This window comes from Schistocerca americana, chromosome X (assembly GCF_021461395.2).
Source record: "Schistocerca americana isolate TAMUIC-IGC-003095 chromosome X, iqSchAmer2.1, whole genome shotgun sequence".
In the NCBI taxonomy this organism is placed as follows: Eukaryota; Metazoa; Arthropoda; class Insecta; order Orthoptera; family Acrididae; genus Schistocerca; species Schistocerca americana.
This window is the reverse complement of record NC_060130.1, coordinates 653,817,843-653,889,931: the sequence shown is the minus strand read 5'-3', so window position 1 is coordinate 653,889,931 and position 72,089 is coordinate 653,817,843.

Below are 72,089 nucleotides of genomic sequence, written 5' to 3'. Positions count from 1 at the left end.
CTTGGTTCGAGTTCTGGAGTATTTACTTCGTCTTCTTTGGTGAAGGAATTTCGAAATCCTGCGTTTAGTATCTCTGCTTTCGCAGCACTGTAGTCGATGGTATTTCCATTGCTATCACGCAGTGAAGGCATTGACTGTGTCTTGCCGCTAGCATACTTTACATACGACCAGAATCTCTTTGGATTTTCTGCCAGGTTTCGAGATAAAGTTTCGTTGTGGAAACTATTATAAGCATCCCACATTGATCTCCCCGCTAAATTTCGAGCTTCTGTAAAAGATAGCCAATCTTGGAGATTTTGCGTTCGTTTGAATTTGAAATGCTTTTTTCGTTGTTTCTGCAACAGTGTTCTGACCCGTTTTTTGTACCAAGGGGGATAAGCTCCGTCGTTTTTTAATTTATTTGGTATAAATCTCTCAGTCGCTTTCGGTACTGTTACTTTGAATTCAAGCCACGTCTGGCCCACATTAACGCTGTTAATTTGGAAGCAGTGGAGATTGTCTCTCAGGAAGGCGTCAAGTGGATTTTTATCTGCTTTTTTGAATAGGTATAATTTTCTTTTATTTTTGGAGGATTTTAGGGCTACAGTATACAGTCTCGCTACGACAACCCTGTGTTAACTAATCCCTGTATCCGTTTTGACGCTCGTTATTAGCTCAGGATTATTTGTTGCTAAGAGGTTAAGTGTGTTTTCACAACCGTTTACTATTCGAATGAGCTCCTAACTAACTGCTCGAAACAGTTTTCAGAGAATGCGTTTAGCACAATTTCGGATGTTGTTTTATGCGTACGTCCGGGTTTAAACATATATTTTCGCCAACATGTCGAGGGTAAATTAAATCAACACCAACAATAATTGTATGAGTAGGGTACGTGTTTGAAATGAAACTCAAGTTTTCTTTGAACCTTTCAACAATTGTATTATCTGAGTTGGGAGGTCGGTAAAACAATCCAGTTATTATTTTATTCCGGTTGCCAAGAATGACTTCTGCCTAGACTAACTCGCAGGAACTGTCTGCTTCAATTTTACTACAAGATAAACTACTTCTAACAGCAACAAACACGCCACCGCTGTGTTTAGCCTATCCTTTCGGAACACCGTTATCTTCTTCGCAAAAATTTCGGCTCAATTTATTTTCTGCTCTAGCCAGTGCCTAAACGATTTGAGCATCAGTGCTTTCTATTAGCGCTTGGAACTCTAGTATTTTCCCAACACAGCTACGACAATTTACAACTGTTATACCGGTGCTTCCTGTATCTACGTTCTTCCTATGTTCGACATGCACACTTTGGAACTGAAGCCCTTTTTGTACTTTCCCGAGACCCTCTAACCTAAAAAAACGGCCCAGTCCACGCCACACAGCCCTCGATACCCGTGTAGCCGCCTCCTACACCTGACCTATTCACGAGTATTTGCTTCCGCTGATTTCATGCGATTTTTCACAACCACCCTCCAATAAGCCCGACAGTCCCTGTTCGTCAGTATATGAGGTCTTGGTTTAGCTGTGGTTGTTCACGTTACCACTTCACGATCACATTACCAACAGTCGACTTTGGAAGATCTAGAAGAGCTGAAATGCCCGTGATGGATTTGTCACTCAGGTGAAATCCAAAGAGTAGTCCACGTTCCAAGTCACGGAACTCTCTTGACCGACCGATTCCGCTGCCACTGCTTCTCTACTGTAAACACAATACTCCGCCGCCTCCTTTGATACTGCCCGGTCTGACTCTCGTAATATCTAGTGGTCAATTCCACATTACATAGGAATGTCTGGATACTTTTGATCATACAGCGTGACTTCAAAAAAGGAATTTTAGACAAGATTTTTACGATACAATCAAGCATCACGACTAGGGAGGCCACTAGTTTATCCGGACTTATCGTCATACAAATCGCCCTGTGAATAAATGTTGTCACAGTGATACTCTGAGAGACATTTTTGAAACAAAATTGCCTTTCAATGTGTAATTGTTGTGTTATGCGGGGCATTAGCGTGTAGAAGTGTAGTGTGAGAGCGCTCCACGTGAAAGTATACTGGAGAGTACGCTGTTACCACCTCCTCTCCTCGTGTCTCGGATTTGAACACGGTCATCACGGTCACTATTATTATCATTTCGTGCTAACTTTACCTCGCAAGCGTGTGCGTTAGTAATCTTTAGTTTATCTGTTTCAGAGTGGATGTCTGTGACAAGTGGGTGAAGAGTATAGTGTTGTGTTTGTATGGTGACGGTGGAGGAGGCAAGAGAGGATTAAACCCTACGCTGGCATCTACTTCTATGGAAAAGCTCCGAAGTTGGCCGCCTCGAGGAAAAAGAAACGACGTTAATCGTGATATCTCAAGATCCGTTTCGGGCCACGTATGAATCACTAGAATATTAAAAAAAAATGAATGTTTTACTGCACTTATCACACCAGTAACCTAAACGTTTCCGAGAGCTAGAAAAATAAGCGATTTCGATACTTTGCATGGACGTCTCTTTCCGACCAGAAGCAGTCACACAGCTGTCACTGTATGTTTATCCTGGAAGTATTCAATTTGGTCAGTGTTTCCATAGGAAAACAGCAGTGACGCTAAACAACAATACGAGAATTGTGAGTCCACCTTGGTGCAAAACACTTTTTATATTAAGTAAATAAATAACAAAAATTGTTTTGCATCAAGACGGACTCAAATTTCCATATTGTTGGTCAGCTGTCACAGTGTGAGACACTGCGCAGTATTTTGGAAATTACACAGGATGTTTTCACACAATCCTTGTTGAAGAAATTTACGTCACCATCTTTCCTCGATTTGACGCACAAATATACTGAGGGAAATGGAAAGAGTCACACCATGAAAACTTTGGCCAAACACTGCCAAATTAATACGCCAGTACTAACGAGCCCGTGGCATATGTTGGCTAAACGCTCGCATAAGCTGACTGTGGTCAGGAAACACGCCTTAAACTTCTTGGTCCCTGACCCAGTCGGCTAGCTGTTCCTTCCTCTAGTACATCAGCAAAATATCGAAATCGCTTATTTTTATTGTTTCCGGAAACTTTTATGTTACGGGTGTGACAGGTAAAATAAAATTTCCCTTTTTCGAGTGTTCTAGTGATTCTTACATGGACGGAAATGGATCCTGAGACATGACGATTAACGTCTTCTTTTTTTTCCTCGATATAGTACATCGAAGCTCGTAGAAATCAGTAGGTCACAATATCTGTCCTCTCCTTGTGAGATAGTCATTGATAGTATCTATTACATAGGAAAATGTGAATATAACAAGGCTTTACCACTTTAGATGCTATGTACTGAGATCATGAACTCTACTTCACCGAACAACAAAGTTAGAAATATACTATCCCCCTGCAGGACTAGTAACTTCTTGTGAGTCAGCAATAGAGACGATGACTGAAGTGGACATAAACAACCTAAGAGCACCGGAAAGAAAAATTCTGTGAAAAATCGCACCACGAAGGAACTATGCGAATGGGACGGAAATCGGTAGACGCGATGTACTGTACGGACAAACAAACGATCGCTAGTCATCGGGTCTCATTTCGAGGCGGGACTCATCACTGAAGACAGTCCTACTCTAGTCAACGACTTTCCAGGCCGAAGACTTGTCTGGAGACGCCCTGGACAGTGGTGAGATACGTACCTGACTCGCCCACTATGCAGTCCGACAACCAGGAGTGGTGCTCTGGGGTGCCATTCCTTTTCATAGCAGGACCCCTTTGGTTGTCATCCGCAGCAACCACACAGCACAGTGGTACGTCGACAGCCGCACGGGATTAGCCGAGCGGTCTCAGACGCTGCAGTCATGGACTGTGCAGCTGATCCCGGCGGAGGTTCGAGTCCTCCCTCGGGCATGGGTGTGTGTGTTTGTCCTTAGGATAATTTAGGTTAAGTAGTGTGTAAGCTTAGGGACTGATGACCTTAGCAGTTAAGTCCCATAAGATTTCACACACATTTGAACATTTTTGGTACGTCGACGATATTCTACACCCCGTTTTGTTACCTTTCATGTCAAGCCACTCTGGGCTTACATTTCAGCAAGATAATACCCACTCGCTCATCGCGAGAGTTTCTACTGCTTGTCTTCCTGCTTGGCACACCTTTCCTTCGGCCAGCAAGGTCGCCGGATATCTTCCCAGTTGAGAATGTTTGGAGCAGGTGCCCTCCAACTTCCTCGGGACTTTGACGATCTAACGCGCAAATTGAACAGAATTTGGCACGATATCCCTCAGAAGGACGTCCACATCTCTGTCGATCAGTGATAAGCTGAGTAACTGCTTGCATAAGGGCCAGAGTTGGAAAAACATGTTATTGACTTGCTCAATCTGTGAAGTTCTTTTTCTCGAATAAAGTATCCAATTTTTGTAAAGCTGCAATTATTTGTTGGTCTGTACATGTACATTACATTCGAATAACATAGCCAAATTTGTAAAATCACAGAGGACGATAGTTAGGAAGTATGGAAAGAATGACATATAACAGTATGCCGAAGAGAATAATGAAAGGAAGATTGCACTCCACTAGAAGGAAGGACTGTCTGGTAGCACGATGGATGGACAATATGTTGGTGAGCTTACCAATGTGGAGAGCCGATGATGGAGGAGAAAATCAGAGAAGAGAGATGTATGTGTCGGAGAGTAGGGCAGTGGGTTGCGCCACCTTTGCTTGGCGCTGCATTCCTCAAGCGATGGCGTAGTCAGTTACAGAGGTGACGCGCTACACCTGCTGCACTGTTGCGGTGCCAGCAGATTTGCTCGGCCGTTGCGCTCACATTCGCAACACCCTGGCTCTGGTACATGCATACGGGGACCTACCTTCTCCGTACTATCGCTTCCACGTACCAATACACCACTTTTTTCGCGGTGCTTTTCATCATGACGTATATTCATAAACTACTTAGTGAAGCAGAATCAGGCTTCTTGCGTTCACTAGCACTTATCTGTCGATTTTATATTTGTTTATATATGCTTGATATTGGCGATGTCCAGTATAAAAGTAGTTCCACCCACGTCTGACATAAACGCGATCCAGTTTCAGTCAGTGAAGATGATGGAGAACTATACTCTATGATTTATCATTGCTGTCCCAGACCGTCTGCCGAGTGTCCAGCCACTAGTTCTTTAATTAATCATCATTATTACTATTGACATGAAAAATAACAGTAAACATAGCAAACGAGGTCACTACGTTGGACTACGTGTTTCATCACAAGTTGTGCACCTCACAAGTACCTGGGACTGCGTGATATTTCGGCAGACAATGTGATTGGCAGATGGGTAATTCATCGATGACTTTGTTTTTCAAGATCCCACTTACATAATTCAGCAACGTGCCAATAAATGCTGGGGCCATTTTCGCTGGTTTATGCCAGAGCCACCGAAGTTGTATTTTTCGGGTCTTTATACCTTGTAAGCATTTTCAACCGTTTTTCGCCAATTTTGCTGTCGCCTGGACAAGCAGTCTCGACGATACACACTTTCTTTTTCACGACGTTTGTGATGTTCCAGTGTTCGATCAGTCTTTAGTCAGATAACCCATTGTAGATTGACTAGTTTATTTTCGACTACTTTTCTCTGATTTCTGATCCCACCAGTCCTTTGTCAGTGAGATGATATGTCTGACATAAGTTCCAGTTTTATTATAATTGTACAGGATGAAAATTACTTAAACCGACGGAGTCTGGGAGGGTGCACGGCACATCAAAACAAATATATTTCTCTAATGGCATAACTTCCTGTGGGCATTATTTAATGCGGTAGAAGGCATACTCACTCCTTAGTTGTAATTATTGATTTGTTGTTGTACCGATTCCTGTTGTACCGGTGGAAAACATACTTCACTCTTCAGTTGTAACGCTTGTTTCGCATTCACAATTAGTTGTATGTCCCCAGCACAGTAGTTGTTTACTAATGGAGCGATACACCTGGAATGAGTACACTGGTATGGTTGGTGCTTACTACATAGCGATGGGGTCTTCAACATCCAGAATTCACATGTTTGGGGTGAGATTAATCCATGTGCCATATTTACTTGCGCTCATCAAGTGCGGTTCTACGTGAATGTGTGGGCAGGTATTGTTGGTGACTGTTTAATTGGACCATATCTCCTATCTAGGTCATTAAATGGTATGTTATTACAATTTCCTCAACAGAGCATTGCCAGAATTGGTGAATGACGTGCCACTCGCTACACGACAGTACATGTGGTTCAGCATGATAGAGTGCCGGCACATTTCAGTCGTCTTGTGTCTCAATTCCTGAACCGATGGATCCAAAAAACTGGATTGGCAGAGGTGGTTCTGTACCATGGCCTAATCGATCCCTTGATTTGGACCCTCTGGACCTTTTTCTGTGAGGAAAGATGCGCAACAGTGTCTACAAAACCCCTGTTGTATCAGAAAAGGATTTGGTTCCCCAGATAGTAACAGCAGCAGGTGAAATTAAGGACACTCCTGCAGGCTGCAACTGTGATAAACAGAACACGACCCGCCTGTGTAGCCTTTTTTTACAAGTCAATGGAGCCATTTTTGAAGTAATTGTGTTGTTAGAATGAAATTTTCACTCTACAGCGGAGTGTGCGCTGATATGTGTTGTGTTTACGTTGTTTACGTTGTTGTCTCTTCGTAATAAAGAACTAAAAATTACTTGTGTTACTTCTTGTCTACTGTAAGTAAGATATAATGTCCTCGTAAAATGGTGCCTCACAGGAAAACATTAGAAAAAGTGTTTTCGATATCCCATGCGGCCTCACGGAGTTTGGAGGTTTAATTAATTTCCATCCAGAGAAAACTCCTTCTTTCTGCTCAATAAATCCTGACACAAAAATATAACATTAGAGAAAAATATTTTTTCCTGTCCCTTGCGACCTCCCAGAGTTTGTCGGTTTAAATAGTTTTCACCCTGTATATATTTCGTTTCACCCTCTAAGGAGCATGTGGAACCGTTGCATAGGAGTGGCTTTCTTGTTCTTCTTATCTTCCCAAAACTTCATCATTTCATTTTGGGACTGTCTTGTTTCTTACATCCATTCGTTCTCAAGTTTCAAATTACTTCCTGTTCGGTCCTTGGGCATGAAGTTATGTTGATTTTCTCCCTGTATGTATTTACCAGTTGGTCAATAATGATTTCTGTGAAATCACTTTGGGTGTCTACCAGCCAATGTGGAAGATTTTCTTGCTGAAGCGAGAGTCGTCCGTTAGTGCAATATGACCATCGAATTTCATACGTCTTTTCCGTGCAAGTGAGGTGAACCATTCAGTCATCGAATAAAGTTCGTATGAGTTTCACGCATCCAGATTCCATCTTGGATTATGGGTCCAAATAATTTTCTCAGAATTTTTTGTTCCGTTTTCTCGATGTCTTTGACGTAAGTGGTTAATGATGACCTCTCCGATGCGTAGAGTGCTTCTGTAAGAACAACTCTATGGCAATGACAAAGTTTGCTTTTGGTGGACAGTGATTCCTTGCTGTACGTATTCCAGATAATTGTGTAGGCCTTACGCAGTTTTCCTGCACGTGTATTGTAAGCCACTTTTTCGTTGTTTACGATAATTTCACTTACGTACTTGAAGTGTTTAACTTTTGTGATGCTGCAATACCTGGTTGCAACTGATGCCAAGTTTGAGTTCTTGGAGTCTATGTGTTGTGTTTTTTTTCCGTAAGAGATTTAGTGTCCGGTCTTGACGGCGGTCTCATGAAGCTTTTCGATGGCGTGCCTGGCTTCCTCAGGAGTAGGGCTAATTATTGCTACATCGTCAGCAAAACCAAGGCACTTGATATTGATTCATTTGTCTTTTGTTCCCATACTCTTTCGAGTCATTTCTTTCTCCCAAGTTTTGATGATCTTGTCTAGTACTAGGCTGAAAGGGAGTGGAACCAGTCCAGTTATAATTTGAAAAGGTTCGGAATTTTCGCCCATGAATTTTGCTTAGGGAATATGTCTATGAAGGTGTGTTCGGTTGACATAGTTGTTATGTTATCCACATCGTATTCACGAAGTGTATTAAACAATGTGATGCGATCAATAGCCGCGTGGGATTAGCCGAGCGCTCTGAGGCGCTGCAGTCATGGACTGTGCGGCTGGTCCCGGCGGAGGTTCGAGTCCTCCCGCGGGCATGGGTGTGTGTGTTTGTCCTTAGGATAATTTAGGTTAAGTAGTGTGTAAGCTTAGGGACTGATGACCTTAGCAGTTAAGTCCCATAAGATTTCACACATATTTGAACATTTTTTTGCGATCAATCGAGTCATAGGCTTTTTTGAAGTCTACGAAAGAGACAACTGTGCGGTTTGATTTCCGGTGTTGCAACATCATCCTGAGGTTCTAGATCTGTTCTGCACATGATTGGCCCAGTCGAGAGCCTCGCTGGTATTCACCTATCAAACGAAATTTACAAGCAGTTGGTAGAAGTGAACATCCCGGTAATTGTTTCGATCAGTATTATCACCTTTTTCGTGCAGTGATTGGACCAAAACACTTTTCCACTCTGAACATATGATGCCGTTCTCCCGTATATTTGCACTGATGCCTTTTAGTCTGTCGAACAATATTTTACCTCCTATATTGAGCATTTCTGCGATTATACTGCTTTCCCCGGGCGCTTTATTGTCTTTGAGGTGTAAAATGATGTTTCGTATTCCCTCATGTGTAGGTGGAGCCGAGTTTTGATGTGGTCCAGTTAAATGAAATTGGGATACGTCTGCAGGTGGTTCACAGGTGTGTATTTTCACGAAGTATTGCTTCATGATTTCACAGCTGGCCTATGTATACGTCTCAAGCGTTCCATCAGGGGACCGAAAAAAAAAAGAGAATTGGGTGTCTTGCAGTTCATTAGTTCTTCTATACAGGGTGTTACAAAATGGTATGGCCAAACATTCAGGAAACATTCCTCACATACAAATAAAGAAAAGATCTTATGTGGACATGTGTCCGGAAACGCTTAATTTTCATGTTAGAGCTCATTTTAGTTTCTTCCACCTACGCTCAATGGAGCACGTTATCATGATTTCATACGGAATACTCTACCTGTGCTGCTAGAACGTGGGCCTTTACAAGTACGACACAACATGTGGTTCATGCACGATGGAGCTCCTGCACATTTCAAACAAAGTATTCGTACGCTTCTCAACAACAGATTCGGTGACCGATGGATTGGTAGAGGTGGACCAATTCCATGGCCTCCACGCTCTCCTGACCTCAATCCTCTTGACTTTCATTAATGGGGGCATTTGAAAGCTCTTGTCTACGCAACCCCGGTACCAAATGTAGAGACTCTTCGTGCTCGTATTGTGGACGGCTGTGATACAATACGCCATTCTCCAGGGCTGCATCAGGGATTCCATGCGACGGAGGGTGGATGCATGTATCCTCGCTAACGCAGGACATTTTGAACATTTCCTGTAACAAAGTGTTTGAAGTCACGCTGGTACGTTCTGTTGCTGTGTGTTTCCATTCCATGATTAATGTGATTTGAAGAGAAGTAATAAAATGAGCTCTAACATGGAAAGTAAGCGTTTCCGGACACATGTCCACATAACATATTTTCTTTATTTGTGTGTGAGGAATGCTTCCTGAAAGTTTGGCCGTACCTTTTTGTAACACCCTGTATGTATCCCGTAAAAATTTAGTTCGCTGCTCGTTTTGAAATCAGTATCGATTTCCTCTAATCTTCCGATGTAGTATACACGTTTAATAAGTCTGATTGGTTTAGATGTTTTTCACTGCATTTCTAAAAAGAAAAAAAAAGTGCCAATTCTTTAGGGTTTTGTGGCTATGCCAAAGTATTCCAGGCTCGAATACGGGATTCCAGGGCTCTGTCCCAGCCTGAAGCCCACCATCGGTGTTTCTGCTTCCGTGCCGGTTGAGCAGTTTTGCCGGTCGGTGTGGCCGTGCGGTTCTAGGCACTTCAGTTTGGAACCGCGTGACCGCTACGGTCGCAGGTTCGAATCCTGCCTCGGGCATGGATGTGTGTGATGTCCTTAGGTTAGTTAGGTTTAAGTAGTTCTAAGTTCTAGGGGACTGATGACCACAGATGTTAAGTCCCATAGTGCTCAGAGCCATTTGAACCATTTTTTTAGCAGTTTTCTTTATGATTGTTGGCAAGACGTTCGTTCCATGGCTGTGTGTTGATCTGTAGTGATTGTGCGAACTCCTCTGAGTGTTGTTTCAAGTAGTCTGTGTCGGCCCTCTTTCTGCTGAGCATGAAAGGGTTTTTTATCTGTGAGAGGTGATAATTCGGCTCTACAAAACCCTTGTGTACACTAACGTTTACGATTTCTGGAAATAATTTTCTGGTTATTACCACATGATCAGTTTGATATTCTCCTATGTGGCTGAGTGGTGATATCCAAGTTGTCGTCTTCCGTGATGGCTTCTTAAGCTGCATGGACAAGACACGTTGTTTAGGCGATGTCCAGTAACATTTGTCTTTTTGTGTGCCGATAAATTCCAATGAAGTACATGTGCTCCCGTTCTCCGCCGATTTGTTCACTGAAATCTCCAAGAAGGATCTTGACAGTGTGTTGATGGATCTCGATGAGTTCAACTTCTAATAAGAATTTCTCAAATTTGTTCTCTTTCGGATCACTATTACTGGAGTATGTGCATTTAAAAGTGAGTAGGCTTTGTTGGCGCATTTAACTGTGTGTGGAGAGGCGTTCTGAGGGTGATGCGAAATCAATCACAGAATTCTTGATACTGTTTTGCACCAGAAAAGTGGTTCTAACGATATGTAAATTACTATTTCTAAGCTTGGTTGCATGTTCTCCTTTGGAGATACGACATCCACCAGAATCAAAGTGATCACAGTCACGAAATGTGTTTCTTGCAATGCAAGTACACGAATTCCGAATTTGTTGCAATTGTCCGTCAGCGTCTTCAGTTTCCTTGTTTTGGTCAGCGTCCGTACGCTGAGAGTATCATTGAATGGATTTCTCTTAGGTTTGAAGCGTTTTGGGAAGCTCCAACTCTTCCGGGAAGCTCCAACTCTTCCCAGCATGTTGTCCTGGTCTCCCAGAATCAGAATGACCAGGCTTACTTTCTCTTTTCAAAGCTTGCGCCTAGGGTAGCTGCATTCTCGCTTGTATTTCCATCATGCCAAGTTCGTGGTTCATTTTAGCTATAGGGCCTGAGCCCAAGTCGAGTGAGTCGATGATTAACATCATTCTCATCGTAAGAGTAGTTAGTCCATACGGCACATGATGTTTCGCTCTGATCGACTGATGTCTCCGGGTATTCTAGGCTTTTCCCCACCCCCCTTATCCGGGCTTGGGACCGGAAACAGCAAGCACTCAGCTACTCAATCCACCCAGTAATTGCTGCAGGTGAACTTTTTCTTCTTGTTATTATTATGATTTCCCTTTTGCAAATGTCTGATTCTTGTCAAAATTGTCCTTTCGCAGCCAGTATGCTCTTGTTAGGTATTTCTTGCTAGCAATACTAACCTGACCATTTGGCCATCAGTGATCCAAAACTTTCGTCAAGACGACACACACCCGAACCATTAGCACGTTGGAGACTTACTTGAAAAGTAGCGCATGTTGCTGTACTGCACAACCATCCCTAATTTCTACGCATGCCTCTACATCTGCGACTTGATTGTTACGAAGCAGGCAAAAACGTATGGGCTGGCCTCGTCGTAATACATCACATCAGAGTTCACGACAGTAATGCAGTGTCTCTGGAGTTATTGTTGACGTAAGCTCCAGAATGTACATGACTGTCAGCCACGATGACTTCTGTCGATCACTCCTTCACAACTACTTCTGCCGATTATTCCGTCGCAACACCAATCGCCCCAAAAACTATGTATTATTTATTTTGTCCTCAGTGACGATTGCTAAATAACCTTTATCAGCAAATATCCCTGAACTTAAATATTAATATACCGTAAAATTTCGTTCAAGCACATTGCCATTCCCCCCATTTTCCATTTCTCAAGTGTCCCCCACAGATAAACTGCATCGTAACATAACAGTTCACCGTAAGAATCAATAAACCAATATTCTAGAAGCTTCGAGATAAAAAGTGAACTGTATCCCGTGCCACACCCCCCACGGAAAGCAAGTCACCCTCTGATGCTTCTCAGTGTTGCGTCAGCCAGATACCTCGTCCTGTACGACTCTCTACCGAGAAACACTCTAATGTCGGCCATGTGGCTTTCCAGTGTTTAGGCCCCAAGTGCACTCTTTTGGCTTAGGATAAGCTCAATGCAGCTAGTGAAAACAATAAGTACAAAAAACTAAACAGTAAAAATTATCATTAAATTACCATGATCAAAAATATCACATTACATTTTCATAATTTATTTTAGTAATTATATCATTACACAAGAAGTTGCATAAAGACGTAACATGACTGAATAGAGCGTAGATTTCAACCTATTGCTACAACCTTGTCTATTATTAGCTGTTTAGTCATTAGAGGTAAGCTTGAGACTCTTGGTGGAGCAGTAGTTGACAGAGGCATGTAATTTGATGTAGGGCTCATGACGTCACAGTAGTTTTCTCAGAGTAGGCATAGTAAAAATGAGTTGTCTTATCTGTAGAGGTTCAGAAAGATCATATGAGATATTTTATTCCATAGCATTGTTTTTAAATAATATTCCTGATTATAATTATCCTCGGACCTGTCTCGATAGCCCTTGATACAAATGCACAGTTGTCATCATATGCCAGACTTATATGTATGCACCTAAGTTCTGTAATTTGTTAGACATACGTCTAATGACCTCCATGAATCATGGACCATGCCGTTTGTGGGGTGGCTTGCTTACCTCAGCGATACAAATAGCCGCATCTCAGGTGCCCCCATAACAGAGGGTGGTCTCTTGAGAGGTCAGACAAATTTGTTGTTCCTGAAGAGGAGCAGCAGCCTTTTCAGAAGTGCAGGGGTAACAGTCAGGATGATTGACTGATCTCGCTTTGTAACTTCAACCAAATTGGCTTTGCCGTGCTGCTACTGCGAACGAGTGTAACCAAGGGGAAATTACAGCCGTAATTTTACCCTAGGGCACGAAGCTCTTCAGTATGGTTAAATGATGATGGCATCTTCTAGGGTAAGATATTCCGGAGATAAAACAGTCGCCTGTTCGTATCTCCAGTCAGGAGGATGTAGTCATAAGGAGAAACAAAACCGGCGTTCTACGAATCGGGGCGTGGAATGTTAGATCCCTTAATCGCGGAGGTAGGCTAGAAAACGTAAAAAGGGAAATGGATAGGTTGAAGTTAGGTATAGTGCGCAATAGTGAAGTTTGGTGGCAGGATGAAAAGGCCTTCTGGTCAGGTGAATACAGGGATATAAATACAAAATCAAGTAGGGATAAGAAAATAAGAATGCGGGTGAGCTACTATGAACAGTATAGCGAACGCACATCGTGGCCAAGACAGACACAAAGCCAACACTCACAACAGTAGTAGAGGTTTATATGCTAACTAGCCCCACAGATGATGAAGGGATTGAAGAAATATATGATGAGACAAAAGGACTTATTCGCTTAGTTAAGAAAATGTGATGGGGGGGGGATTGGAATTCCATAGTAGGAAAAGGAAGAGGAAGAAAAATTGTGGGTGAGTATGGACTGTGGGTAAGGAAAGGAGGAGGAAGCCGCCTGGTAGAATTTTCACAGAGCATAATTTAATCACTGCTAACACTTGGTTCCAGAATCGTTAAAGAAGGTTGTATACGTGGAAGAGACGTGGAGACACCGGAAGGTCTCAGATTGATTGTATAATGGTAAGACAGAGATTTCGGAACCAGATTTTAAATTATAAAACATTTCCAAGGGCAGATGAGGATGCTGATCACAGTTTATTGGTTATCAGCTCTAGATTGAAACTGAAGATACAGGAGAAACGTAGGAAATTAAGGAGATGGGACCCGTATAAGTTGAAAGAACCAGAGGTCGTTGAGAGTTTCAGAGGTTGCATTAGGCAACGATTGGCTAGAACAGGGGGAAGGAATATTGTAGAAGACGAATGAGTAGCTTTGGGAGATGAAATAGTGAAGGCAGCAGAGGATCAAATAGAGAAAAAGAAAAGGCCTAGTGGAAATCATTGGAGAGCACAGGAGTTTAATTGATGAAAGAAGAAAATATTAAAGTGCAGCAAACGCAACTGGCGAAAGTGAATGCAAACGTCTAAAAAATTGAGATTGAAAGGAGGTGGAAAATGGCTAAGCAGGAATGGCTAGAGGACGAGTTTAAGGTTTTAGAAACATATTTCACAAGGGGAAAGCCGGCCGGGGTGGCCGAGCGGTTCTAGGCGCTACAGTCTGGAACCGCGCGACCGCTTCATAAGGGGAAAGATAGATACCGCCTAAAGGAAAATTAAAGAGGCCTTTGGAGAAAAAAGAAGCAGCCGTATGAATATCAAGATCTCAGATGGAAAACCATTCCTAAGCAAAGAAGGGAAAGTTTAAAGGTGAAAAGAATATACAGAGGGGCTGTACAAGGGAGATGAACTTGAAGGCAATATTATAGAAATGGAACAGGACGTGGCTGAAGATGAGATGGAAGATATGATACTGCGAGAAGAATGTGATAGAGCACTGAAAGACCTAAGTCGAAACAACAGTTACAAAAATTTTCCATCTTTCGTGCAAGATGATTGAGAAAAGCAAAACACCTTCAGACTTCAAGAAGAATGTAGTACTTTCAGTTCTAAGAAAGCAGGTGCTGACTGGTGCGAATATTATCGAACTATCAGTTTAATAAGTCATGGTCCTAAAATACTAACACGTTGAAGTTGGCCCAGTAGTTAGCACACTGGACTTGAATTCGGGAGGACGACGGTTCAAACCCGCGTGCGGCCATCCTTATTTAGGTTCTCCGTGATTTCCCTAAAACGCTTCAGGCGAATGCCGGGATGGTTCCTTTGAAAGGGCACGGCCGATTTCCTTTCACATCCTTCCCTAATCCGATGGTACCGATGACCTCGCTATTTGGTCTCTCCCACAAATTAACCAACCAACGAATTCCTTACAGAAGACTGTAAAAACTTATAGAAATCGACATCGGGGAAGATCAGTTTGGATTCTGGAGAACTGTAGGGAAACGCGAGGCAATACTGACCCCATGACTTATCTTGGAAGATAGATTAAGGGAAGGCAAATCTACGTTTATAGCATTTGTAGCCATAGAGAAAGATTTTGACAATATTGAATCGAATACTGTCTTTGAAATTCTGAAGGTAGCAAAGGTAAAATACTGGGGGCGAAAGGCTGTTTTCAACTTGTTCAGAAATCAGACGGCTGTTGTAAGAGTCGAGGGGCATGAATGGGAAGCACTGTTTGAGAAGGGAGTGAGACTGGGTTGAAGCTTATCGCCGATGTTATTAAATATGTACAATGAGCAGGCAGTAAAGGAAACTAAAGAAAAATTTGAAGTACAAATTAAAGTTCAAGGAGAAGATACAAAAAAAATTAAGGTTTGCTGATGACATTGTAATTCTGTCAGAGACAGCAAAGGGCTTGGAAGAGCAGTTGAACGGAATCGACAATGTCTTGAAAGGAGGATATAAGACGAACATCAACAAAAGCAAAACAAAGATAATGTAAAGTAGTCGAATTGAATCAGGTGTTGCTGGGGGAATTAGATTAGGAAACGTGACACTTAAAGTAGTAGATGAGTTTTGCTATTTGGGCAGCAAATTTACTGATGATGGTATAAGTACAGAGGCTATAAAATGTTGACTGGCTATGGCAAGAAACGAGTTCCTGATGAAGAGAACTCTGTTAACATCCAGTATACATTTAAGTGTTAGAAAGCTTTTTCGGAAAGTATTGGACGGAGTGTAGCCATGTGTGGAAGTGAAACATGGAGGACAAACAGTTTAGTCAAGAAGAAAATAGAAGCTTTTTAAATGTGGTGCTACAGAAGAATTCTGAAGATTACATTGTTAGATAACGTAACTAATGGCAAGGAACTGAACAGATAATTTCCAATGGCATAGGGTCTGTAGATGAGATGAATTTTTTAAAGATTTCATGACGACTTCAGCTTCCATTCTCTTTATTTCATGTACAATTGCGCAATTTCGGCCTTAGGCCATTTTCAAGTATCTAAAACGAAAGCATTACACATTGCATGCATTAGTGACACTTGTAATTTTGATGTAGGAACAAGCCATGTCCATAGATACACTAGGCACATTATAACTTATTTTATGGATGATTTTGTAGTAGTAAATAAACTGAAGAGAATTGAGGAGAAAAGGAATTTGTGGCACAACCTAACTAGAAGAAGAAAATGGTTCAAATGGCTCTGAGCACTATGAGACTCAACTGCTGAGGTCATTAGTCCCCTAGAACTTAGAACTAGTTAAACCTAACTAACCTAAGGACACCACAAACATCCATGCCCGAGGCAGGATTCGAACCTGCGACCGTAGCGGTCTTGCGGCTCCAGACTGCAGCGCCTTTAACCGCACGGCCACTTCGGCCGGCCAACTAGAAGAAGGGATCGGTAGATAGGAGGCGTTCTGGGACATCAAAAGGCTTGCACAGGATAAAGTAACATGAAGAGCTGCAACAAACCTGTCTTCGGACTGAAGAACACAACAACAAGAAACATCTAATTGAACTTTGAATTCTTAATCGTATACCTTCCACAGAGATAATGAAATTTGAGGCCTATCGTAAAAAAAAAAATGGCTCTGAGCACCATGGGACTTAACCGCTGAGGTCATCAGTCCCCTAGAACTTAGAACTACTTAAACCTAACTATCCTAAGGACATCACACACATCCATGCCCGAGGCTGGATTCGAACCTGCGACCGTAGTTGTCACGCGGTTCCAGACTGAAGCGCCTAGAACCGCTAGGCCACTCCGGCCGGCCCTATAGTAAAGTTTAATTGATATCCTCACGAATAGAACCTTTTAGTAGACGAAGTGGAGACTGTTTATGAGTGTATTTAGTGAGCAGCTGTCATTGTGAAATAGTATGGCAGGGCAGGTCGAACGAACAAAATGCCAAGATTGATATTTGCAGACGATGAAGTCCCCATTCGGGAAAAAGATACTGTGTAATTCCTATATCAGGACACCCCATACCCCTACCACCAGCACAGGGAATGATGATGTCACCCTGTGTCCCAAAATTGTGCTGTTCATTTCTCTTTTATTACTGTGTGATAGTCTTGGAAAATGATAGATTGTCTGGTCTGTGAAAAAGCGCCTCCACTAGGAACAGACGTTGAACACGCCATTAACCGTTAAAACATAGGCTGTAGAGAGGAAGGTAAATGCGAGAAACAGCCACGGAGGCACCCACCCGCTCACGAGCAGCAGAGAAGGAAGCTGCGGTTTACAAAGAGAGTCGACCATGTCACGCCTACCCTCACCCTCAGATGTGTCGAGAGCAGAATGCAGTTGGATCTTGTCACAGCAGCTGATTTCACTACTAAAGAGTCATATTCATCATTATCTCTGCGTGCTCCAGTTTTAGAAGGATCAGCAGCTGGGATTCCACGAACGTTGGGCAGGGTGCGCCCAACTTCTTATTACAATCTTCGTGAAAGCTCCTTCCTTTCACCCATCATTTGAGGAGAGGCATCACAGCGGAAGTCTGATCTACGCCATCCATTGCATGGCCGTCAGCTGCCACCATGCAGACTCAGATCTAGGAAGAGCTTTTTAAGAACAAATAAGCCAATTACTGGTAATGCAGAAGCTCGCAAAATGAATCTGTGGCGAGAGTAAGTAGCAACCTCGGTCTTGGAGCTGAAAAAGGCTCCTTCTGCTGGCTTTCATCTTCCACACGTCATCTGGAATGCCCTCAATCGACAGAGGACGACATTTTCAAGCTGTAAAATCAGTCTTGCTAAAGAGGGATATCTACAGAATGGGAATGAAAAGAGTGACTACAGACTGTCACAAACTGAAGAAAATTTCTTAGGCTGCCAGAATATGAACACAACCTGCACCCATCGGGACCTTATATACAGGGTTATTACAAATGATTGAAGCGATTTCACAGCTCTACAATAACTTTATTATTTGAGATATTTTCACAATGCTTTGTACACACATACAAAAACTCAAAAAGTTTTTTTAGGCATTCACAAATGTTCGATATGTGCCCCTTTAGTGATCCGGCAGACATCAAGCCGATAATCAAGTTCCTCCCACACTCGGCGCAGCATGTCCCCATCAATGAGTTCGAAAGCATCGTTGATGCGAGCTCGCAGTTCTGGCACGTTTCTTGGTAGAGGAGGTTTAAACACTGAATCTTTCACATAACCTCACAGAAAGAAATCGCATGGGTTTAAGTCGGGAGAGCGTGGAGGCCATGACATGAATTGCTGATCATGATCTCCACCACGACCGATCCATCGGTTTTCCAATCTCCTGTTTAAGAAATGCCGAACATCATGATAGAAGTGCGGTGGAGCACCATCCTGTTGAAAGTTGAAGTCGGCGCTGTCGGTCTCCAGTTGTGGCATGAGCCAATTTTCCAGCATGTCCAGATACACGTGTCCTGTAACGTTTTTTTCGCAGAAGAAAAAGAGGCCGTAAACTTTAAACCGTGAGATTGCACAAAACACGTTAACTTTTGGTGAATTGCGAATTTGCTGCACGAATGCGTGAGGATTCTCTACCGCCCAGATTCGCACATTGCGTCTGTTCACTTCACCATTAAGAAAAAATGTTGCTTCATCACTGAAAACAAGTTTCGCACTGAACGCATCCTATTCTATGAGCTGTTGCAACCGCGCCGAAAATTCAAAGCGTTTGACTTTGTCATCGGGTGTCAGGGCTTGTAGCAATTGTAAACGGTAAGGCTTCTGCTTTAGCGTTTTTCCGTAAGATTTTCCAAACCGTCGGCTGTGGTACGCTTAGCTCCCAGCTTGCTTTATTCGTCGACTTCCGCGGGCTACGCGTGAAACTTGCCCGTACGCGTTCAACCGTTTCTTCGCTCACTGCAGGCCGACCCGTTGATTTCCCCTTACAGAGGCATCCAGAAGCTTTAAACTGCGCATACCATCTCCGAATGGAGTTAGCAGTTGGTGGATCTTTGTTGAACTTCGTCCTGAAGTGTCGTTGCACTGTTATGACTGACTGATGTGAGTGCATTTCAAGCACGACATACGCTTTCTCGGCTCCTGTCGCCATTTTGTCTCACTGCGATCTCGAGCGCTCTGGCGGCAGAAACCTGAAGTGCGGCTTCAGCCGAACAAAACTTTATGAGTTTTTCTTCGTATCTGTAGTGTGTCGTGACCATATGTCAATGAATGGAGCTACAGTGAATTTATGAAATCGCTTCAATCATTTGTAATAGCCCTGTAATGCACTGACGAAGGTTTCTTTGTAGCTAAATACAGGCAAAACCAAATCTTAAACAAGTTATGGTTATATTGTTGTTATTACTGATGTGTTGTTACACCTATTATAAGTGCATCATTATTAACCATATCCTGATGCACTATCAATTGTGTGCTGTAACCGGACACGGAAAAATATAATTAACTATAACTAAGGGGAAACTACTCTTTTTCCACCCCGATCATGCATTCTGTAATTTCTTAATAGTGCGAATGAAGAAAAGCTTTTCGGTTTGTACGGTTGTACTCTAGCACAATTCCCGGTCAATTTTGAAACGATTTATTTTCTGTACTATTAACTAGTTTAAGCCACAGCAAGCTCATAATCATATGGCGGTGGTGTCGGAAATTACGTAAATTTAGTTACCGGCAACGAAAAGTATATTATCCGAAGAGAATTGTTGCGCTTTACGACACTTATATTGTACTTTCTCCTGGTATTCATGACAAATTATCTCGGATAATGTATATTCTACAGGTATATACACACATACACAGTATTTAGCTGCACTTGGTTTGGCACTCATTCACAGTAAGTAATCACTGAACGTAAGTACAAAAAATACGAATATACCAGATGTCACACTTTACTACATGGTGATCTTTGAGTTAATATGCATTACAACGCAAATATTTACAAGCATAGATAGTGTACAGTATATAAGTCAGAATTTCAAGCAGCAAGTGTGTTTATATGTTGACAATATACATATAATATCGATCAAAAAGTTACGCAAGAAATAAACACACAGCGTGAAAAATTTACTACATAATTAAAGAGTGAATGAGTTACTACCATATGAGACTCAACTTTTCTTCTTAGAGCCATGGCAACATAAATAATAGCAGCAAAAAGTTGTAAGTAAACAAATAGGGTTACATAATTGTTACCTGAGTAAGAGGATAATAATTTATGAACAACGATTAATATATCTTATAATCGTCTTTTTTAATATGTTTTGGTGCCAGGATATCTTGGAAATTTAGGACGTAAAGGTTTTGTGTTGATTCAGTTTGTTCGTTGAGGATTTTTTGGCGTGATTTTAGCTTGTGAATGTAAATCACTAACTGTTCAAGGAGTTCCATCTGTAACCCTTTGTCAGCAACGCGTAACACAGAGAAGTTGTCACTGATACCACCAACAGTGCGGAACGATTTGAAGTGGAATGATCATATAAAATTGATTGTTGGTAAGGCGGGTACCAGGTTGAGATTCATTGGGAGAGTGCTTAGAAAATGTAGTCCGTCAACAAAGGAGGTGGCTTACAAAACACTCGTTCGACCTATACTTGAGTATTGCTCATCAGTGTGGGATCCGTACCAGATCAGTCTGACGGAGGAGATAGAGAAGATCCAAAGAAGAGCGGCGCGTTTCGTCACAGGGTTATTTGGTAACCGTGATAGCGTTACGGAGATGTTTAATAAACTCAAGTGGCAGACTCTGTAAGAGAGGCGCTCTGCATCGCGGTGTAGCTTGCTCGCCAGGTTTCGAGAGGGTGCGTTTCTGGATGAGGTATCGAATATATTGCTTCCCCCTACTTATACCTCCCGAGGAGACCACGAATGTAAAATTAGAGAGATTAGAGCGCGCACAGAGGCTTTCAGACAGTCGTTCTTCCCGCGAACCATACGCGACTGGAACAGGAAAGGGAGGTAATGACAGTGGCACGTAAAGTGCCCTCCGCCACACACTGTTGGGTGGCTTGCGGAGAATAAATGTAGATGTAGATGTAGATGTAGAACAGACCGTTCATGATGGGTAATGTGTGGTGCAAAGCTGGACTTGTTTTAAGTTTTTAAGTCTGAGGGCATCTATATGTTGTTTGTAGCGAGTTGCAAAGTTTCTCCCTGTTTCTCCTATACAGAAGCAAGAAAATGAGCATGTGAGCTTATACAGGGTGGCCACAAATAGTGTGAAAAGTCTGTAAGGGTGTGCTGATAAATAACTGTTTGGAAAAAGATTCTACACGTTACCCCGTTTCCTAGTTAATTAGCATTGAAGTTAGGCAATCAGGACTTTATGCTCTCAAATTCAAGTGGCCCGCCAGATACGGTGTCGACAAACGTACTCTTCGTTTAGTTTCCTAAAGCTGAACAAGAGAGCGATACAAAAATCGGACATGGGACAGCAGTAAAGATCGAACCCGAGCCAGAGGCTCAGCTGCCTTGTGCGCTATCATCTGCGCTCTGAGAAAAACTGACACTAATTGCATCCGGCTAGCTGCTTGATTTTGCACGTGCAATGTCCTGATTGACTAAGTTCAGTGCTAATTAACTAGGAAACGGCGTAGCGTATCTCAGTACAACCAACACTGCAACACCCTTACAAGCTTTTCAAACTGTTTCTGACGACCCTGTTTATGCTAGACTTTTAATGCCACTCTTCAGTGAATTTATTATTGAGAATAATTTAAAGTGTTTACCGAATTTTGCGACCGCAGCGTCCTCTTTCTGAGGATATCTACTACATATGCGTGTATTATAATCGACATATTGCTCGATTCTCTGTCGATTACTGTCTAATCTCGACCCAGGTCATGAGTGAGTAAGAAGGTGTCATTCTAAACTTTCGAAAAATTTTCAGAGATTCACTGCCGTGTGATGTCGATTGACGGTCGGGCCGCAAATGGAATGCGAGTTGTGACGCACAGCGGCGCAGCCAGCCACGTGTGTGGCAATATGCGTGTGCCTGCAGGATCAGGCGGTCGATCTGTCGTAAAGCCGTAACACCCCACAGATACCCCAGCCGGCTTTAACAGCGAACAGCAGCATCGGCTCCTTACGCATTACAACTTAAAAGTAACCGTCTTAACTCACCTATTTTGCACTCGTTTCACATTAAGCAAGTATCTCCGATAATATTCTGTGTTTTTCACTTTACAATGTGTCACAGAAATTACTGAATGTGTTTGTGATTGTTGGACTGTAGTTACAAATGTGTTATATTACCAGATCATGTGTTTCGTGGAATTTTAACTACACTTATGTAAATATAATCCTGCACTTCGTTTAAAATTGTACAAGTCTTAATCTTGTTACAGGCTGGCGAAGGACAAGCACATTTACGAAGTACCTCGTAACACTAGGTCGAACGAAATAAATGACAATAAAATAATTAATGAAGGAAATAACAGATGTACGGTCTAAATTAAAAATTCTATTTAGGACATAATAGATTTAAGGCAGATGCACCACTTTCGCTAAATTATGTATTGTGTAGGTCATATTAACCAAAGATGTTATGTCATTTAATGATTTACTTGAAAGGGATTGCCCTCAGTTTTTCTGTAATTATGGGAATATGGTTTTGCCTTGAGCAAACACTAATTATTCTTGTGTAACTCCCAAACATGTTTCAGTGAAGTTTCATCATCATCAGTGGTTCATTTATTCTCTATCAATTAACAGACGAAGAAGATTTTTTGTATGATATTAGGTACAGTTCTGGGATTATGTTATTTAACTTTATGCAATTATTAACAGCAAAACATTAATAGTACGAATATATACCTTAGCATCACTGTCATACATTCACAGAACGGCTGATAATTTTTTTTTCAGTATGTTATCTGAAACTTTTTTGTTGATTATTCTTTTTCATGCCTCTACACGTTATGTAAATTGTACTTTCTAATAAGCACTGCCACTGTTTATCAGATGTTCACTTCTCTTGCCACATTGTTATTTATGTTCTGAATTCGAGAATTTTGAATTTTGTAATGAGAGCAGGCTTCGGTGTGTGGGTGTGGGGGAGGGGGGGGGGGGGCACTCGTGCGTGCGAGCGTGTTGAGGTGCTCGCGCGAGTGAGTACCGTACGTTATTTGCCATGATCTTCTCATAGTTCCTTTATGCCTGAGAACAGGTGAGTGCTGTGTATTCATTCCTTATTTCTATTCCTTCTACTATAGATTTTTGTATATGGTAGGTTTCTTCTATTACTAGCTTCTGTGTATGGGGGAGGAGGGGAGAGAGGCTGCTGCTGCATTTTCGGATTTTTAGGTAAGTGTTTATGTCTGTTAGTCTGTGGTTCGAGCTCATAAGCCGCTCAGCAATGTAGGATGACTGCTGTTACTCTTATGTGCCCTTCTGTGTTCAGCGTATCTTATGTTGAAATTCCGATATGTCTATGTGATATAAATTGAGCTGCAGTCTTCATATGTGAGTTGATAGACAAAAGTGAGCTATATAAATAAGATGAATGTTTCTATGGTGATGATACAAATTTTCAGATATGACGGAGAAGAAAAAATGTAGCAAACTTGTTACAGAAAAACTCTAGTTTGGAAATGACTGAATTGGAAGTTTTAACAGAAAATGAAAAAATTCTATCCTATTGTTGAAATAAAAATCGTGGTAGTCTCATATGCTTAACAATGTTATTTATATGTTCAATTTACCCAAGGTGCTTCGTTTAAGGTTTTTCATGTGACGCCACAAGACGAAGTCAAGTGGTGTCACATTCGGTGGACGAGCTGGTCATGCAACAGGACTTCGCGTAGTCTATCAATTCATGCTGATAGGTGTTAATTACCCTACAATGTTAGCAACGGTAGAGTTATTCCATGCTACTTTTGGCTTCATGACTTTCAAGTCGGTCGTTTCTGACCCAGGATTCCTTATTACAAATTGATAAATACGTCCTTCAGTATCGTCCCTGGCAGTGTCTATCATCATCACGGAAACATCTTGTAAATGATTATCTGCAGGCCATCGGTATGTACATATAGTGATGGCAATGGAACGAGCTACGCTTTGAACACATTCAGCCAACGCTACCTATCTGATAACTCTGGTGTTTCCATGCCTGTGAGATACATTGATTAAAATTTCACCCTATGTGAACTTATTTTCGTTACAGGAAAGAAAATTACTACAGAGGAAGACTGGTGTGAGTATATAATGAATACTGGTTGTGTCTAACTTTACTGGAATTGTTCTGGTGGAGATAGTGACATAGCACGTCATCAAGATGCACACATGCAACTTATCGCTATATTTCAGACTCCAAGAAAGATCGAATCATTGGCATGAAAGATATGCGAGCATCAAACTGATAGTTCTGTAACGGCCTGTAGCGCAATGGCCGCTAAATGGGGGAGAAAGAGGTGTTGTGCTAGTTGTCAGGATGGCGTTCGGCTCTCCCACCTTGGCGTTATGGATTCGATGAGTTGGCAAAGACTACAGAAGACCGTTGGAGGATAAGATGGCTGCAGCAAGACAGACTGCGTTCATGAAAACTCTTTATTGTTCCAACAGTCTTACAGCAGGTATAGGTGCCCGTCCTCGTCTAGTGGCGCAGACTGACGTCGATCCACGACGTCCATGTAGCATTGCGTTGACAGATGTCGATCTCGCGGCCCCCGACAGAGAAGAGTTGTCGTGAAGATGGCAGTAGCTGCTACGCTACGCACGGTGCGTCCCGAGCGCGGAGAGACCTCGTGTGGTAAACATGCCCCAGCGCCGCTGCGTCAGATGTTGATACGGCTTTTAAATATATACAGGGCTATTACAAATGGTTGAAGCGATTTCATAAATTCACTGTAGCTCCATTCATTGACATATGGTCACGACACACTACAGATACGTAGAAAAACTCATAAAGTTTTGTTCGGCTGAAGCCGCACTTCAGGTTTCTACCGCCAGAGCGTTCGAGAGCGCAGTGAGACAAAATGGCGACAGGAGCCGAGAAAGCGTATGTCGTGCTTGAAATGCATTCACATCAGTCAGTCATAACAGTGCAACGACACTTCAGGACGAAGTTCAACAAAGATCCACCAACTGCTAACTCCATTCGGCGATGGTATGCGCAGTTTAAAGCTTCTGGATGCCTCTGTAAGGGGAAATCAACGGGTCGGCCTGCAGTGAGCGAAGAAACGGTTGAACGCGTGCGGGCAAGTTTCACGCATAGTGATGTGAAAGATTCAGTGTTTAAACCTCCTCTACCAAGAAACGTGCCAGAACTGCGAGCTCGCATCAACGATGCTTTCGAACTCATTGATGGGGACATGCTGCGCCGAGTGTGGGAGGAACTTGATTATCGGTTTGATGTCTGCCGAATCACTAAAGGGGCACATATCGAACATTTGTGAATGCCTAAAAAAACTTTTTGAGTTTTTGTATGTGTGTGCAAAGCATTGTGAAAATATATATCTCAAATAATAAAGTTATTGTAGAGCTGTGAAATCGCTTCAATCATTTGTAATAACCCTGGATATATATATATATATATATATATATATATATATATATATATATATATATATATATATATACTCCTGGAAATGGAAAAAAGAACACATTGACACCGGTGTGTCAGACCCACCATACTTGCTCCGGACACTGCGAGAGGGCTGTACAAGCAATGATCTCACGCACGGCACAGCGGACACATCAGGAACCGCGGTGTTGGCCGTCGAATGGCGCTAGCTGCGCAGCATTTGTGCACCGCCGCCGTCAGTGTCAGCCAGTTTGCCGTGGTATACGGAGCTCCATCGCAGTCTTTAACACTGGTAGCATGCCGCGACAGCGTGGACGTGAACCGTATGTGCAGCTGACGGACTTTGAGCGAGGGCGTATAGTGGGCATGCGGGAGGCCGGGTGGACGTACCGCCGAATTGCTCAACACGTGAGGCGTGAGGTCTCCACAGTACATCGATGTTGTCGCCAGTGGTCGGCGGAAGGTGCACGTGCCCGTCGACCTGGGACCGGATCGCAGCGACGCACGGATGCACGTCAAGACCGTAGGATCCTACGCAGTGCCGTAGTGGACCGCACCGCCACTTCCCAGCAAATTAGGGACACTGTTGCTCCTGGGGTATCGGCGAGGACCATTCGCAACCGTCTCCATGAAGCTGGGCTACGGTCCCGCACACCGTTAGGCCGTCTTCCGCTCACGCCCCAACATCGTGCAGCCCGCCTCCAGTGGTGTCGCGACAGGCGTGAATGGAGGGACGAATGGAGACGTGTCGTCTTCAGCGATGAGAGTCGCTTCTGCCTTGGTGCCAATGATGGTCGTATGCGTGTTTGGCGCCGTGCAGGTGAGCGCCACAATCAGGACTGCATACGACCGAGGCACACAAGGCCAACACCCGGTATCATGGTGTGGGGAGCGATCTCCTACACTGGCCGTACACCACTGGTGATCGTCGAGGGGACACTGAATAGTGCACGGTACATCCAAACCGTCATCGAACCCATCGTTCTACCATTCCTAGACCGGCAAGGGAACTTGCTGTTCCAACAGGACAATGCACGTCCGCATTTATCCCGTGCCACCCAACGTGCTCTAGAAGGTGTAAGTCAACTACCCTGGCCAGCAAGATCTCCGGATCTGTCCCCCATTGAGCATGTTTGGGACTGGATGAAGCGTCGTCTCACGCGGTCTGCACGTCCAGCACGAACGCTGGTCCAACTGAGGTGCCAGGTGGAAATGGCATGGCAAGCCGTTCCACAGGACTACATCCAGCATCTCTACGATCGTCTCCATGGGAGAATAGCAGCCTTCATTGCTGCGAAAGGTGGATATACACTGTACTAGTGCCGACATTGTGCATGCTCTGTTGCCTGTGTCTATGTGCCTGTGGTTCTGTCAGTGTGATCATGTGATGTATCTGACCCCAGGAATGTGTCAATAAAGTTTCCCCTTCCTGGGACAATGAATTCACGGTGTTCTTATTTCAATTTCCAGGAGTGTATATATATATATATATATATATATATATATATATATATATATATATATATATATATATATATATACGGCCCTCCACGCCCGCACCAACGTGGTAACCAAACCAAAAGTTCTACTGTCACCTCCGTCAACATGTTAGTTATCTAGTAAGTGGATCACAGGATGCTGGGCTGTGATGCTATCCGTACGTCTGGGTAAGACTACGCATTAACACGATCCATCAGGTGATAGATAGTGGACGAAACGCGAGTGAGGGTAGCGATTTGAAGAGCAGAGGGAAAAAAGTGCCAAGGCTTGTACCGTGGGAAAAAAAACTCTGCGACAGTGGGAAGAGTAGTAAGAGCAGTAGTGGATTACTAGCTGCGATAGTTCATGCAAGGTTGGATTTGTTAGTATGGGTATCATGCATCATTACCGTGGCAAGCGATGGCGATGTATCCCAGTTGCTGCAGTCGCTACATTCCTGGAACAATCAAGATCGTTATATAGTAGTGGGAGATCGGCCATAGACCATCTCACTGTGTGGGGGATGTGTGGAGCTTGTCTGCATGCAGTGTACGGTACGGCTTCCCTGAGTGGTGCCAGTTATTCGGCAGTGTATTCCAGCTGGATATCCAGTAATGGCGTCTGATTAACAGGGGCTCACCTGTACCGTTGTGTTTGCGTGTTCTTGGCCATAGATGTTAGGTCCTTACAAGTATGTCTTTTGGTTTTTTATGTTTCCATCTATGGTTGTGGTCGTAGTTTCCCAGATTCAGAATAAACGGGTTCTGCAAATGTCTGGAGTTTCTGTATAGTCATGTGGTGAGTTTGTGGATTACCTCCGTGAGAGTCTCAAGTCGGTATTCCCAGTGAAGGTCCGCGATGCGTGTGTATCGTGGAGCATTGCTTATGATTTTGAGTACTTTGTTTTGTATGAACTGCAGACGCAGCAGGCGTGTAGGCGCAGGAGCTGCGTACGTCATCAGGGGTCGAGTAAGTGACATTGACCTCGACACCGTTCTGTTCAGTGGGAAGGATCCTGTTGAGCATAGAGTAGAGCTGCTTGAGCCTCGCCTGGCTCGGTTGGTCGTGTGTTGTATATGCCCTCCCCCCCCCCCCCCCCCCCGCCCCCCCAAGTAATTTCCGGTCCAGACAGACACCGAGGTATTTGAATTTCTCACGGAAACGTATTGGGCGTGCATGTAGAGTTATTGGTCTGCAGTGTCGGTGTTTGCGCAGTTGCTTCGGTCTTCTAGTGAACAGAACGGCTTCGCACTTGTCGACATTTACTCTAACACGTCATTTCTCCAACCAAGGCTCAGCCACTCTGAGTGCAGTCTGTAAGCGTGACGTAATGCTTGATGGTTTCCAGTCTTGCGCGAGGATGGCTGTGTCATCCGCGTAGATTGCCATCGTTGTGTTGTGTGTGGTTGGGAGATCGTTTATGTAGAGGTTAAACAGTAGGGGCCCTAGGATGCTTCCCTGGGGTACTCCCGCGTGTATACCGTGTCGTGTTGATTGTTTTCCCTCCACGTCAGTGTTGAAACTCCTGTCTGTGTCGCTGAGTTTGCGAATGATGCCGTTGTGTCATAGACGGTCGAAAGCCTTTTCGATGTCCAGGAACACCGCCCCTGTTGCTTTGTTTGTGTTGAAGCCATGTGTTATATGTTCAACGACCCGTAAGAGTTGTTGTGTTGTGGAGTGGTGATTCATGACGCCGAATTGCTCCGGTCTCAGGATGTCATTTGTTATGCAGTGCCTAGTGATGCGTTTGAGAATCACCTTCTCAACAATCTTGCTGAGTGATCTCAGAAGGCTGATGGATCGGTAATTTTGTGGGAGGCTGTGGTCTTTCCCCAGCTTCCTGAACATCAGGACCTTGGCCGTCTTCCAAAAGGCGGGAAAGTGTTGGCATTTAAGTATGGCATTCGTTATGTGTGTTAGGTACTCAGTAACTTTATCCGTGAACTCCTGGAGGACACCCACGTCTGGCTGGCGGCGGCTGGCGCTGGCAGGCGATCTGTGGCCCTGAGCCCGGCAGGGCGTTAGTCCGATCCCCGGCCCATCAGGCAGCGGCTGGACTCCTTCGACAGGCGGGATGTGAGAATGACAGAGAAGCTGAGCGGCGTCCTGGCTGGATCTGTCAGCCGACTCGACGACTCGCCGATTGGATCGATGACAAGCCTGCTTGGGTGGCCAGTATTTATACTTGCCAGAGAGGGTCTGTTGTGGTGTTGGAGCTGCTAAGGTGACGCATGCCGCCTGCTGAAGTGCCTCCTGGTTTCGGTAACTGGGCAGCCACTGACCGGCTGGCGAAAGGCAACACCTGGTGAGCAGCATGGCGTAACGCTGGGTCACTTTACTGCGGCAAGTGGTCCACTTTAGGGCTTTGAGCTCATCCGCCTAGGCTCGTGTCTTTACACATAGCAGCCGGCCGGTGTGGCCGTGCGGTTCTAGGCGCTGCAGTCTGGAACCGCGTGGCCGCTACGGTCGCAGGTTCGAATCCTGCCTCGCGCATGAATGTGTGTGATGTCCTTAGGTTAGTTAGGTTTAAGTAGTTCTAAGTTCTAGGGGACTGATGACCACAGATGTGAAGTCCCATAGTGCTCAGAGCCATTTGCACCTTTTTTTTTCACACATAGCGTAGACAGTTTGCTGTGGTGGTAAGTTCCTATGGGACCAAACTGCTGAGGTTATTGGTCCCTAGGCTTACACACTACTTAATCTAACTTAAACGAACTTACGTTAAGGACAACACACCCAACCCCGAGGGAGGATTCGAATCTCCGACGGGGTGAGCCACACGAAGCGTGACAAGACGCCCTAGACCGCACGGCTACCTCGCACGGCACAGTTTGCTGTACTGCAATGACTGCAGAACAGGTGATGATGAGATGGAGAAGAGACAACATTATGGCAAGAACAGCAGGCACGGGTCGTTCCAGAAGTACTACACCAAGAAAAGATCATAGGATTATTCCACTGCTGTGACCAATAAACGGATAACAACAGTTTAAATCCAGGCAGAGGTTACGAGAATAATGTCACCACTAACAGTAGAGAACCAATTACTGGAATCTGGGTTGAGATATCGAGTTGCTATGCATCGTTCACCACTAACGCCATACCACGTACAACAGAGATGTGCTTCGTGTACAGCTGGTCTCATCTGAGACACGGAGAGCCACTCTGCAGTGTTCGGCAATGTGTCTCGCTTCTGTTTGCGATGGTCGACCACAACATGTCTACAGAGGACTTGGTGAAAGGACTCCGGAAGCACCGTTTCTTCAGACCGATAGCTCTCCAAATCCTGGTATCATGGTTTCGGAAGCTGTTGGACATGACAACGGAAAAAATTTTGTAATAGTTCAAGGAAGGCTGAATGATCGCCAGTATGCGATAACAATGGTACACTCGCTTCTCATAAGCCTCATGGTGAAGGTGACGACGACTTAAGGAAAACCCTCCCCCTTATATTTTTACCACTGTATCCACGCTACTGTCCTCTGCGGGGGGTTGCACATTGGGAGAGGTCGTCGACCTCTGTAAGTTGTACTAACCTGACATCTTCACTCCAAGTAATTTTTCGCAGTGCAGGTAGGCAAGACGTCGGTTCTTGACAAGGTACTGTTGTCTGAAACGGATTGCTACTATATATGACTCGGATATTCAAGGTTAAGCAGACTCTTAAAAGACGTACTCGAAATTTGACGAGGGAAGCCAGTTATTTTATTCGCACCGTTCACACTTGTTAAAACAACAAACCCCAAAATCACAAAGTCGTGTGCTCACAACGATGAACAATCTATTGTCCACATGCAAGATAAACCACACATGTTAGAAGAATACTTTTGAATCACAATGAGTTATAAATGACTTTCCTAATAAGTAATTAGTCTGCAATGCTCGCAGACTTGCGCCAACATGCAACCACACTGCTGCCGACTAAATCACTGCTAACGGGGGTCACTTCCTGGGCATTGTTCGTGGCAATCTGGCGTCGCACGAAGTGATTCAGCTGTTAATATTTTATTTCTTTATTTTACAAAAGTAATAGTTAGATTATCTTAATAAGTATATCCTAACGAGTCCATTGAAGAGAGACCTTTTACCCTTTTGCAAATTGTTATTTAACGTCTCGTTTAATTAATAAATAGTAGTGGAACTTTTCTTGACTATTCATCGGGCATTCAGCGTGGCATCTTCCAAAAGGCGCAATATTTCGGCTTTTTGGTCGATGTCACCCGGCTAAATACCCCCTGAATATTCAAGACATTCCTACGCATGAAAAACCTAAAACTACAGTTTTGAAGCTATAGGTTTTGGCGCGCTAACCATACCGCAGCAGTAAAGCACATCGTAGCATTCTCCGCTGATTCCACATCGGCTGAAAGCAGGAGGTTACCGAACTCAAGCACCGTGTGCAAACCTACATGTGGCAACTTTCATCCGGCGCAAACACCGAACAGTACTTTTGTGTGATATCGGCTGCCTGCTATAACACGTAAGATGCTTTGGATGACAATAAAGCAACCACGATTGCAAAACCCAGAAATGTTAAAGGTACCAGATGGTAGATTCCAACAGGATAATCCAAAGCCCCACACTACAGTTCACGTCACAAATGCCTAAAGCAATGTACAAACCCTTTACTGATCTGGCCTGTCCCCTGATTTGACTCCTTATTTAAAAATATGCATTATATTCGCTAGGAGTTATTCAACTGTTACTGCTCAAAATCTCTAGAAGTCCAGAATTTAGTGGCACCGCAGCTTAAATGTCTGCCTGTACTTAAATGACAGAATCTTCAAGACTTTTTGGTACGTGCCTATGGTAATTTGAATAACAGTCGATAAATAAGATTTCCGTGATTCACCAGGCTGGCGAGAAACAGTCTGAAAAGCTTTTAAGGGTAGGTTGTGCTGAGAAATAGTTGTAAATAAAAAAAATTCGCTACATTGCCCCGTTTCCGGGTAAATTAACATTGAAGTTAGCCAATCAGTCTGCTCTGCACGTAAATTTAAGTGGGCCGCCAGACAGACTAAATGTCAATTGTTCTTATAGCGTAGATGATAGCGCACGACACAGATCAGTCTTTGGCTCTGGTTCAGTCCTTACTAACGTCCGTGTCCAATTTCTATATCACTCTCTTGTTCGGTTTCAGGAAACCAAACGAATAACACGTTTGGCGACACCGTCGCTGGGAGGCCACTGGAATTCGCATACGCAACGGCCTGATTGGCTAACTCCAATGTTAATTAACTCGGAAACGGAGCAACGTATCGAATTTGTTTCTTAACAGTCATTTATGAGCGCACACTACCCTGTAACATCCTTACAGACGTTTCAGACTATTTCTGACCACTCTGTATTCAACGTCCCCTTGATAGCTGAGTGGTCTGCCGGCACGGTAGCTCAGCGTGTTCGGTCAGAGGGTTAGCTGCCCTCTGTAATAAAAAAAAATTAAACTGAGTTCATCGATCAACAACGAACTTAGACGGATGTATTACGACGTCCGCCCCGAGCAGATTCAACGAACAAAAGCGAACAAAATGAGATTTAAAAAAAAAAAAAAAGTGGTCAGCGCGGCGGTCTGTGATGCCAAGGGGCCCGGGTTCGATTCCCGGCTGGGTCTGAGATTTTCTCGGCTCAGGGACTGGGTGTTGTATTGTCCTCATTATCATTTCCTCATCATCAATGGAAGGCAACGGGAAACCACCACTGGAATCACTTCCCTAGACGAACATGCGGTGGACCTCTCTGACGAGGTTTCCCCCAGAACCAGACCTGCCGTAAGGCAGAACACAAAGTTTGTTTTTGTATACCATACATTTCTAACAACCTCATGGACAACAGTTGTTGAAGGGAGGAAGGCTAATTGTTTACCAGTATGAGAGAATAATGGTAAACTCTGTTATCATGACCTTCATGACCATGGTACCAAACGACATATTCCAGCAGGTTCACACCCTAAACACCTTGAGGAATGCACAGTGTCCCCCGAATTGTCACTCATAGAAAATGCGATGGGAAAGTTTATACTTTCATACCAGACTCCAGCCAGCAGTCTTCATGAACTGACGCAGCATGCGGAGGCTGTTTGCTACTACGTTACAACGAATACAAGAGTATATTCTTGTCCATGACGTTCACATCTATTATTCATGTTGATCATGGACACAGTTCCGAATTAAATAAAAGTTTAATTACCTAATACTCACTACGTGATAAACGTCTTCACGGAGTTTGGTAAATATCGGACTGTTGATTCATGGTGTGACACTTTCCATTTCCGTGAGTGTCATTTACTATTTAGTCTATGTCACTTCATTCCAAAGATGCGAACCAGGTAACAAATTGTGTTAGTAGTCAGTTTCTCTACTGCCACAGGGTTAATCTTTGCGGAACACTCTTCAATAAGTTCCGAAAGCTGATCTTTTGATTTGTTCGTATTGTCGTGTTAATGACCTCACTGTTTGGTGCCGAAACGCTTCCCATATTTATGAATCGTGGTGATTAGTTATTGATGAGTTTTCAGATCAGTTAATCTGACGAGTATCCGACGCACTAGTGCATCTCAAACTTGTTTGGTAGGGTTCAGGTACGAGTCTTGAACATTCAGCAACTGCTCATTTTATTAGAACAGTGCCACATAGGTACCGACGATCCAGAGACGAATTTCAGCAGGCAATACGTCAAAAAGTCATGAAAGCTTCAACAATTTTGTTCTGCGCCTCTGCGGGAAGGAGATTCACCTTTTACCGACGCCTTGAGCAACTACGGAAGAAGAAAGGCCGTTCGCTGTCCTACCTCGCCTTTGTATCACAGTGCCAGTATGAAGACACCACACCATAGTTCCTGCAATGTAAGGACGTACTTGACTGTAGGATACCACACGTCTGCTTTGACCCTTGACGTAGTTGCTCTGCGCTGCAGTGTGCTGTGTGACGTCATGGAGCCGCGATGAATTTGTTTTGGAATGGAAGTGAAATGTAGAGGGCGTGGTGTATGTGATGGCGATGTGGTTGGGAGGTATGTTATTGTGTTGTTTAGTGTGTTACAGTCGTCATTATGAAGTATGTACAGAATTGCGTGGTGACCCAGTGGAGTATACTATGCAGAATGTTGTCATATAAAACAGAATAAGTCGTAAAATTGAAACTGTTCTTTTAGGTGCCTGCGAACCACCGAGTAAGTGGCTCAATGGTTTTAATTAAATCATGGGAGAAGAAAGGTGAATCAATGTTTATTAATATATCAAATATGCAATTCTGTTAGCAATAAACATTTATCCACCTACCTTCTCCCATAATTTAATTAAAAGACACTGATTCACCTACCTTCTCCCGTAATTTAATTAAAAACATTGATCGACCTACGTTCTCCCATGATTTCATTAAAAAACATTGATTCACCTACCTGCTCCCACGATTTAACTAAAAAACATGGACCCACTTACGACATTTTTTTATTTTCTCATCGGTTCCGCTGTCTTGTCCTATCGACTCATCATTCGTCATGTTCACTTCCCATAATTCATCGCGCATACAGTTGCCAACTGTGACACGCAACAGAAAATCCGCCGCCATCGTAAGTGTACTTTTACTGTAGGGTTGAGCTATATAGGTGAACTGGGGATTGGGATACCGTGATTTTATGGTGTTTTTTTGTATGGTTTTGTCAAGTTTTGTTTTTTGGAAGTTTCGAGTTTTTTTTCAGTGGTGCGTCTTGAATGGTATTGTTGTTTTTATTATCGAATTTTTAGTTTGTCCCCGCCCTGAATCCCCTTTTTTGCCGCAGTTGTCTCGCTAATTTCATTGAGTTCAGTCAGTGTATTGGTTCTCGTGGTGTTCGTATTTTTACGGTGTTACGATCGATGTTTTGGTGCCATGTTTGATACACTCGAAATGGGGGTTTTCGGCATGGTGATGAAGTCATTGGCTAAAGCAAACGGACGGTATCCCAGTCTCTAGTAATCTCCACTGTAAGTATCTATTCACCACCGCCCAGATGCAGTATTTCTAAGACCGGATAGAACGTGCATTTATTTATGAGAGAATTCATGTAACACGGTGAGGCTTGGCAATTACTTACGACCAACTTTTTTATATTTTGTACCAGTTCAGTGGTAGCCAGCATCGAGTCGAATGGGGTGGGGTCGACAGTGTCACTCACAGCAGAATGGAGAACAAAATCGCTGGGTGCAATAAGCGATAGAAGAAAAAGTTTGAAAGATGCAGAAAGCAGATCGACCCGTCGATTCCAGGCGTGTCACACATAATTTTCAACTTTAGTGAACGACCACTAACCTAAGAGGAATTGTGTGTCCTTCAAAAATGTGGTATTTTCGCTGTCATCTCCAGAACTTTACCTGTCAAGGGTGTCATTGTTAACACTAAGCACTCATCTGACCCCTTCCCTCTGAAAAAGCTGAAGAAATACGCACTGAAACCGGCAGGATACTGTGTCGAGCAAAGCCACCTACTTGCAACCTAAAAAGAGAAAAATTACAAGCTATCCAGAGCCTTAACTCTAACATGCGAAATTTGACTGTTGTAATGAAGCCAAAGATTATATGCAGAAGATAAGCGACCTAATAGACCCGACGATGTGCTAAAGCTTAGTACGGATACAGCGCAATACGAATACGAATCGATCAGTCAAGACATCTTCCCTCTCAGTGGATGTACAAAGGAATCTGCACAAAAAGAAGCGATGTATGGGTTACTAAAAATCTACTATGACGGGTTGCCATTAAGACCAATCGTAAGCACTCTTGGCTGACTGACGAATGAAGTGGCGGAACTCTTGACCTCTCTGCTTCAGTCACACATGGAGAACACCGATATATACATGAAGAAATCCGGAAATTCACTGGTAAGCTGAAGAAACTAAAACTTGGATCAAACAACATCCTGGATAGCTTTGATGTTGTTTCTTTATTTCCTTAAGTGTCACTCAATGACTCAATGGAGCGTATCAGTTCCATTTTCCCGAAGGGTATCACGAAGCTGCTTCATATATGTTTTCCCACGAGCTACTTCATGCGGAATAGCAATTTCTACGAATAGTTGGATGGCGTTGCTATGAGTTGTCCACTTAGGCCGATGGTGGCCAGTTTCTTCATGGAGCATTTAGAAAGACAAGCATTGAACTTGGCAGCTCGTAAACTTAAGATGTGGCACTGGAACGTTAACAACTCCTTCATCATGTGGAGCCATGGTGAAAAACAGCTCTGTGACTTCCGAAGACAACTGAAGAATTTCCATGTCAAACTTTAAATTTACTATGGATATAGAAAAAGATCAACAGCAACCCTTTTTATATGTGCTGGGTACAAGGAGGGAACCTGGTCCACAGCGTGTATCGAAAACCGATACACACGCTCCAATACCTGCAGAGACTTTCAATCATCCCCATGCCAGAAAAGAGGTATTATTAATACGCTTGTAACACGGGAATATGAATATGTGAGCCGCAGAATCTCGGACACGAGACGCAACACCTAGAATGCGTTCTAAAGAACAATGGGAACTCTACCATTTGCATAATAAGTGCTCTGAAACCTAAATCCCGGCGAAGTGACACGTCAGAAAAAGAAATGTCGTGTACGGCGTTTCTGACATGCATCCCCAGGGTGTCGGATAGACTCGGCCGTACATTGGTCAAATACGGAGTAAAGACAACGTGAAAACTGAATAAGATCAGAGAGTGTCTGAAATCGGCAAAGGACAAAAGGGACCCACTCGAAATCTTGCTTGTACACCGTATACCGTGTACATGTGGATAAGTCCATGTTGGAATGACCGGACGATTGAGCAATACCAAGATCGTCGAACATAACGGTATTTCAGATGCGGAAGGTGGAGAAATCGGCCTGGTTGAGCATGCGCTGTGGGACATAAACTACATAATAAATTCATCGACACGCAGGTTCTCGCTGTAGAAAAGGGCTACCACGCTAGTCTGTTCGAGGAAGCACTAAAATCCAGAAACACGACAACAGCTTTAAGAAGAGAGAAGAAAGTCTCAGAATTAACAGATCCTGATTTCCCGTGCTGCAGTGAACTACAGCGGTAGCGGTCAGGAAAAGGTCCTCAGAAGTTGTCAGGACAAGTACTCTAATACACTTTTTACCTTCATGGCCGACCACAGTTATGCAGAACTTTTTGGAAGAGATTTCCGCAATTTGACGGTAATTTGTAGGCATATGGCAGTAAGTTCTTTAAAAAAATATGTTTTCACTTTCTGACATAAACAATGAAGCATGACATAAACAATGAAGCACCCATAAGGGGATGAGGAAACTAAATGAAACTTCATGAGTTGAGTGAGTTTGTGATGTTATTTCTGTGATTACTATATCGAGTCGAATTTACAAAGTACTTGTCAGGATGAGCCCACATATCAGTATGACTCAGCACGTCCTCTGGCGTGGATGCTTGCGCCGATTCGGTTGGGAAGGGTGTTGTAAATATCCTCTCCTGCGGCAAGCTGGCCCACAACTGCTGTAACAGCTGTTGTAACTAGGCCTTGATATCCTGGATACTGATGCTGGGACGGGGTTGACGTCCAAGTTGGTCCCACACATGTTCTGTCGGGGACATATCTGGGGCTCTTGCTGGTCACAGGAGTCCCTCACACTACGCAGGCGGTTCATCGGTTCACAGAGACACGTGCATTGTGTGGACGAACATTGTTCTGTTGAAAATTGACAACACAATACTGTCGCATGAGAGATAGCACATGAGGAAACGGGATGTCCGTGACATACAGTTGTGCTGTCAGAGTTCCCTCAATCACTACCACCTGTGACCTGAAGTCATACATGATGACTCCCCACACCATGACTACAGGAATAAAATCACTGTGCCTTTCCAGAATTTTGGTAGAACGGGGCACTTCCCTGGGTCGCCGTCATTCTGGCCGACGATAGTCATCTGGGGTGTGACACGATCGCGAGCCATCACTGAACACAGTGCGATGCCATTCATCAGCAGTCAACGGGTTCATATTGCTCGGCAGCCTACGCATGGGACAGTAATTCCCCAGTCCGGTTGCTGCTAGTCAGACCAGTGCTGCGGAATGACAGAAAGTTGCATGCAGTCCGTTACTTGTGCTTGTTGTACACTGTGGTGATCCTCCTTTGTGATGGTCAGACATGGTGGACCGGAACCTTGGAGACGAGTATGCCTGTCTTCACTTCCCCATGCAGTCCAACATGTAATCACCGTAACCTCCGAATGACGCACAAATCTGGATATTGCACGATTGAGCATCTGGCCAAATGGAGGCCCACAATGAGGCCCTTTTCGAACTCTGTCAGTTGCTGATAACGCTGTTTTACGAAAGTACATGGCACCTCCTCACTCAGTATGTGACACTGTTCTCACCTCTTATTTACCCTACCAAACCTGGTAACAACACTAAACACACTGTAACGCGATCTGATTCGAAAATAAGTAGAAAATAATCACACAGCACACACTTTCATAAATTCAGTTAAACGGACAGAAATGAGGGCTCGCATAGCTAAAGTATGTAAGTAGCACATAAATTAATAGGTTCATGAATCTAATAGATTAATTTACACATGCGTTAGCCTTCCACTATAGCGTCTAGCTGTGCACTGGAGCCAACTCCCCTTTGTGTACACGTCAGTTCAGTGTAGGGAAAATAGTTAGTTATCAGAGTGATCAGCTGCAATTCTAATTCGCTTTGTACATGACATTGTATTAGATGAGTGAGGTAACACAATACAGTGTCTCACACAACACGATGTCTCATAACAGAAGCCCGTATCTCAGCATACAGCGACCTACCTTTTTATATGCACCTGAAACCTAATTAGCATGTACAGAGATTCTGCTTATAACTATATGAGAAACCCAGCGCTATCCAGGTATGTACAGGGCTATTACAAATGATTGAAGCGATTTCATAAATTCACTGTAGCTCCATTCATAGACATATGGTCACGACACACTACAGATACGTAGAAAAACTCATAAAGTTTTGTTCGGCTGAAGCCGCACTTCAGGTTTCTGCCGCCAGATCGCTCGAGAGCGCAGTGAGACAAAATGGCGACAGGAGACGAGAAAGCGTATGTTGTGCTTGAAATGCACTCACATCAGTCAGTCATAACAGTGCAACGACACTTCAGGACGAAGTTCAACAAAGATCCACCAACTGCTAACTCCATTCGGCGATGGTATGCGCAGTTTAAAACTTCTGGATGCCGCTGTAAGGGGAAATCAACGGGTCGGCCTGCAGTGAGCGAAGAAACGGTTGAACGCGTGCGGGCAAGTTTCACGCGTGGCTCATGCCACAACTGGAGACCGACAGCGCCGACTTCATCTTTCAACAGGATGGTGCTCCACCGCACTTCCATCAAGATGTTCGGCATTTCTTAAACAGGAGATTGGAAAACCGATGGATCGGACGTGGTGGAGATCATGATCAGCTATTCATGTCATGGCCTCCACACTCTCCCAACTTAACCCCATGCGATTTCTTTCTGTGGGGTTATGTGAAAGATTCAGTGTTTAAACCTCCTCTACCAAGAAACGTGCCAGAACTGCGAGCTCGCATCAACGATGCTTTCGAACTCATTGATGGGGACATGCTGCGCCGAGTGTGGGAGGAACTTCATTATCGGCTTGATGTCTACCGAATCACTAAAGGGGCACGTATCAAACATTTATGAATGCCTAAAAAAACTTTTTGAGTTTTTGTGTGTGTGTGCAATGCATTGTGAAAATATCTCAAATAATAAAGTTATTGTAGAGCTGTGAAATCGCTTCAATCATTTGCAATAACCCTGTATTTAATTTAATCTTCTGCTAGTCTATCTCCTCTTCCCTCCTCTCTCGAGGACTGATGACCTCAGATGTTCAGTCCCATAGTGCTCAGAGCCATTTGAACCATTTGAAGCTCCTCTCTCTCTCTCCATCTCCTCCTTCCCCTCTCTCTGTCCCTCTCCTCCTTACCCCTCTCTCTGTCCATCTCCTCCTTACCCTTCCCTCTGTCCACTTCCTCCTCCCCCCTCTCTCTACCCAATCCGCTTTCTCCTAAGTCACCTCTCCCCTCTCCTCCATCTATCCATCTTCCTTGTGCCTGTCCATCAACTCCACCCCTCCCTCTTTATGTCAATCTCCACCATCCTCTCTCTCTGTCCACCTCCTCCACCTCACACTCTCTGTCCATCTCCTCCTTACCCTTCTCTCTATCCAGCTCCTCCTTCCGTCTGTTTCTATCCACCTCCTCCTCCCTCTCTCTCTCTTTATCCACCTCTCCTCCCTCCTCTCCCTATCCATGCCCCCTGCCCTGTCAGTCATTTCAACCCCTCCCTCTCTCTGTCCACCTCATCCACCCTCACTCTCTGTCCAGCTCCTCCTCCCCTGTCACTGTCAGTCTCCTCCCCCTCTGTCCATCTGCTCCTACCCCTTCTCTCCATCTCCTCCTCCCCTTCTCTGTCCATCTGCTCCCCCCCTCTCCCTGTTCATCTCTTCCCCTTTCTTTCTGTGTCCATCTCCTCCGCACCCCTCTCTCTGTCCATTCCCCTCCTGTATCTCTGCCCATCTCTTCCTGTTTGTGCCTATCTCCTCCTTCCCACTCGAGTTCCGTCCATCTCCTCGTCTTCCCTTCTCTCTCCATGTTATCACACTCACCCTAATAGGAGGCTGGTGGTTCTTACCGCTACAGTATTTCTTTCCACATTGTAACTAACATGTGTACCAAATTTGATGCGGCTTTGCTCACATGTGCTCATGTTAAATATATTTCACACATATTTAACATATTTCACGCCTGTTTGTCCACATATTTCACCTGCATATCTACCGAATGTTACCCTGCAGTTTCATTTTCACGCAGCTTGATGATTATGACATCGTATCTCCTGAATTATATGCTGTACAACGATATAATTTTGCAGATACTTCAAGTGGTGTATGTGCCTATTGTCTGTGAAATGTGTTGTGAATAGAGTTAGTAGTAAAGAAATAATAAATTAAAAAGTCAGTTTCAGACGAATGTCAGTGTCTCCTGAACCATATGTCGTAAAGTGAGATTTTCTTTCTAGGTACATTCTGCGAATTGTATTGCGAATAAAGTTGGCAGAAAAAATTAATTAAAGCATCATGTATGATGCGGCAGTTTTTTCTCGCTTCTCACTATTTGCACTCATGTCTCCTGAATCATGTGTCGTACAATGACGTAATTTTTCTGGTACATTCAGTGGTGTATGTGAATACTGTCTGCAAAATGTGTCACGAATACAGTTGGTAGTAAAGAAGTAATAAATTAAAACGTCATGCTTCAGGTGGCAGTTTTACTGCATGAATAGCGAAAATGTAGTAAGCGACAATCTTTTTTCCTTTCACCGTTTTCTATGGGTCATCACCGAGAACAAGTTTCGTGAAGGTTTGAAGTTATGTGTAAAGTTTGTTGCAGGTCTCTAAGTGATGTCATTCTCAAATAGTGAATACTAAAATATGTGTATTCTCACGTCTTCAGCCACACTACTTTTTCAGCCCCACTCCCCCTTCGATACGTGGGTGGTTCTTACCCCCACAGTGATTCATTCCGGACAGTAAATGATATGTGGACGAAGTCTGGTTGAAATCGGTGCAGTGAGTTAGGAACAGATGTGGATCATATATACATACACACGTAGAAACATATGTACATTTATTTTATAATTTGTATAGAATGTGGATTCACAGAGTTAGCTCTGTAGTTGAGTGGTGATTTGTCAAAGTGCTGTGACCCGCATTGTTAACTTCTGTAAGATAACAAGATGGTAGCCCTCCAGCGTGGCACATTCAAATAGACGAAGAACAAAGAATGGTATTCTGGACGTAACCTCGCATGACGACAGGTGAGAACACGTAACGTACCCAGGAACATTGTCGGGCATGATCGTTTTGGTGGTCCAGATGCTATGATAGGCGGAGGCATAATGTTTCATGGACACTGGTCTGCAAATCTTTGAACAACGTTATTGACCCACTGCACTCCTTCCGCACGCACGCCTGTTCGGCAACGCATTCGGCTCTGACATCCGTTTTAGGGATGACAATGCGCGACCGTGTCGAACAGCGCAGATGGACATTTTGAAATGAGAGCATATTCGGTGAATGAACTGGCCTGCCGTTCACCCGGAATAACAATCAACGAAAAACGTCTGAGGTGAGTTGGAAAGACGTATTGCAGCACCTGCACAAACGCCAGCGACCATCCGGAAGTTGTCTTCCTACCACAAGAACTCCTTACCAACCTTGTAGCATGGGAGCGCGTTGCGTTAAATGCCCTACCGTCCGTGGTGATCCACACCCTATTAAGAACTATGTTCCTATGTCCCGCCTTTTGTAATGTCCAGAAGACCATTATGAATCGCGATGATTTCATTGCAATTACTACATTTGAATTCAAGTGTAATTTCTTTTCGTCTCATTGCGTATTTCTTTCAGTTACCTTCTGTATTGTACCGTACTGAACTGTAGCAGTTCTTTCTACATGTGGTCAAAGATTCATCGAGCTATGTTACCTGACGGTGAGACATCACAGAAAAGCCCCTTTCGTCCTTGCGTTTTGCACACCAGAGCAATTGTAGATACAGAGGCACCACCAACTTTGGCTCTAGTAACATACGAGGGGTAGTGAAAAAGTAAAGGGACTTTTGAGAAAAGCAGTATTTATTCTAATGATAGAAAACTGAAACATACATTATTTTTCTACATAGCCTCCCTGCCCTTCAACGCACTTTGTCCGACAATTCACAAGTTTTTTGATTCCATCGGAAAAAGCTTTTTCGTTGCACTTGTAACCAATTTTGCACCGTACTGTGTCGACTGCAAATATTCTTCCCCTGAGCGCTTCCTTCAATGGTCCAAATATATGGAAATCCTTTGGAGTCAGGTCTAAACTGTATGCCGGGTGTACCAGCAATTCGAATCCCAACTCCTGTATTGTTTCGGCCGTCCGTTTGGGAGAATGTGGCCTAGCGTTACCTTGCTGCAAGATGATACCTTTTCGCTGTTTTCCGCGACGCTTGTATCTAATTCTAGATTTCTGGTTAGCTCGCAACACATGACAATACTTCTCACTGCTCTCAATTTCGCCTTTTGGGGTGATGCCGGCCAGTGTTGCCGGGCGGTTCTAGGCGCTACAGTCTGGAACAACGCGACCGCTACGGTCGCAGGTTAGAATCCTGCTTCGGGCATGGATGTGTGTGATGTCCTTAGGTTAGTTAGGCTTAAGTAGTTCTAAGTTCTAGGGGACTGATGACCTCAGAAGTTAAGTCCCATAGTGCTCAGAGCCATTTGAACCTTTCGGAGTGAAATGAACGGCTACCACATCTTCCATGTCCCAGAATAGTGTTAGCATAATCTTACCAGCTGATGGTTGACGTTTAAATTTCTTAACTTCTGGCGATGATGGGTGTTTACAAACCATGTTCGCTGCCTTGCTTTCCGGTTTGAGATGATGCACCCACGTTTCGTCTACTTTAAAGATTGGCTGTAAAAATCCCATGATAACGGGCTAAATGTTTACAACAGGTGTCCACCCTTTGCGCCTTATGCTGCGCTGACAATTCTTTCGGTACCCACCTTGTAGACACTTTCCCAAGATATAGCCTGTCATGTAAGATGGAATACCCTGAAATATGACTGATATGTAAACTATTGGTGGCTTCGTCCACTGTGGTTCGTCTGTTTTCCATCACCATATTCTCGACGACTTCCAAATTTTCCTTAGTTGTTGATGTCGATGGCCTGCCCGGCCTTTCCTCGTCACATAGAGATGTTCTTCCCCGTCTGAAGCGCTCTATCCATTTGTAGATTTTGCTTCGCGATAAACAGCTCTTACCATACTGCGCTTGCCTCCGACGAATAATTTCCGCACGTCTGACACCTTCCGCTACCCAGTAGCACGTCCTCTTGCATTGATGCATGCCTGTATTCGTCGTGGCATACTATTCACAAGTCCATCAAAGCACTATTGATCCAGATTGTCCCACTACTGAACGGCGATTCGGCGTAGATCCCTCAGAATGGTTGGTGGGTCACGTCATCCATAAACAGCCCTTTTCAATCTATCCCAGCCATGTTTGATAGGGTTCATGTCTGGAGAACATGCTGGCCACTCTAGTCGAGCGATGTTGTTATCCTGAAGGAAGTCATTCACCAGATGTGCATGATGGGGGCGCGAATTGTCGTCCATGAAGACGAATGCCTCGCCAATATGCTGCCGATATGGTTGCACTATCGGTCGGAGGATGGCATTCACGTATCGTACAGGCGTTACGGCGCCTTTTATGACCACCAGCGGAGTACGTCGGCCTTACATAATGCCACCTCAAAACAGCAGGGAAGCTCCACCTTGCTGCACTCACTGGACAGTGTATCTAAGGCGTTCAGCCTGGTCGGGTTGCCGCCAAACACGTCTCCGACGATTGTCTGGTTGAAGGCATATGCGACACTCATCGGTGAAGAGAACGTGATGCCAATCCTGAGCGGTCCATTCGGCATGTTGTTGGGCCCATCTATACCGCATTGCATGGTGTCGTGGTTACAAAGATGGACCTCGCCAGGGACGCTGGGAGTGAAGTTGCGCATCATGCAGCCTATTGTGCACAGTTTGAGTCATAACAAGACGTCCATGCTGCACGAAAAGCATTATTCAACATGGTGGCGTTGCTGTCAGGGTTCCTCCGAGCCATAATCCGTAGGTAGCGGTCATCCACTGCAGTAGTAGCCCTTGGGCGGCCTGAGCGAGGCATGTCATCGGCAGTTCCTGTCTCTCTATATCTCCTCCATGTCCGAACAACATCGCTTTGGTTGACTCCGAGATGCCGGGACACTTCCCTTGTTGAGAGCCCTTCCTGGCACTAAGTAACAATGCAGACGCGATCGAACCGCGGTATTGACCGTCTAGGCATGGTTGAACTACAGACAACACGAACCGTGTACGTCCTTTCTGTTGGAATGACTGGAACTGACCGGCTGTCGCATCCCCTCCGTCTAATAGGCGCTACTCAGGCATGGTTGTTTACATCTTTGGGCGGGTTTAGTGACATCTCTGAACAGTCAAAGGGACTGTGTCTGTGATACAACATCCACAGTCAACGTTTATCTTCAGAAGTTCTGGGAACCGGGGTGATTTAAAACTTTTTTTGATGTGTGTATATTGTAGTCGGGGAAATATTGTACAAAAAATTATGAATAACTGCAAAAAATTGTTATTCTATTTCCATGTTATTATTTAGGAAACTATACCTTCAGTCCTTAAACCCAAGGATGTGATGCGAGTTTAGTCTGCTATTAATATTTTTGCTCTCATTTTCTAGTCTATCCACTGCAGTACTCTCTTATCCATTGTAGATTGTTATTTGCTTTATTATCTGCAGGTTCTTTATGTCCGCCCATAGAAAATGAAATGTTTCTTTCGTCCGGCCTGGCGCCTTCCATGGCATCGAGCGCAAACAGCCTCGCGGCCGCGGTCACAATCCACGCAGTTTGGACGATGTGAAGCATGCGACACTAATTACACGACATATTGCTCCGTATATTTAATTAAAAACTTTTATTGACGAACCTGTATTAATTCTCTGTACTTCTACACTATCAAATCAGTTTAGGTAAGTGTCACTAGACCCGCTTTGGCCCAAGAGACAAAGTTTAACCTTTCACTGTTCCAAAGTCAATAATTAATAGCCTGTAGCAATCATAGGACTTTCAGAAAGATTCTGACATTCGACCAGTGGTTGGGAACACACTATCTGATCAAAATATCAAAATTGTCCAGACCCTCCACGTAATGCGGAATTGATCACTAGATGTCATGGGAGGAAGACCCGACAGTATAAAAGGAAACGGGGCGTATTACGCTATGTGATCAAAAGTGTCCAGACACCTGGCTGAAAATGACTTACAAGTTCGTGGCGCCCTCCATCGGTAATGGGGGAATTCAACATGGTGTTGGCCCACACTTAGCCTTGAGGACAGCTTCCACTCTCGCAGGCATTCGTTCAATCAGGTGCTGGAAGATTTCTTGGGGAATGGCAGCCCATTCTTCACGGAGTACTGCACTGATGAGAGGTATCGATGTGAGTCGGTGAGGCCTGGCACGAAGTCGGCGTTCCAAAACATCCCAAAGGTGTTCTATAGAATTCAGGTCAGGACTCCGTGCAGGCCAGTCCATTATAGGGGTGTTATTGTCCTGTAACCACTCCGCCACAGGCCGTGCATTATAAGCAGGTGCTCTATCGTGTTGAAAGATGCAATCGCCATCCCCGAATTGCTCTTCAACAGTGGGAAGCAAGAAGGTGCTTAAAACATTAATGTAGGCTTGTGCTGTGATAGTGCCACGTAAAACAACGCCCTCCACGAAAAACACGACCACACCATAACACCACCGTCCCCAAATTTTACTGTTAGCACTACACATGCTGGCAGATGATGTTCACCGGGCATTCGCCATACCCACACACTGCCATCGGATCGCCACATTGTGTACCGTGATTCGTCACTCCACACAACGTTTTTCCACTGTTCAATCGTGCAATGTTTACACTTCTTACACCAAGCGAGGCGTCGTTTGGCATTTACCGGAGTGATCTGTGGCGTATGAGCAGCCGCTCGACCGTGAAATCCAAGTTTTCTCACCTCTCGCCTAGCTGTCATAGTACTTGCAGTGGATCCTGATCAGTCTGTAATTCCTTTGTGATGGCCTGGATAGATGTCTGCCTATTACACATTACGACGCTCAGGTTCAAATGGCTCTGAGCACTACGGGATTTAACATCTGAGGTCATCAGTACCGTAGAACTTAGAACTACTTAAACCTAACTAACCTAAGGACATCACACACATCCATGCCCGAGGCAGGATTCGAACCTGCAACCGTAGCGGCCGCGCGGTTCCAGACTGAAGCGCCTATAACAGCTCGGCCACACCAGCCGGCACCCTCTTCAACTGTCGGCGGTCACTCAGTCAACAGACGAGGTCGGCGTGTACGTTTTTGTGCTGTACGTGTCTCTTCACGTTTCCACTTCACTATCACATCGGAAATAGTCGACCTAGGGATGTTCAGGAGTGTGGAAATTACGCGTACAGACGTATGACACAAGTGACACCCAATCACCTGACCACGTTTGAAGTCCGTGAGTTCCGCGGAGCGCCCCATTCTGCTCTCTCACGATGTCCAATAACTACTGAGGTCGCTGATATGAAGTACCTGGCAGTAGGTAGCAGCACAATGCACCTAATATGAAAAAGTATGTTTTTGGGGGTGTCCAGATACTTTTGATCACATAGTGTATGTTGACACCAGAGAGTCTCTAACAGCCGAATAGATGGACGAGGTGAGCTCAGTGACTTCGAACGTGTGCTAGGCATTCGATATCACATGAGTAACAAATCGATCAGGGCCATTTCAACCCTTCTAAAGCTGCACAAGTCGACAGTTGTTGCGACTGTGAAGTGTAAGCGCGAAGAAGCAACCACAGTTAAAAGCAAGACCGGGCAGACCTCACGCACTGACTGACAGAGCCGGTCCAGCAGTGCGAAGAGTGGCTGTAAACAATCGCATGAAATCGGTTGAAAGAGTCGATCGTGAGTCCCAGTGTGCTACCAGCAGACCAGCTTGTATAACGACTGCGCGTAGGGAGTTGAAAAGAATGGGGTACAATGATAGGGCAGTTTCCTATGAACAACACATTTCTGTAGTCAATGCTAAGCGACGCTTGAAGCGGTGTAGTCATTTGTAGTGATGAATCACACTGTACCGTGTGGCAATCCAGTGGAAGGGTCTGGGCTTGGCGAATGCCTGGAGAACGTTAACTGCCATCGTTCGTAGTGCCAGCAGTAAAGTATGGAGAGGGTGGTGTTACGGTACGGGAATGTTTTCCACGGTTACGATGTCGTCCCCCTATTGCACCTAAGAGAACGCTAAATGCGAATGATATAAACACATTTTACAGCATCGTGTACTTCGTACAGATGGGGATCAGTCCGGAGACTATTACTGCATCAGCGTCACATTGGACCCTGTCATAAAGTAACACCTGTAAGACAATGAACAGCAACATTCCTGTAATGGATTAGTCTGCTCTCACTTCCAACCTTAAGCCATTGAAGTGAGTTAGAACATCGATCTCGCTCCAGTGTCCGACATCCATCACTACCTTCCCTGTTTTCGGCTCTTGAGGAAGAAACGGGTGCTCTTCCCCAAATGATTCAAATGGCTCTGAGTACTATGAGACTTAACATCTGAGGTCATCAGTCTCCTAGAACTTAGAACTACTTAAACCTAACTAACCTACGGACTTTGCCGGCCGAGGTAGCCGAGCGGTTCTAGGAGCTACAGTCTGGAACCGCGCGACCGCTACGGTCTCAGGTTCGAATCCTGCCTCGGGCATGGGTGTGTGTGATGTCCTTAGGTTAGTTATTTTTAAGTAGTTCTAAGTTCTAGGAGACTGATGACCTCAGAAGTTAAGTCCTATAGTGCTCAGAGCCATTTGAACCATTTAACCTACGGACATCACACACTTCCATGCCCGAGGCAGGATTCGAATCTGCGACCGTAGCAGCAGCGCGGTTCCAGGCTGAAGCGCCTAGAACCGCTCGGTCAAAGAGGCCGGCTGCTCTTCCTCCACAGACATTCAGATACCTCCTTGAAAGTGGTCCCAGCAGAGTTCAACTCGACATAAAGACGAAGGGAGGACACAACCCATATTAATGTACTTTAGATCAGAAAGTGCATGTACGAAGCTAACATTTCGTACACCACTTCCAGATGGCTCCTTCCAACTTCAGCTGATAATTTTCACACAACGAAACAGGAATATAGTTCAATATCAATAGATCAAAAGTCATGTAAAAGGCACTACTCCCAAATTTCCGTGGATACAGATGGAATTTATTTCAGTTAAAAGTTGCCAAGTCCCTTTCGTTCGGTGGACACTACCTCGAGCTATCTAACAGTCCACGCTCTAAGCTGCCTCTCCCTATCGGGCATTACATACCCACTAAAAGGCAACAGTTGCCTAGAAAGCCATAAAAGAACTAAACCAAATTCCACGCCCGCACGTGGGAACACACTTCCGATTCCTCAAGTCTTTCCATATTTGAAAGGTACCTTTGTTAATCAAGAAAAATCACTAACTCCTGACCTAAGTCAAATATTTTAAAACACCAACTCCGCCCTACAGGGCCCACGAATTGCCACGTCAACTCCGAGGGGCTGCCCACCTACTCCTGGTTTTGCGAGCCCCAGGTCGCTCCAAGAAATTATTTATCATCCCTTCCAGCTACTCAGAATTAGGAGGAGAATGGATGCAGTTTCATTGATTATTTCCTGCTCTCACTGACAGAGTTTTTGTAAAGTGCTGCTTACTGCCAGGACTTCCAGAAGTTTCTTCCAACAGGAGCTGCAAAACCGCCCTTGGAAACAACATGTTAGGTTCAGCGTATTACGCATTTAGGAGGATCATAGAAAGACCGGTACACCATTTCCAGGCTGAACAAAGCCCCTTCTTCCAGCTACCATAAACTGGCAATGGTGTCGACAGTACTGAACAGACCGAACACACAGGCGCGATCAAAAAGTGATATGCTACAATGTTGTGGCTCTGAGCACTATGGGACTTAACGTCTAAGGTCATCAGTCCCCTAGAACTTAGAACTACTTAAACCTAACTAACCAAAGGACATCACACACATCCATGCCAGAGGCATGATTGGAACCTGCGACCGTAGCGGTCGCGCGGTTCCAGACTGCAGTGCCTAGAACCGCTCGGCCGCCCAGGCCGGCTTACAATATTGTACCCTAACTGTGGAGCATGTACTTGCTTCTGATTTTTTTATATTGTATGTTTTTTCATGTAGCATATATTACAGTGGGTGTCATTAGTTGCCTGTAAAGGCAAAAATAGTGTCGATCCTTTTGTTTGATTATTGTTACACCGAAGAAGTTTAATTTGTCGATCGATTGTTAATTTTATATTTTGGAGCTAGTGATAGTATCATTAGCATCAGTATGCCAAATACACTTCGACTGTCATAAAAAACACAATTTTACGTGTCGTAATACCAAAGAACATTTACAAGATTGAAACTTCTTGTCAGATTAAATCTGTATGCCGAACTGAGATTCGCACTTGGGGCCTTTGCCTTTTGCGAGCAAGTCCTCTGCCAACTAAGCTAACAAAGCACACAACACGACCTGTGCTCATAACTTTACTTCCAGCAGTTCCTCTGCTCCTACCTTCCAGAGTGAAAATTCACTCTGGAAATATCCCCCAGGCTGTCGCTAAGCCATGTGTCCTCAATGTTGTTTCTTCCACGAGTGCTAGATCTGCACTGTTCGCAGGACAACTTCTGTGAAGTCTGGAAGTTAAGAGATGAGGAACTGGCGGAAGTAAAGCTACGAGGACAGGTCGTGAGTCATGCTTGGGTAGCTCTGTTGGTAAACCTTACCTCCGAAAGGCAAAGCTCCTGAGTTCAAGTCTCGGTGCGCCTCACTGTTTTAATGAACCAGGAGGTTTCAGATCAGCGCACACTCCACTGCAGAGTGAAAACTCATTATAGGTTTACAAGATTATCTATCCGTAGAGGCATACCAACGTAGTAGCACCGAGGCGGCCGTGGCATTACAACAAGCAGTAACAGAACAGGCGAAAGCGTCAGCTCATGAACTGAAGGGACCAGCGAGTTTCGGCGTAGCAGAAGCGACCCCGAAGAACTATACTCTGAGGAAAGAAACAAATTGACTATAGCTAAACTATCAGACAAGCTATGAGAATGGCTTCACTTAAATCCAGGACAAAGAATCACCGAAACATCCTCACATAGCTGGATTCCCACTCTCCCCGGCACGGTAGCTCAGCGTCTTCGGCTCATTACTCTCTGTTGTAAAAAATCTGAGTAAAGGAATCAACGATCAATTTGAATGGATGTCATGTGACGTCAACCCCGACCAAAAGCCACGAACAATACCGAAAAAAAAGGTCGGTAACGCACGCCCGTGCGATAGTGATCGACTCGGAGGTAAGCCGGTTCGAATCCTGGAGGTGGATGAAATTTTCACTGTCAGTATTTGGCTAGCAAGGGGAGGAGATATGGGGGCGTAAGGTTCTTGCGCCTGTGTCCTGGATTAAATTCCAAACCTCTCCGCAATGTCTCAGTAAGTCAGGGCATGTGACACTACCGATGGTCATCCGTCCGTCGGACGTTAAGCTCCGCGGCGCCCTTAGACGTGTAGGCTACGTGCCCGCACCAAGTTTCACCCTCTCCCTTCTCTCATAATATCCAACACGAACACGACACCACACTACACACAATCCCATTATAGTCACCTACATTTAGCTGTAACACTTACACAGCTCATACTTCGCGATGGAGAAGGGCCTGCGGGCACGAATGATAGGAAAAACCTTTCTAATTAGGCATCTAAACTTACCCTTCGGGGTCTCCCAACCATTCGTGCTATACGACTTTGCTTTACATACACTACTGGCCATTAAAACTGATACACCAAGAAAAAATGCAGATGATAAACGGGCATTTATTGGACAAATAAATTATACTGGAACTGTCATATGATTACATTTTCAAGCAATTTGGGTGCGTAGATCCTGAGAAATCAGTACCCAGAACAACCACCTCTGGCCGTAATAACGGCCTTGATACACCTGGGCATTGAGTCAACCAGAGCTTGGATGGCGTGTACAGGTACAACTGTCCATGCAGCTTCAACACGATACCACAGTTCATCAAGAGTAGTGACTGGCGTATTGTGACGAGCCAGTTGCTCACCCACCATTGATCAGACGTTTTCAATTGGTGAGAGATCTGGAGATGTGCTGGCCAGGGCAGCAGTCGAACATTTTCTGTATCCAGAGAGACCCGTACAGGACCTGCAACATGCGGTCGTGCATTATCCTGCTGAAATGTAGGGTTTCGCAGGGATCGAATGAAGGGTAGAGCCACGGGTCGTAACACATCTGAAATGTAACGTTCACGGTTCAAAGTGCCATCAGTGCGAACAAGAGGTGACCGAGACGTGTAACCAATGGCACCCCATACTATCACGCCGGGTGATAGGCCAGTATGGCGATGACGAATACACGCTTCCAATGTGCGTTCACCGCGATGTCGCCAAACACGGATGCGGCCATCATGGTGCTGTAAACAGAACCTGGATTCATCCGAAAAAATGACATTTTGCCATTCGTGCACCGAGGTTCGTCGTGAGTACACCATCGCAGGCGCTCCTGTCTGTGATGCAGCGTCAAGGGTAACCGCAGCCATGGTCTCCAAGCTGATAGTCCATGCTGTTGCAAACGTCGTCGAACTTTTCGTGCAGATGGTTGTTGTCTTGCAAACGACCCCATCTGTTGACTCAGGGATCGAGACGTGGCTGCACGATCCGTCACAGCCTTGCGGATAAGATGCCTGTCATCTCGACTGCTAGTGATACGAGGCCGTTGATATCCAGCACGGCGTTCCGTATTACCCTCCTGAACCCACCGATTCCATATTCTGCTAACAGTCATTGGATCTCGACCAACGCGAGCAGCAATGTCGCGATACGATAAACCGCAATCGCGATAGGCTACAATCCGACCTTTATCAAAGTCGGAAACGTGATGGTACGCATTTCTCCTTCTTACACGAGGCATCACAACAACGTTTCACCAGGCAACGCCGGTCAACTGCTGTTTGTGTATGAGAAATCGGTTGGATACTTTCCTCATGTCAGCACGTTGTAGGTGCCAACATTGTGTGAATGCTCTGAAAAGCTAATCATTTGCGTACCACAGCATCTTCTTCCTGTAGGTTAAACTTCGCGTCTGTAGCACGTCAGCTTCGTGGTGCAGCAATTTTAATGGCCAATAGTGTACTTTCCGTCACCAATGGAATTATCTTGAAAAACATTATAAAGAAGGCCCTGAAGAATATTACATTTATGACTAGTTTCGTTAGTATTGCTACTTTCCTGAATGTAACAGATTCTTCCTGAACCGCCCTGTACATCAAATTCTTCGCAGTAGGTGGTAAAACAAAACTAATAGACACCATAATGGCAAAAAGGTAGGAAGAAAAATAGAAGTTAAAAGTTCTAATGTCTAATGCTACTATTTGAGGTATAAGTATGTAGGCTTTATTCGTAAACTGTGAAATCGCTTATGAAAATATTAAGAGCGAGTCAGTCACAACTTCTGCCATCGATGAAAAGGATATTAGCTGTATAAGACAGTTTATCAACACACTTCAGTGGCCACATTTAGATTTATTGCAATATTTTACAAATTCTTAAGTACTGCAGCGCCATTAGAAAAGAGCATCACTACTATTTACTGAATATTGCCACTAACTCTAGTGCATGTAATGTACTGTAGTGAGTTAGCGTCTCTGGCTGGTATGCCGTGTGTCGCCGATTCAAACCCGACTACCAGGAAGGTTCTTGAAATATACAATGTTTTTATACCTGGAATATTCTATGGTTGTTTAAATACAAGAGTTCTAAAATACTCGATGTTCGTAGGAATAACTGCATTCTCCGTCCAACGATCAGTTCTGTTCTGACGATACGTTGGTGTAAATAATAAAGGTGCTTCCAGTTCTAAGTGTTGTACTTCGTGGACAACCTTTCCCTCGGATTTGGGACTTGACTGTGGTTTCGACGTGACATTGTTTGGTGGAAACCCCACATACTTTAAAACATCTCCATCACTATGGCAACGTAAAAGCAATCGCCTACACGGGCAGGATCCTGAATGCAAGCAGTTCATCATTCCTAAGTTCCGTATATTCAGGAAAAAGACGTATTCCAAAACAGCAGTAAGTCTGCTGCCCATCAGCCATCCACCAATGTTTACAGGAGTCACTGGTCACAAACCGACGAAATGGCTGAAACGATTCGACCGAATCACCAAACACAACAGGCCACAGGACATGTTGTGCTTGGCATATGTATACTTGGACGGCACAGTCCAGCAATGGTTCGAGAGTAACGAAGAGAAACTCAATAGCTGGGACAAATGCCAGGCTGGACTGATGGAACTTTTCCTAACAATGGACGGCAACTCCATTTAGCAGAATAACAATTGAAAATCAGGCCATAACGTCATGGCGAAACAACACAGTCATACACAAGAGAATATTTCGGCTCTTTGGAACAATGTGAATCCGAAAATGATAGATGCCGATAAAATCTCACATTTAATGGAAGGAGTCACAGACGACATGTACCAAGCTCTTCTGGTAACGGAATCCACCAAGTTGTGTCAGCGCATCGAGGAAATACAACATAAAACACGGAAGGTCGCAGTTCGTTGTAATAGACGGCAAATCATCGAGTAAAACTGAAGTGATATCAGGTGTTCCCCAGGAAAGCGTCCTGGGACCTCTGCTGTTCCTGATCTATATAAATGACCTGGGTGACAATCTGAGCAGTTCTCTTAGGTTGTTCGCTGATGATGCTGTGATTTACCGTCTAGTAAGGTCATCCGAAGACCAGTATCAGTTGCAAAGCGATTTAGAATAGATTGCTGTATGGTGTGGCAGGTGGCAGTTGACGCTAAATAACGAAAAGTGTGAGGTGATCCACATGAGTTCCAAAAGAAATCCGTTGGAATTCGATTACTCGATAAATAGTACAATTCTCAAGGCTGTCAATTCAACTAAGTACCTGGGTGTTAAAATTACGAACAACTTCAGTTGGAAAGACCACATAGATAATATTGTGGGGAAGGCGAGCCAACGGTTGCGTTTCATTGGCAGGACACTTAGAAGATGCAACAAGTCCACTAAAGAGACAGTTTACACTACACTCGTTCGTCCTCTGTTAGAATATTGCTGCGCGGTGTGGGATCCTTACCAGGTGGGATTGACGGAGCACATCGAAAGGGTGCAAAAAAGGGCAGCTCGTTTTGTATTATCACGTAATAGGGGAGAGAGTGTGGCAGATATGATACGCGAGTTGGGATGGAAGTCATTAAAGCAAAGACGTTTTTCGTCGCGGCGAGATCTATTTACGAAATTTCAGTCACCAACTTTCTCTTCCGAATGCGAAAATATTTTGTTGAGCCCAACCTACATAGGTAGGAATGATCATTAAAATAAAATAAGAGAAATCAGAGCTCGAACAGAAAGGTTTAGGTGTTCGTTTTTCCCGCACGCTTTTCGGGAGTGGAATGGTAGAGAGATAGTATGATTGTGGTTCGAAGAACCCTCTGCCAAGCACTTAAATATGAATTGCAGAGTAGTCATGTAGATGTAGATGTAGAAGAATGGACTCGGTCAACTCGGACTTACGCCGCCGCCGTCAAACGAAAACCCACCATCCGACCATCGCATGTACAATCAGCTACTCCACCAAGTAAAACGCCCTGAAGAACAGCCATTTGGAGGACGGAGGACAACAAGCCAGTCTGATTTCACTAAGGACTCCCTGGACACGATGTGCTCTACTTGAGAGAAAGAAGATTCGTGTTCGATGACTATCACGCCGCAAGACGTCAACCATCACAACAGTCCTATTCGCCCAATTCAACTGCCGACGATTATACTCGGCCCGTGGGACGAATCTCACCGCTGTACCGTGTCCGAACCCCGAGGCCACTCTCCAACAAGTCGTAGCCATTCCCCGTAGCCGTATAGAGGTATCAACCGCTCGCCTAGACGCCGAATTCCGGACAACTGAGTGACACGATCATCTATGTAGGTGAGGCAATCACAAATGTAAATCGTCCATGGACGGCAGTCACCAATACCGCAAGAAAACTCATCGACGTCATCATCGACAGCCAACCAGTCCTGGCACTAGTCGACTCAGGAGCTTCTTTTTCCATAATATCGAATGCTTATCGTCGCCAGCTAAAGAAGATTATGTTCTGTGATACGAAAGAGACTGTGCTGAAGATTGGGGAAATACGTCCAACTAACAGGAACATATATTGCATCAATAATTATTAATGACAGCACACAGCCCTTCGAATTTGTCGTTTTAACAGAATGTAGTCAAGATGTTAATCTCGGATGGGACTTCTTGTAGGCAACACAAGCAATCATAGACTGTAGAAGATCAGAGCTCCATACTGACGAAGTTATTCCAAGAAGCACACATAACAAAGATTGTTCTGGGCGGTTGTTTGCCGTTGAGGACGTTGTTATCCCGCCACCATCAGCATCAATAAGACGAGTTCCAGTCATCAGTCGAGACCCACAGTTGAAATATGTAGCTTTTATCGATTGCAAAAAGCAACTCAGACTCACAAAAGAAATATACATGGCAGCATTTATCACAAGCGTTTGGGTTGGTCAAGAAGAGCTTCGAATCACTACTTGCCATGAGCAGCAACAAAGCCACAACTCATCCCTAAACATATGTGCATAGGGGCAACCAAACCAGTCCAGAAAGGGCACCTTAGTGTCATCGACGACGATTTGTGCTCCTTTACCACTACAGATAATGTAGGGGAGGAATCTACTATCGAACTGCAAATAAGATCTGGCCTGACAGAAACAATGTCGATGAGTAACAGCCATCCTGAGTCTATTTTACGATACCTTCACATCCGTTGTGGAGAAAAGACAGACCAAGTGGCCCACGATAAAACACGATACCAACGCTGGGAATCATTCACCAATTAAGCAGTGCTCATGTTGAGAATCGCCAGCTGAATGACAGATAATTCGGGAGGAACTGGAGAAGATACTGCGATATGACATCACTGAACCTTCAGAGAGTCCTTGGTCCTCTCTAGTGGTCCCTGTGAAGAAGGACAGCAAATGACGTTTCTGCGTCGCCTACTGATAACTGAACAAAATCACAAAGAAAGATGTCTACCTATTGCCACACATTGATGACATCTTGGACTGCTTGAAAGAAGCATAATGTTTCTAAGCTGTGGACGTACAGACAGGCTACAGGCATATCGAGGCTGAACGGGCTGACCAGAAAAAGATTTCCATCATAACTCTTGAGGGGCTCTGAGTACAAAGTTATGCAGTTCGGACTATGCAATGCTCCAGCCACCTTCGAAAATATGATGGGCAATCTGCTTCGACACCCTATCTGAATGACAATGTCTTTTTTTTTTCTTTCAAAGGCATTTGAAGAACTTCTAAGCTGACTTACAACCGTGTTGAAGTGGAGATCTATGTCTGAATCCGAAAACGTACCTCTACAAGAAATAAAAATCTTTGGGTATATAGTGAACAATGATGTAGTCTGTCCCGATCCAGAGAAAATGAGAGTAACCACTGATTTTTCGATTCCTCGGCACATTCTTGATGTGAAAAGTTTTCTCGGAATGTGCCCGTACTGCTGGCAAATCATAAAGGACTTCGATATCAAGGCATGTCCCTTGTAGAAACTACTGCAGGGAGACATAGTATTTTCCTGGGACGCGGCGCAAGAAAGGTCTTTCCTTGTCCTTAAGGAGGCACTAACGTGTTCTCCAGATCTGTATGAGGAGAATGCCGAGACAAAACTTCACGCTGACGCTAGTGGTTTCAGGAAGGGGGCAGCTGTGGTACATAATCAGGAAGGTGCTGAAAATGTGATTGTTTCACTCTATTTGGCAAACCATTCACCAATGTGACGGATCACCATTGCCTGTGCTGGTTGACTAGCCCGAAGGACCCGGTGGGTCGACTGGCGAGATGGACACTGAGGCCTCAGAAGTACAACGTCACAGTGGTATACAAGAAAGGAAACGAACACAAGGACGATGACTGCTTCCGAGGAATCCTTTGGCGGAACACAGCAGCGTTGACGAAATGTCAGTCAAGATCGCATTAAATGACGTTGCTGATGAACAATACTGAAATCCATAGATGCCTCGAAAAGTGAGTAAACTACCAAATGAGGATTCCAATAAATAAACGGAATAACATCCCAGCTCATCTGCGACCGTCGATCCTGGAGTATTTCTGCGACGCTCCAATGTCTGGTCGTCTACGATTCATGAATACTATAGACCGCATCAGACGCAAGTATCACTGGCCAGATCGCTACGGATTCGTTAGACACAATATGAGCCCCTGTAAGGAACGTCAATGGCGGAAACATTTGCCACAGTTACCTCTGGGGCATCTGATACTAATCCCTCCTGCAGCAGCTCCATTCCAAGGAATTAGAATCAGCCTCTTTGGAAGGTTCCCGTAGTAGATAAATGGTAATCGATGGATAATAGTACGCACTGATACCTTTCCTGCTATGCTGTCATGAAAGTTGTGCCGACCGCTGAAGCTGCTGAAATTGCAAATTTCCTTGTAGAAGACATCATTCTGAAGCATGGAACACCCCGTGTGATGATTACTGATCATGGGGAAGTATTCCAGTCGAGAGTAGTGTCAGAGGTAATTTCACGTTGCGATATCACAGCGCCGGCCGCGGTGGTCTCGCGGTTCTAGGCGCGCAGTCCGGAACCGTGCGACTGCTACGGTCGCAGGTGCGAATCTTGCCTCGGGCATGGATGTGTGTGATGTCCTTAGGTTAGTTAGGTTTAAGTAGTTCTAAGTTCTAGGGGACTGATAACCACAGCAGTTGAGTCCCATAGTGCTCAGAGCCATTTGAACCATTTGATATCACAGCGTTATAACTGCCTATCATTCACAAACGAAAGGCCTCACAGAACGCTTTAATATGAGGGTGGAAGATATGCTTTCAATCAGTGTTTGTTGGCGTCGAAAAGAAAGACTGGGATACAGTATTGCCCGTCATGACAGTCACGTACAACACAGCGACGCAAAATACTATGGGCTTCACACCATTCTTTCTACTCCATGGTCGTGAGACCTGAAACGAAAATGGATACCCTGTTCCCGTTTCAACCGGACGATACTGAGGATGACTATGTGAAATACCTCATCATCAGGACTGAAGAAGCAAGGTAGCTGGCTCGTATGCGGACCCTGGACGCCTGAGAGAAAACCGAGAGCACTATGATGCTAAGCACTGACTAGTGAGCTACAGCCCACAAGACTCGGTATGCATTTTTACGCCTGTTTTACTATAGTAAAAGTTACTAAAGCGCTACTTTTGGCCATATCGTATCATTTGACGCTTGTCGGCCGTCACATATGAAGTCGAGGATTAAGACCTTTAATCAAGAAGACAAATGTGCAGAGACGTCACCCATGTCCGTCGTATGAGTCTCTACTACAATCAAGAGGAGTAGAACCTCCTCAAGGAGAGCTTCAAGAAAACGGAAAACCCATTTGTCGATCACGAAGCTTCGACGGCAGAGGCTACCCTCGATGCTCATCATAGTGAAGAGGATGTAACAACATGAACCAGAACGCGAGGATGCGCCAGCGCCGCCACACAGAGGACCATAACAGGATTTCGAGCCAGTCTGTTGTCGGCGCCAGTGAGGATTTTTCAAACAGAGGTAGCTATTCTTGCAGGAGAGGGAACAATGCCGAGGTCGTGCCGTAGTGGCTAGCATCGCTGGCTAGTGTGTTGTGAGTCGCCGACTCAAACCCGACCACCAGCAGTTCTTTGTTATCTCGTATTTATCATTTCTGGAAGGTTCTTGAAGTATCATATGTTTCTTAAGTTTGTATATGCGGATAAATACTAGCATCCTGGAATATTCTGTGCTTGTATGAATAACCGAACTCTACGTCATGAAGATCAGTTCTGCTCAGGTCGTGCGTTGGTGTCAGTAATAAACGTGCTTGCAGTTCTAACTATTGTACTTCATTGATGACCCTGCCTTGGGATTTGGGACTTGACTGTGGTTTCGAGGTTATAATTTTTTTTTCGTGATATCTCCTGTTACACAGCTAATGAGTTTGTCCGATAAAGCTGTATTCAGTAAATGAGCAAAAATCAAGAGACTAAATTATACCCACTTATAAAGTTTATAACACAGGACTAGCTTTTAAAAAGCTCGTAAATACACCATATCGGTGACTCGTACTTGGGTAGCTCAGTCGGTAGAGCACTTTCCCGCGAAGGGCAAATGCTCCAAGTACGCAGTTTTAATCTGCCAGGAAGTTTCATATCAGGTCAGTTCCTTGTGTCATACACATGATCTGTGGAGCAATTAAGTGAGTGATGAAGTAAGAGGAACTAAAGCAATTTTGTCAAGAAACGTATATTATGTAGCACACTAACTCAAAAAACGATGCAAAAATTTTAATATAACGAAGAAGTTGCTATAAACTGAATATTTTTAATCTCAAAATTACACCAATACCGTGAAGTTAATTCTTGCTTCCGATGCTCTCGGATATTTTCCCGTGCAATAACAGCGACTATGTAACTTCAAGAATGAGGAAGGCAATATACAGGGTGTCCCACGTGGCATGGTCAATATTCAGGGATATGACAGGAACGATCATTCGAAGCAAAAAAGCTAGTAAACACGGGATCTAAATTGACTAACATAATAGCTATGAGAACTTCTTCGTCTTCGATACTGTGAAACAAATCCTTTCTACTGCATGCTCCTTCCTTTTCATATTTTGGGGAGGAGGTAGTACGGACGAAAGCAAGAAAGAAGTATTCAGTATACATGGACTCTAAAGAGCTATGTTCAGTAGAAGACATGTGTTCACAGTAGCGAAGATGAACAAGTACTAGTATCTTTTAAGATATGCACTTTTGAGTCCCTTTTCATTGGACTTTTGTTCTCGTTTTCGTCCTTGTTACCTTTGCACAGTCTGGAATATTCGATGTTTGTATAAATAGCAGCACTCGCTGTCCACGAGGTAGTTTTGTTCTGGTGGCACTGAAAGCACATTTATTGAACGTGCTTTCAGTCCTAAGTGATGCACTTCACTGACGACCCTGATGTCGGATTTGGACTTGATTGTGGTTACGAAGTGACAATATAACGATTCTGTAGCGGCAAGCCACGTACCTCCGCCGACTCTGTTGCCCTAATGGAGTTACTGCCCCACAGTCCGTGGGAGAACCTCTGGAACTAGTCTTAATAAATCATAGGTGGAAACATCAGTGACGAAGTTTGATCCAGGTCAGGAGGCGTGCTCAGATATCCTAATACTTCAGGTGATAAGGTGGAAATCTGGATTCGTGGGCCGCGATGGCACAGGCGCGGATCAAGCAGGGCTAGGTTCAGGGAAGGGTCGCCCCCTTCCCTGCTGAACCGAGCCATGCTTGATCACAGTTGGTTAATATCTCTGTCGGCTCCCTTGCCCCCCCCCCTTCCCCAACACACACGCACACACACACACACACACACACATAATACGCCTTCACCCCCATTTCCCCATTTGTAACGTCCCACATACGTCAGTGGTTTTAATAATGATAACAATCAAGCACACAATGTTTTAATATAATAATGGTAATTTGGTTAACTATCATAAAATATTTTAATGTTATAATAATAATATATTTAGATCAGTGAATAGCATATTTCCTTATTATAATGTCCAATAAGTTTCAATACAAAAAATATCCTTTGAAAAGCATGTTGTTGTTGTCCTTCAGTCCGAAGACATTTGATGCAGCTCCCCATGCTAATCTACAAGGTGAGTCACTAACTATTGCCACCAAGAATAACTCCTAAAGTATGATAAGAGCTGAAAAGTTTGTAGGACTAAAGTCGCATGGGACAATGAAGGCCATAATATGACATTGGTTTTTTGTTACTACTGTAGGTGGAGTCGCTTCAGAGATATGAAGGTCAACTTTGTTTTTTTAAATGGGATGCTATAGTTTGGTACTTATTTTCTGATAGCGGCTATCGAGACGAATCCAATGATGTGTAACAGTAAGGTCTTTGAAGGTCAACGAAGGTCACAAAGGTGGCATGAACGTCTATTTACAGTAAGTGTTCGAAGTGATGACCATTGGTATCAATGCAGTGCTGCTATCTTCTTATCATGGATTGAGTGGTATTCCTTATCACATCGGTACTTATGGAAGCACATGCTCTGACAATTCTCTCTCGTATATCATGCAAATAGTAAATATTCGCCGAATACGGCGTATCCATCTAATGTGCCATTGACATGTAAGCAACACCACCTCGGCAAGTCCATGCTAGTTGAAGAAAAGTATAAAGAGTATGCGTCACGCAATTAATTTAATAATTATAATACGAACAAAGGGACCGATGACCGTAGCAGTCTGGTCCCTTTAATCCCACAAACCAACCAATACGAACAAACTATCGAAATTTTGATAATGTCATAACTTACATAAGGTGTACTCACAAAGCCGCGAGGAGTGGCCGCGCGGTTAAAGGCACCATATCACTGACTGCTCAGCCCCTCCTGCCACAGGTTCGAGTCCTCCCTCGGGCATGGGTGTGTGTGTTGTTCTTAGCATAAGTTAGTTTAAGTAGTGTGTAAGCCTAGGGACCGATGACCTCTGCAATTTGGTCCCTTAAGAACTCACACACATTTGAACATTTTTTTTGTACTCAGAAATATCAGTGCTTCACTACTCACTACTATTGTGAACACTGGCCTACAAACTACGGCTATACGAGCGTGCCAATGAGAGGAGTGCTGTTCCTTTCATTCATTTCCGCCTATGTTCTGGAAATCAGTTTTTCTGTGTTTTTTTCTGTTTTGGAGGGTCTTTTGCTTTCTGTTTTCCCTCACTCCACTTCCTGCTATTTGCCAGTTTTACTCGTGGTTCACGAGCTGTGTCATATTTGTTGTTGCCAGCAGGTACTGTCAGTCTGTGAATGTGTGCCTTTTCTTTGCTAGACAGTTAACTTGTCAGGCTGGACGCCAGTCCGCGTAAGCAAGTCTTCATGCAAGCAACTATAATTTACACTGTGTTGAACTGGTAGGCTCTAAAATTCCTTTCCATTTTACTGACTCTTAAGCGACTTTCATTTCAGAAATATAGCTGTGAAATTTGGAAATTAGCATATGCAAACATACGAGAGCGTGCTGAAAAGTAATGCCTCCGAAATTTTTGTGTGAAAACTCTGCAACCTTTTTAACCAAAACAAACGTTATTAACATTCTACATCTTAATTGTTCATGTTCAAAAAAATGGTTCAAATGGCTCTGAGCACTATGGGACTTAACTTCTGTGGTCATCAGTCCCCTAGAACTTAGAACTACTTAAACCTAACTAACCTAAGGACATCACACCCATCCATGCCCGAGGCAGGATTCGAACCTGCGACCGTAGCAGTCCCGCGGTTCCGGACTGCGCGCCTAGAACCACTAGACCACCACGGCCGGCAATTGTTCATGTCTCCATGTTAACTTCTCAATATAATCACCGTGGCGACGGACACATTTCTCCTAACGAGAGAACAGTTTTTTGACACCATCACCGTAGAATGTTTCACTTTTTGCCGGACCCACAACCTAGCTAGCAGAAACAGATGCAAATTGGATGGTTCAAAGTCGGGTCTGTATGAAGTATGGATGGTCGATGACAGAACGCAAGGCGTTGGATTTTTGCAGATGTCGCAGCGCTCGTGTGTGGTCTGGCATTACCATACCGAAAAAGACTGTTCTCCAGGTATGGACGAACTCTTAGAATTCGAAACTCGATTACGGCATGCTTTAAGAATTTTCACATAAACAATTTGGAGGTGGTGTTACTTTGGTTTTTTTTTAGGGGGGGGGGGATGAGAGGTGTCATGGCGCCATCCCCGATGGATCAGCAGCTGATACGTCACAAATGTGCTGTTGTCACTAAATATCTATTTATAATATCGTAGGACGTAGCATCAGATCTATTCTCTCAACGGACAGAGTTTGATCATGTTATCAGCTGGTTTATAAAGCATCTACATCGCTGTCACTCGTTTACTCTCAGCTCCCACCTTTTTCTGCTTGGTTTCAGAATTTCTATTTTAGTAGTGTAGGTTTCAGAATTCAGTATTGCCTGATGCGGATACCAGAGGCCGCTCAGCTGATCTTGATGCTACGCCCACCCACTCAATGGCACTATGACACTACGGTTGCGATGTTGGCGAATTCAAGTACGTCGTATATGTAGAATACTTACCCGCTGGCTGTCTCTGCACATATAATTTTTATTGCCTTTACGCATCTGTTAGAACGTGCGTGTTGTTGTTGTGGTCTTCAGTCCAGATACTGGTCTGATGCAGTTCTCCATGCTGCTCTATCCTGCGCAAGCTTCTTCATCTCTCAGTACCTACTGCAACCTACAGCCTTCCGAATCTGTGTAGTGTATTCATCTCTTGGTCTCCCTATACGACTTTTACCCTCCAAGCTGCCCACCAATACTAAATTGGTGATCCCTTGATGCCTCAGAACATGTCCTACCAACCAATCCCTTCTTCTAGTCAAGGTATGCCACAAATTCCTCTTTTCCCCAATTCTATTCAATACCTCCTCATTAGTTATGTGATCTACCCATCTAATCTTCAGCACTCTTCTGTAGCACCACATTTCGAAAACTTCTATTCTCTTCCTGTCAACTATTTATCGTCCACGTTTCATATCCATACATGGCTACTCTCCATACAAATACTTTCAGAAACGACTTCCTGATACTTAAATCTATACTCGATGTTAACAAATTTCTCTTCTTCAGAAACGCTTTCCTTACCACTGCCAGTCAACATTTTATATACTCTCTACTTCGACTCTCATCAGTTATTTTGCTCTCCAAATAGCAAAACTCGTTTACTACTTTAAGCGTCTCATTTCCTAACCTAATTCCCGTAGCATCATCCGACTTAATTCGACTACATTCCATTATCCTCGTTTTGCTTTTGTTGATGTTCATCTTATATCCTCCGTTCAAGACACTGTCCATTCCGTTCAGCTGCTCTTCCAAGTCCTTTGCTATCTCTGACCGAATTTCAATGTCATCGGCGAACCTCAAAGTTTTTATTTCTTCTCCATGGATTTTAATTCCTACTCCGAACTTTTCTTTTGTTTCCTTTACTGCTTGCTCAATATACATATTGAATAGCATCGGGGATAGGCTACAACCCTGTCTCACTCCCTTCCCAACCACTGAATCCCTTTCATGCCCCTCGACTCTTATAACTGCCATCTGGTTTCTGTACAAATTGTAAATAGCCTTTCGCTCCCTGTATTTTACCCCTGCCACCTTCATAATTTAAAGAGAGTATTCCAGTCAACATTGTCAAAAGTTTTCTCTAAGTCTACAAATGCTAGAAACGTAGGTTTGCCTTTCCTTAATGTATTTTCTAAGATAAGTCGTAGGGTCAGTATTGCCTCACGTGTTCCAACATTTCTACGGAATCCAAACAGATCTTCCCCGACGTCGGCTTCTACCAGTTTTTCCATTCGTCCGTAAAGAAATCGTGTTAGTAATTTGCAGACGTGGCTTATTAAACCGATAGTTCGGTAATTTTCACGTCTGTCAACACCTGCTTTCTTTAGGATTGGAATTATTATATTCTTCTTGAAGTCTGAGGGTATTTCTCCTGTCTCATACATCTTGCGCACTAGATGGTGTAGTTTTCTTAGGCCTGACTTTCCCAAGGCTGTCAGTAGTTCTAATGGAATGTTGTCTACTCCCGGGGCCTTGTTTCGACTTAGGTCTTTCAATGCTCTGTCGCTCTTCACGTAGTATCATATCTCCTATTTCATCTCCATCTACATTCTCTTCCATTTCTATAATATTGCCCTTGTATAGACCCTCTATTTACTCCTTCCACCTTTCTGCTTTCCCTTCTTTGCCCAGAACTGGGTTTCCATCTGAACTCTTGATATTCATGCAAGTGGGTCTCTTTTCTCCAAAGGTCTCTTTAATTTTCCTGTAGGCAGTATCTATCTTACCCCTAGTGATATGCGCCTCTACATCCTTACATTTGTCCTCTAGCCATCCCTGCTTAGCCATTTTGCACTTCCTGTCGATCTCATTTTTGAGACGTTTGTATTGCTTTTTGCCTGCTTCATTTATTGCATTTTTATATTTTCTCCTGTCATCAGTTAAATTGAATATCTCCTCTGTTACCCAAGGATTTCTATTAGCCCTCGTCTTTTTACCTACTTGATCCTCTACTACCTTCACTATTTCATCTCTCAAAGCTACCAATTCTTCTTCTACTGTATTTATTTCTTCCATTTTTGTCAATCGTTCCCAAATGCTCACCCTGAAGCTCTCTACAACCTCTGGTTCTTTCAGTTTATCTATGTCCCATCTCCTCAAATTCACACCTTTTTACAGCTTCTTCAGTTTTAATCTACAGTTCGTAACCAATAGATTGTGGTCAGAGTCCACATCTGCCCCTGGAAATGTCTTACAATTTAAAACCTGGTTCCTAAATCTCTGTCTTACTACTATATAATCTATCTGAAACCTTCCAGTGTCTCCAGGCCTCTCCCACGTAGGCAACCTTCTTTCGTGATTCTTAAACCAAGTGTTAACTATGATTGAGTTATGCTCTGTGCAAAATTCTACCAGGCGGCTTCCTCTTTCATTCCTTACTCCCATTCCATATTCACCTACTGAGTTTCCTTCTCTTCGTTTTCCTACTATCGAATTCGAGTCACCCATGACTATTAAATTTTCATCTCCCTTCACTATCTGAATATTTTCTTTTATCTCATCATAAATTTCATCAATCTATTCGTCATCTGCGGAGCTAGTTGGCATATAAACTTGTACTACTGTGGTAGGCGTGGGCTTTGTATCTGTCTTGGCCACAAAAATGCGTTCACTATACTGTTTGTAGTAGTTTCCCCTCATTCCTATTTTTTATTCAATATTAAACCTATTCCTGCATCTTTGATTTTGTATTTATAACCCTGTATTCACCTGACCAGAAGTCATGTTCCTCCTGCCACCGAACTTCACTAATTCCCACTATATCTAACTTTAACGTATCCATTTCCCTTTCTAAATTTTCTAACCTACCTGCTCGATTAATGGATCTGACATTCCACGCTCCGACCCGTAGAACGGCAGTTTTCTTTCTCCTGATAATAATGTCCTCCTGAGTAGTCCCCGCCCGGAGATCCGAATGGGGGATTTTTTTACCTCCGGAATATTTTACCCAAGAGGAAGCCATCATCATTTAACCATACAGTAAAGCAGCATGCCCTCGGGAAAAATTACGGCTGTAGTTTCGCCTTGCTTTCAGCCGTTCGCAGTACCAGCACAGCAAGGCCGTTTTGGTTAGTGTTACAAGGCCAGATCAGTCAATCATCCAGACTGTTGCCGCTGCAACTATTTAAAAGGCTGCTGTCCTCTTCAGGAATCACATGTTTGTCTGGCCTCTCAACCGATACCCCTCCCTTGTGGTTGCACCTACGGTACGGCTATCTATATCGCTGAGGCACGCAAGCCTCCGCACCAACGAGAAGGTCCATGGTTCATGTGGGGGCGGGAGGGACTATTTCTAACATTTTGATATAATTCCCGCTTTGTTCTACATGATATTCTTTTCCCACTAGTCAGCCACTCGGGCTGCCTGCTACAGTTATTTTACACAGTTACCTGCAAACTTCGCTATTCTGGGGAAGCTGTGGTAATTTAAAAATAAAGAAAATGTTACAAGAACTGTATCAGAAACTCAGAACATTTTGGGATTAATAAAATTTTTCTTGTAGTAAAACAGTCTTCGTCCGTGAAACTCGCCGAAATCTCTCAAATGAATGACAATACTTACACCGATGAGCAATCGAAGGAGAGACACTCAAGTACTTGCGTGTAACGTTCTGCTGCACTACGCCGGGCAAAAGGAGGTCCGACACGATGTTAGGAGGTATCCCACGACTTTTGTCCCCCACAGTGTGCAACATCAGGTTTTTCTTTTGACACATATAATATATACACTTTTTGGGGATTTTAATCCTATCATTACGGATCATGTAAAGGATGGTGGGTGGAGTGTCTCTTTTATGACCCCTAGTCCTTGTTGATAGTAGTCCGTGACAGATACTAGCTGGTGCAGAACCCGACAGTGATTCGGATTCGCCGCCCACTCCGAGGATCAGTATGGAGGAAATGTCAGAGGCGCTCAGGCATCATACCTCAACCGCAGCTTACTCTGGCGGAGGGCGTTGCTGCACCTGCAGGCAAGTCACGTGGCCCCCCGACCCGACCACTGACGGGGGAGTGCCTGTAAATACTGCGCTCCTGCTCTTTTCCCTCATTCTCGCTGTATCACTGAAGCCTCCGACATGCGCCGTCGATTAGTAGAGTCGTTAACCTCGCTTGTGTTTACGTTTCCGATTCGGGTTGCTCCTTAGACTATTTGTGTACCCTTACAACGACTTTCGCTAGCTCTGGACTTTGCTTCTGACTAGCCATTCACTTCGTAAACCCCATCGCCATCGACAGACGAACCGCCCGTTTGTTCCACCGGTCTCTGGGTCTTCGTCAGCGTAAGTGATGATAATCTGTGAATACCTACACAGAGTTGGATGGAAAAGTTGGCATCACGAAGTGGCTCCGGAGACTGGCCATCTTGTCATCTTGGTGAAACAACATTTTATAGCTTAACTAATATTGCTTTCATGTGAAAATGTATGGTTTCTAAACATACAGGGTGGTAATAAACGGTCTGAAAAGCTTGAAAGTGTTTTGCGGTGTAGGTTGAACTGAGAAATAATTGTTCACGAAAAAAAATAGAAACGTTGCGCCGTTTCCTAGTTCATTAGCTTTAAAGTTAGCTCCCATACCGTAGAAGATAGCGCGCGAGACTGCTGAACCTTTGACTCGGGTTCGATCCTTACTATCGGCCCACATCCAATTTTTGTATCGCTGTCTTTTTCGGTTTTAGGAAACCATACGGAGAAGACGTTTGGCGAGACCGTCAGTGTCTGGCCACTGGAATTCGCATACGCAACGGCCTGATTGGCTAACTTCAGTGTTAATTAACTTGGAAACAGCGCAGCATATCGCATTTTTTCTTAACAATTACTTCTCGGCACAACTGAGCCTACTATACCCTTACAATCTTATCAGACTGTTTCAGACCACCCCATATGTCGTACGTACATAACCGTTGTGATATATTTTTCAGAGCCTTGACCGAAAATTCTTTGTCGAAAACACTGGTCGGCGCTCTGCGGCTTGTGCAAGATAGATCCTCGTAAGCTTCTATGCACAACGTTAAATCTCTTCCAAATAGAATGAAGCGTACTGCAAAAGTAGTCTCTGCACATTTATTCATTTATTCGGCTTTCTGGCATGCTGACGCACAATACATTAAATTCTTGTGTGGAAGTAGCTATAGATTCATTCTTCCACATAAGTCGTGATCTGTAAATAGTGGCAAACTCAACAGCCGCCACCCCACAGACAATTGTGTATTGCGCTAACACTGACTTTAATGTAGAGACATAAAGTTATTGACACATGCCCCACACACATAGCTGGGTCAAAAAATGTCACCGCCTGAAGTACTTCTTTCCGGTTATTTGTTCATTATATCAGAATACTCACTTTATGATCCCCTACAGTCTGTATAATCTTCATCTTAAAGGTTTGGGACAAATTGTATTTAGTAGTACAACTGTCATTATTGCCCCAAATTAACGACTGTCTCAGCAATCCTGCCAAAGTCTCCAGAACAAAAAAATGGTTCAAATGGCTCTGAGCATTATGGGACTTAACTTCTGAAGTCATCAGTCCCGTAGAACTTAGAACTACTTACACCTAATTAACCTAAGGACATCACACACATCCATGCCCGAAACAGGATTCTAACCTGCGACCGTAGCGGTCGCGCGGTTCCAGACTGTAGAGCCTAGAACCACTCGGCCACCCCGGCCGGCTTTCCAGAACAAAATACACCTTTGAATACACCTTTGTTTATCCAATCAATATTTATTAGCTCCTTAAAAATGTCTCCTCTATCGCACTTATCTGCGACACAGCCAAAAAACCAGCTATTCGGGTTTTCAAATGATTTAACAACAGCAGCAGCTGTCATTTACTGAAATCACATATTCAGTGGGTGTTTATTGCCTTAACGCATCCACAAATCCCGCTTCCCATTGTACGATTTCTTTGCCAAGCTCCTATCCACTATTCATCCAAACTGAACGCCTATGAAAATTCCACACATTCAGTAAACTTGACACTAGCAACCATCTTCAGTGCTGGTACTCTGCCGCGACTTTGCCAACCATATATCTACAAACTCTCCTGCACCTACGTCTTCGCCCAGCAAGCCACTTTACTTGTGTGTGGCGGAGCGTACCTCTGGTTCTACTATCGTTGTCCGCCTCCACTGTTCCATTGGCGAATGCTGCTATACGAAACATTAAAGGGAGACCATCTACTTGCCTATGAATTCTTTCTTAATATACGTTTACCCTTCAAGGTGTAATAGAAGATAGTTTTCACTCTCCATATCACGTGACCTTATCTTTTTGCCTTCCAAGCAAACCGTCCCTTGTTCATCTTATATCTAGAAACCACCTATTTAACAACTGTCTCAATACCCACCGATAAAACTCGCAACTGCTGCATACTGTAAAGTGTAAATGTACTTAACACACTCCCTTTTTCCACCCAATTACATGATTATCTCTATTTTAAGTTTATGAATCATTTGTTGTAATGTTTCTCATTAATTTTCACGACATTTTAATTTTAAAAAGCATTTGGCTGAAGGGCGATTGTAATTTGCTCTGATTCTGTAGCTCTCTGTCTGCCGGAAATGAACAAACGACGAATAAAAAAAGATAAGCCGAAATCGAGCAGATGGACGATGTGAAGGTTGCAAATTTAAAAATCGAGCCGAAAGAATACATAATATTACAGACTCTAGTGGAGTCTTTAATAGTAGGCTACAGATCATATGAAATAACCGAAGTGAAGTAACATGCTTTGCCGGAAATAAGCGTCGCAATAACTCATCTACGTAACACGCAAGCCCTGTTATATACGTGTGGTGAACAGGAAGAAAGAGACGACGGGGCTGGCAAAGATGCGTCTTAAAGGAGAGAGGTTTCCGATACTGATGCCTGTGCGTAAGGCAGTCGCGAAAATTCGCTACCTGACAGAAAAAGTAAGGCACCTGCAAGACATGGGCAGATAACAGCGTAACTCCTTACACGTAAATATCATCGGTGGTAACAGCACTGGTCCTAATACATTACCCTCAGGAATGCCTATATTATTTTATCTTGGTTCTGATAGATTTTACGCTAGGTGTTTAGCCATATTTTAGAGGTGTTTTATCTCTATTCTTTGTAACCTGTTTACCAGGTATGATCAGAACCAGTCATTAGATACACATGGTCAACAGTATCAAAAGCCTTGCACAGATCCAAGGAAATAACTGTGAGACGTTCATACTTGTCAAGAGCATCAGTTACCCCCTTCAGTGAATTCTACGTAATTCTGTTGATGGTGAATCGTTTGTTGGATTGGAAAAGTTAGATCTAATAGACAACTTCGTCCTGTTCTAGAGCAATGGGCTCTGTACCAGCCAATCTCTTTGTTTCTAGCACCAGTATTCACACTCTCCGTGTCTTATTCAAACGCACACAACAAACAGTTACTTCTCAACAACACATACCAACGCACACTTAATAGTTTCGTAACAGATCGGAGGATGGCAACGGTAAGCCGCCTCCACTAGGACCTTTCTCGGAATAGCTGTGTGGAGTCCCGCTTTGTTTATAACGCTCATTTAACAGTATGGGACAACATGAAGAACAAATGTGACACTCGTTGTGTGAATATGTAAGCATCCCGAACCGAGTTTTTGCTATATTCGTAGTCCACCCCTATAAGATGTTAGATTAGTAACTACTGAAGTAATGTAACCCACATCTCATGTTAAATTTGTAAACAATGATGCTTTTGGCAAACCATTCCGTCTGATCTCTCAAATAGCAGGGACTGCCGACCATTAGACGATCCCTGCCATTCTCAGTTGAATATAACCAAACTTCAAGTTATTTATTCTGCCGATGAAATGGCCTCGAGATTTCTGGTACAAAATCTAAGAATTCTGAAAATTAGAGCACATAAAGTGGTTGGAACTAAACCTCAAACATATTTCTTTCTTTTCAGCTAGTTAACCGAGATATATCGTCATCACGAGTCAGCGTGTTTGTTATTAAAACTGTGCCTAATCAGAGCTTAAGCTACATTAATTGTAAAATTAATCTGGTCAGAAAGCGTCTTAAACAAATAAACTGCGCCAGGCACGGGCTTTATCCTAC